This window comes from Coregonus clupeaformis, unplaced genomic scaffold, assembly GCF_020615455.1.
Source record: "Coregonus clupeaformis isolate EN_2021a unplaced genomic scaffold, ASM2061545v1 scaf0237, whole genome shotgun sequence".
In the NCBI taxonomy this organism is placed as follows: domain Eukaryota; kingdom Metazoa; phylum Chordata; class Actinopteri; order Salmoniformes; family Salmonidae; genus Coregonus; species Coregonus clupeaformis.
The window spans coordinates 153975-226063 of NW_025533692.1; the positions used below are offsets into that span (position 1 = coordinate 153975).

General features: G+C 45.1%; 2 protein-coding genes across 3 annotated transcripts; both read right to left on the reverse strand.

The window, feature by feature from the left end:
* Positions 1 to 8672: 8672 nt before the first annotated feature.
* On the reverse strand, positions 8673 to 47300 carry ndc1 (NDC1 transmembrane nucleoporin). Of its 2 annotated transcripts, none has more exons than XM_041842944.2 (18): positions 47048 to 47300; positions 46150 to 46270; positions 42543 to 42644; positions 42091 to 42265; positions 41498 to 41627; positions 36939 to 37047; positions 36738 to 36789; positions 34689 to 34821; positions 31393 to 31485; positions 29891 to 29972; positions 19845 to 20015; positions 17315 to 17620; positions 16995 to 17101; positions 16771 to 16821; positions 12699 to 12762; positions 12488 to 12588; positions 9920 to 10080; positions 8673 to 9169 (listed from the first exon to the last, which is right to left on the reverse strand). In XM_041842944.2, exons 1-18 carry the CDS (start codon positions 47084 to 47086, stop codon positions 9106 to 9108), a joined length of 2061 nt encoding a protein of 686 aa, XP_041698878.2. In that variant the 5' UTR covers positions 47087 to 47300; the 3' UTR covers positions 8673 to 9105. The 2 variants fall into 2 exon arrangements, with proteins under 2 accessions (XP_041698878.2, XP_041698877.2); XM_041842943.2 differs by having other exon boundaries at positions 41498 to 41630; positions 47048 to 47299.
* Positions 47301 to 65764: 18464 nt separating this feature from the next.
* zgc:113691 (uncharacterized protein LOC503529 homolog) lies at positions 65765 to 67380 on the reverse strand. Its single transcript, XM_041841318.1, has one exon. It carries the CDS (start codon positions 66843 to 66845, stop codon positions 66009 to 66011), a length of 837 nt encoding a protein of 278 aa, XP_041697252.1. The 5' UTR covers positions 66846 to 67380; the 3' UTR covers positions 65765 to 66008.
* Between the last annotated feature and the right edge of the window lie 4709 nt (positions 67381 to 72089).

Here is a 72089-nt window from a genome sequence, read left to right on the forward strand (position 1 = left end):
CCTGCTCTACCAAATGGTTGCAAGTAGTTCACAATAACTTAAGTTAGATGTTACTCAAAAAAAAATATGCCAATAAACCAAAACAAACAAATTACTTACAGATGCAGCAGGTACTGTTAAAAAAACATCAGGGCTTAATATAATTTTACAAACCATAATAACACATGAATTTACTATCACCATTTACTTTCTGTTATTCCCTATTTCTAATCAACACATAAAGTTATATGTATGTAAATGAGTGTATTATTTCTCTTACCTTTAACGACCATGGCTGCAACCTGTTGCCTTGTCTTTAATAAATGCCCAGGCATAGCCAACCACACATGGCTGTCAACCTGTCCTCCACAGCCCCGTATGGATCCAAGTGTAAAACGCTTACAACAGTAGACAGAAGCCAAGCCCTCCTTGTTACGTCAAGCTACCTGTTTAACTAACTAACTAACCAACTAACTAACTAATCCCTCCCTCATCACCTCCTCTCTTCCGGTATGGGTGTGTCCCTGCATTCCAGCACTGCACTGTACAACTCCAAACGGAATGTGGAAAATTCTGCTTCCCGTGTGTGTATGTGTGTGTGTGTGTGTGTGTGTGTGTTTGTGCGTACGTGCGAGCGAGTTTAGAAACATTGACAGAGGATTAAAAAAGCGCTAACTTCCCTTTATGCATCGCCGGTATAGTTCACGGTACGCCATTCCCGCGCCCCAGTAATATTGTAGCCTAGTACTAGTGCGCGCTCTGGTGGTCATCAATGGATCGGTCTTTTGCGCCCCGTTACAAGCGTTCAAACGGTCAAAGTGGTCAAATGACTTTACCGCCAATGAACACTAGATGGCAGTGATGGAGAGGCTTATACCTGGTGCTCAGCTGACATAAACAGCAATATAGCAAATATTGTATCTCATTATGGTATGTGGTGAAATAAGTATAGGGGGGGGGCGAAATATACTTCTACCATGGGCAAAGAAACTCAAAAGGGGTGATGATATTAATTAACAGTAATTTCGATCCGAATGTGCAAATTGTCCAAACAGATACGCAAGGTAGATGGATTATTTTAAATATATTATTGGACCATAAACAAATATGGCTCATTAACCTTTACAGACCAAATAATGATGATCTACACTTCTTTGAAAATATATATATAATAAATAATCGACTCTGCAAGCAATTCAAGACTATTATTATGGTGGGAGATTATAATACCGTTTTAAATAGCTCAATGGACCGTAAAGGTAATCACACCACAAACAATCACCCACATGCTCTTAAGGAAATCGTGAATGTCATGGATACATTAGAACTAGTAGATATATGGAGGCTTAAATGTCCTGACCTAGTGAGATATACATGGCGGAGACTCAATCAAGCTAGTCGTCTTGACTTCTTTCTTATGTCATTCTCGTTTGCACCAAAAGTTACAAAAGTGTTGATAGGGGACAGAATGCGATCAGACCATCATATAATTGGCATATACATTACTCTTCCTGAATTTCCATGTGGGCGAGGATATTGAAAATTTAATCAAAGCCTATTGGATGATAACTTGTTTTTAACTAGGACAGAGGAATTTATAACTGTTTTTTTTCCGACATAACATAGGTACAGCAAATCCCCTTATTGTATGGGACACCTTTAAATGTGCCTTTAGAGGCCATGCAATTCAGTACTCATCTCGAAAACAAAAGCAATTTAGGTCAAAAGAGTCCATCCTAACAAAGGAAATAGAAGGTCTAACAGAACAGAGAGATAGCAATAAAAACTGTAACATAGAGGCTCAGAATAAATTAGAGGAAAAACAAAAAGAAATGGAGAAACTTATTCAAGAAAGATCAAGTGTAATATATTATAAAAATAAAGCAAACTGGAATATGGGGAAAAATGCACTAATTTAAAAAAAAATCTTCAACATAGGAATGCTACCAAAAATAATTTATTGAAACTGGTTACAAATGACGGAGTCACCCATGATTCACCAAATTATATATTTGAAGGAAGAAACAAAGTACTTTAAGCATATGTTTTCGTTTCAGTCGCCTCCATCTCCTCTAACTGAAGCTAATTGTAGAGATATTTTTTTCTATTGATAATGTAAAATTAACAGCCATACAGAAAGACTCATGTGAAGGTGAAATTACAGAGGAGGAACTTCTGGATGCAATTAAAGACTTTAAGTCCGGGAAAACTCCAGGGTTGGATGGCATACCAGTCGAGGTATACTCAGAGGACCGCTATTAGCATGTTTTAACCACTCCTATGTAAATGGTAGAGTATCTGACACTCAAGAAGAAGATCTGATTTCATTATTACTGAAACAGGATACAAGTGGAAAATATAAAGATCCAGTCTATTAAAACAATTGGAGGCTCCTTACACTTCAGTGTTGTGATGCAAAACTTCTAGCAAAATGTATAGCGCATAGAATTAAAAAGGTATTGTCGGTTATTATTCATTCTAATCAGACAGGTTTTTTACATGGAAGATACAGTGGGGAAAAAAAGTATTTAGTCAGCCACCAATTGCGCAAGTTCTCCCACTTAAAAAGATGAGAGAGGCCTGTAATTTTCATCATAGGTACACGTCAACTATGACAGACAAAATGATTTTTAAAAATCCAGAAAATCACATTGTAGGATTTTTAATGAATTTATTTGCAAATTATGGTGGAAAATAAGTATTTGGTCACCTACAAACAAGCAAGATTTCTGGCTCTCACAGACCTGTAACTTCTTCTTTAAGAGGCTCCTCTGTCCTCCACTCGTTGCCTGTATTAATGGCACCTGTTTGAACATGTTATCAGTATAAAAGACACCTGTCCACAACCTCAAACAGTCACACTCCAAACTCCACTATGGCCAAGACCAAAGAGCTGTCAAAGGACACCAGAAACAAAATTGTAGACCTGCACGAGGCTGGGAAGACTGAATCTGCAATAGGTAAGCAGCTTGGTTTGAAGAAATCAACTATGGGAGCAATTATTAGGAAATGGAAGACATACAAGACCACTGATAATGTCCCTCGATCTGGGGCTCCACGCAAGATCTCACCCTGTGGGGTCAAAATGATCACAAGAATGGTGAGCAAAAATCCCAAAACCACACGGGGGGACCTAGTGAATGACCTGCAGAGAGCTGGGACCAAAGTAACAAAGCCTACCATCAGTAACACACTACGCCGCCAGGGACTCAAATCCTGCAGTGAGGAGATCTGCATGGAGGAATGGGCCAAAATACCAGCAACAGTGTGTGAAAACCTTGTGAAGACTTACAGAAAACGTTTGACCTGTGTCATTGCAAACAAAGGGTATATAACAAAGTATTGACAAACTTTTGTCATTGACCAAATACTTATTTTCCACCATAATTTGCAAATAAATTCATTAAAAATCCTACAATGTGATTTTCTGGAATTTTTTTTCTCATTTTGTCTGTCATAGTTGACGTGTACCTATGATGAAAATTACAGGCCTCTCTCATCTTTTTAAGTGGGAGAACTTGCACAATTGGTGGCTGACTAAATACTTTCTTTCCCCACTGTACATTGGAGATAATATAAGGCAAGTATTGGAAACAATAGAACACTATGGAAAATCTGGGAAACTAGGCCTGCTATTCATAGCAGACTTTGAAAAGGCATTTGATAAAGTTCGACTGGGGTTTATATATAAATGCCTGGAGCATTTCAATTTTGGAGAATCTCTTATAAAATGGGTCAAAATCATGTATAGTAACCCTAGGTGTAAAATAGTAAATAATGGCTATTTCTCAGAAAGTTTTAAACTGTCAAGAGGAGTGAAACAAGGTTGTCCACTATCGGCATATCTATTTATTGTGGCCATCGAGATGTTAGCTATTAAAATCAGATCCAATAATAATATCAGAGGATTAGAAATACAGGGCTTAAAAACAAAGGTGTCATTGTACGCAGATGATTCATGTTTTCTTTTAGATCCACAACTAGAATCCCTCCACAGCCTCATAGAGGATCTAGATACATTTTCTAACCTCTCTGGATTACAACCAAATTATGATAAATGTACTATATTACGTATTGGATCACTAAAAAATACAATTTTTACATGACATGTAGTTTACCAATAAAACTTAAAAATAAATAAATGTAAAATGGTCTGATGGTGATGTGGATATACTCGGAATACATATCCCAAAGGAAATAAATGATCTCACTTCAATAAATGTTAATAGAAAGTTAGCAAAAATAGATAAGATCTTACTACCAGGAAAGGAAAATACCTGTCAATTTGTGGAAAAATCACCCTGATTAACTCTTTAGTATTATCCCAGTTTACCTATTTGCTTATGGTCTTGCCTACGCCTAGCGAACAGTTTTTTAAATTATATTAGAAAAAAATATTCAATTTTATTTGGAACGGCAAGCCAGACAAAATTAAAAGGGCATATTTATATAATGAATATGAATTCAGAGGACAGAAATTATTAAATATTAAAGCATTAGACCTCTCACTAAAAGCTTCAGTCATACAAAAGTTATACTTAAATCCGAACTGGTTCTCAAGCAAATTAGTAAGATTGTCTCACCCAATGTTCAAGAAAGGCCTTTTTCCCTTTATTCAGATTACAACAACTCATTTGCAGTTATTTGAAAAGGAAATAATCTCCCAAATATCACTATTTCTAAAACAAGCCATAGAAAGTTGGTTGCAATTTCAATTTAATCCTCCAGAAACGACAGAACAAATAATGCAACAAATATTGTGGTTAAATTCAAATATACTAATTGACAAAAAACCTTTATTTTTTGACAGAATGTTTAAAAAAGGTCTAATCTTTGTAAATGATATCATCGGTAGGACTGGTGGAGTTATGTTGCACATGCAGCTAACAAAAACATATGGAAATGTCTACTCTACCCAAAATTACAACCAAATAATTGCAGCCTTACCGCAAAAGTGGAAGAGGAAAGTGGAAGGGGGAGAAAGTAAGGAACTTGTCTGTCGGCCTTGCATTAAAGAACATAATTGGTTAAGGAAAACTGTGATAAATAAAAAAGTATATCAGTTTCACTTAAGGACCAAAGGATTGACAGCCGTCTCATATAGATTGCAAAATAGTTGGGAAGAGATCTTTGATGTACCGATCCCATGGCATAGTGTTTATGAACTGACACGCAAAACGACACCGGATTCAAAAATTAGAATCTTTCAATTTAAATTATTATATAAAATTCTTGCTACCAATAGAATGTTATTTATATGGGGGATACAATCTTCCCAGCTCTGCAGATTTTGCTGTGAAGAGACAGAATCATTAGATCATTTGTTTTGGTTCTGTCCATTTGTAGCTTGTTTTTGGACACAGGTCCAGGAATGGCTAAAGGATTGCAATATTTACCTGGAGCTAACCTTGCAGATAGCATTACTGGGTGATCTGAAAAGTCATAGTCAATCGATCAATAATATAATAATACTTTTAGCAAAAATGTTTATTTTTAATTCACAAACTGTAGAAGCAATGAGAATAGAAAGGTTCAGAACTTTTTGTAAAACATCACAGTACGGTTGAAATATATATGGCAAATAGAAATCCTATATGGATGGTGTTAAGAGATAGATGGGAGGTATTGAATAGAGTTGAAGGATGGGACTAATAACAAATAACAACAAATAATAACAAAGATAGCTAATAATGTAAAGCATACTGTGTCCATAATAAGTATATAGGTTGTATGTTGGGAGCTTTTGGGAAAGAGCACAGTTAGAAAGATATGGCATATAGAAGCAAACCGGATGGACATCATGAAAATGATCGGAGAGGTTGAGAGTAGAAGTTCAGGAGCAAAAAATATATATATATATAATAGAATTATTGTAAAATTAACTGTGTCCATAAGGTGTAGATAGTAAGTATAGACCGGAAGTAGAGGCCTGGGCATTGTTGTTCACTAATTTACACCAAGTAGGGAAAGGATGGTGGGGTTGAAAAGTAATAAAGGGGAGTATATATATAAAAAACATGGGGGATTGGAAGTGATGCAGACAATTACATTGATAGAAGATACAATATATCTGCAATATTAAGCTGATCCATCCCCCAAAGAAAAAGAAAAAGTATATATATATATATATATATATCAAATATGGTTAAATTTACAGCTGGCAAAAGTCAGTTATCGCAATAATTTGACTCCGGCACATATAATTTTACCAGATCTAATGTGTTATATTCTCCTACATTAATTTCACATTTCCACAAACTTCAAAGTGTTTCCTTTCCAGTGGTATCAAGAATATGCATACAGTGAGGGAAAAAGTATTTGATCCCCTGCTGATTTTGTACGTTTGCCCACTGACAAAGACATGATCAGTCTATAATTTTAATGGTAGGTTTATTTGAACAGTGAGACAGAAAAACAACAAAAAATCCAGAAAAACGCATGTCAAAAATGTTATAAATTGATTTGCATTTTAATGAGGGAAATAAGTATTTGACCCCTCTGCAAAACATGACTTAGTACTTGGTGGCAAAACCCTTGTTGGCAATCACAGAGGTCAGACGTTTCTTGTAGTTGGCCACCAGGTTTGCACACATCTCAGGAGGGATTTTGTCCCACTCCTCTTTGCAGATCTTCTCCAAGTCATTAAGGTTTCGAGGCTGACGTTTGGCAACTCGAACCTTCAGCTCCCTCCACAGATTTTCTATGGGATTAAGGTCTGGGCGGTTTCATGGGCGGCGCACAATTGGCCCAGCGTCGTCCAGGGTAGGGGAGGGAATGGCCGGCAGTGATGTAGCTCAGTTGATAGAGCATGGTGTTTGCAACGCCAGGGTTGTGGGTTTGATTCCCACGGGGGGCCAGTACAAAAAAAATATGTATTCACTAACTGTAAGTCGCTCTGGATAAGAGCGTCTGCTAAATGACTAAAATGTAAATGTAAATGTCTGGAGACTGGCTAGGCCACTCCAGGACCTTAATGTGCTGCTTCTTGAGCCACTCCTTTGTTGCCTTGGCCGTGTGTTTTGGGTCATTGTCATGCTGGAATACCCATCCACGACCCATTTTCAATGCCCTGGCTGAGGGAAGGAGGTTCTCACCCAAGATTTGACGGTACATGACCCCGTCCATCGTCCCTTTGATGCGGTGAAGTTGTCCTGTCCCCTTAGGAGAAAAACACCCCCAAAGTATAATGTTTCCACCTCCATGTTTGACGGTGGGGATGGTGTTCTTGGGGTCATTGGCAGCATTCCTCCTCCTCCAAACACGGCGAGTTGAGTTGATGCCAAAGAGCTCGATTTTGGTCTCATCTGACCACAACACTTTCACCCAGTTCTCCTCTGAATCATTCAGATGTTCATTGGCAAACATCAGACGGCCCTGTATATGTGCTTTCTTGAGCAGGGGGACCTTGCGGGCGCTGCAGGATTTCAGTCCATCACGTCGTAGCGTGTTACCAATTGTTTTCTTGGTGACTATGGTCCCAGCTGCCTTGAGATCATTGACCAGGTCCTGCCGTGTATCACTGATGCCCCACGAGGTGAGATCTTGCATGGAGCCCCAGATCGAGGGTGATTGACCGTCATCTTGAACTTCTTCCATTTTCTAATAATTGTGCCAACAGTTGTTGCCTTCTCACCAAGCTGCTTGCCTATTGTCCTGTAGCCCATCCCAGCCTTGTGCAGGTCTACAATTGTATCCCTGATGTCCTTACACAGCTCTCTGGTCTTGGCCATTGTGGAGAGGTTGGAGTCTGTTTGATTGAGTGTGTGGCCAGGTGTCTTTTATACAGGTAACGAGTTCAAACAGGTGCAGTTAATACAGGTAATGAGTGGAGAACAGGAGGGCTTCTTAAAGAAAAACTAACAGGTCTGTGAGAGCCGGAATTCTTACTGGTTGGTAGGTGATCAAATACTTATGTCATGCAATAAAATGCAAATTAATTACTTAAAAATCATACAATGTCATTTTCTGGATTTTTGTTTTAGATTCCGTCTCTCACAGTTGAAGTGTACCTATGATAACAATTACAGACCTCTACATGCTTTGTAAGTAGGAAAACCTGTAAAATCGGCAGTGGATCAAATACTTGTTCTCCCTACTGTGTGTGTATATATATATATATATATATGTGAAAAATAAACATATGGGGGATTGGATGTGATGCAGACAATTACATTGATGGAAGTTACAATCTATCTGCAATATTAAAGCTGATCTACCCCCTAAAAATATATATATAGCAAATATGGTTCAATTTACAGCTGGAAAAAGTCAGTTATAGCAATAATTTGACTCCAGCACATATAAGCAAAACATAGCTGTTTATTTAAAAAAAAAATCTTCATAATTCGCTGTATTTTTCAGAAGTCATTCCAAGTATTGCTAAATGTTATGTTCAACGGAATGTGGAATAGGATAATCACTCACCGTATTAATTTAAAACAGTTGTAAGTTAAGACAAATATTATTCTCTTGTCGAGTTCAATATCCCTCCAAGAAATCGGACTTCCATTGCGCCGTGCTAATCACATCTTCTTTCCGCCAATTAGCTACTACAGTACCGGAAACGTCGCGGGGGTGTTGAGGACTACGCTGCCCTGGCGCGGTCTCTGTGGCGGTGTGCGATGCAGCGCCCTCTGCTGGGCAAAACACGTCTCTGCAGATGAATCTGCATGAACCAAAACGTGACCAAGGCATCTTTACAAAACATTTTATTCGTTCACCATGTGGTCATCGATCATATGTGAACTCAAAAGTTGCTGGAGGTGACTTTTCAAAGACTTCCTAGACTCATGTCACAATCACACTCACATTCATTTGAGTAAAAAAATAAAAAAGCAGAAACATTGACATGCATCTTTTGTAGCAATTTATCAGCCGGACGAAACATTATTGACGAGCTCATTACAAAATGGTCTGATAAGACAAAAAACTAACAAATAATGTACATTACAAAAAAAAAAAAAAACTAACAAAAACTTGGTAGCAATCTCGTTTCCCATGAACAGTACTATAGGCATCCAATTTGAAGCGGCACTTTCAAGATCTTTCAATAGGATGCAAACACACAATATTAATATAAACTCAGTCACACTACCATTATCAGACACACTCCTGTCTCTCATGCCTTCACTCTTTATACTCCAGGAAGTGCTGCAGTTTCTTCCGGTGCTCTGCTGACATCTGGACAGCGCTGGAAACCAGAGACACACAAATCAAACAATCAGATCAGTGTTCGCAGGACAAGGATAAACATCCAAACTTAGTTTCACATCCACAACTGCAAACACCTATTCTATAAAGTAGTAGATGACCAGACAAAATTCATTGTGGGACCAATACATTATGAAGCAATAAAGGTATGCGATGGAGCAATTGAGTGTTTGGCCTCTACTTGAGTGTTCTCAACTGCCAACCCTACTTTACTATTATCTTCTAGCTCCATCACCCCATATTACAGTATCTTCTAGCTCCATCACCCCATATTACAGTATCTTCTAGCTCCATCACCCCATATTACAGTATCTTCTAGCTCCATCACCCCATATTACAGTATATTCTAGCTCCATCACCCCATATTACAGTATCTTCTAGCTCCATCACCCCATATTACAGTATCTTCTAGCTCCATCACCCCATATTACAGTATCTTCTAGCTCCATCACCCCATATTACAGTATCTTCTAGCTCCATCACCCCATATTACAGTATCTTCTAGCTCCATCACCCCATATTACAGTATCTTCTAGCTCCATCACCCCATATTACAGTATCTTCTAGCTCCATCACCCCATATTACAGTATCTTCTAGCTCCATCACCCCATATTACAGTATATTCTAGCTCCATCACCCCATATTACAGTATATTCTAGCTCCATCACCCCATATTACAGTATCTTCTAGCTCCATCACCCCATATTTGACTACATCTGCTATCCTTACTGGAGGTGTTCTCCGAAGGTGGCTGTGATCCTGTAGACAGCGGTCTTGAGGGTGGATCGTAGGGCGAAGCGGAGCGTCTTATAGCTGCCGTCTCCCATACTGCAGGAGGAGTGACCTGGTTTAGAGGAGGTATGGGGTAGCTTGAAGTGACGGTCCACGGCCTGGAGGAGAGGAGGGAGGGAGGGGGTGAGGAGAGGGAGGGGGGGAGGGGGAGAGGGAGAGGGTGAGGAGAGGGGTGAGAGAGGGAGAGAGGGTGAGGAGAGGGAGGGGTGAGGAGAGGGAGTGAGAGAGGGAGAGGGTGAGGAGAGGGAGGGAGTGAGAGAGGGAGGGTGAGGAGAGGGAGGGTGGGTGAGGAGAGGGAGGGGTGAGGAGAGGGAGAGGTGAAGGGGTGGGTGAGGAGAGGGAGGTGAGGAGAGGGAGGGGCGAGGAGAGGAGGGGTGAGGAGAGGGAGAGGTGAAGGGGTGGGTGAGGAGAGGGAGGGTGAGGAGAGGGAGGGTGAGGAGAGGGAGGGGGTGGAGAGGGAGTGAGGAGAGGGGGTGAGGAGAGGGAGGGGGTGAGGAGAGGAGGTGAGGAGAGAGGGGTGAGGAGAGGGAGGTGAGGAGAGGGAGGGTGAGAGAGGGTGGGTGAGGAGAGGGGGGTGAGGAGAGGGAGAGTGAAGGGGTGGGTGAGGAGAGGAGGGTGAGGAGAAGGAGGGTGAGGAGAGGGAGGGGCGAGGAGAGGAGGGTGAGGAGGGGGGTGGGTGAGGAGAGGGAGGGTGAGGAGGGGTGGGTGAGGAGGAGGGAGGGTGAGGAGGGGTGGGTGAGGAGGGGGAGGGTGAGGAGAGGGTGGGGGTGAGGAGAGGGAGGGTGAGGAGAGGGTGGGTGAGGAGAGGGAGGGGGTGAGGAGAGGTGAAGGGTGGGTGAGGAGAGGGAGGGTGAGGAGAGGGAGGGGCGAGGAGAGGAGGGGTGAGGAGAGGGAGAGGTGAAGGGGTGGGTGAGGAGAGGGAAGGTGAGGAGAGGGAGGGGCGAGGAGAGGGAGGGGCGAGGAGAGGGAGGCGAGGAGAGGAGGGTGAGGAGAGGGAGGTGAGGAGAGGGAGGGGTGAGGAGAGGGAGGGTGAGGAGAGGGTGGGGGTGAGGAGAGGGTGGGTGAGGAGAGGGAGGGGTGAGGAGGGGGTGGGTAAGGAGAGGGAGGGGTGAGGAGGGGGGTGGGTGAGGAGGGAGGGTGAGGAGAGGGTGGGGGTGAGGAGGGGAGGTGAGGAGGGGAGGGTGAGGGTGAGGAGGGGGAGGGTGAGGAGAGGGAGGGTGAGGAGAGGGAGGGTGAGGAGAGGGAGGGTGAGGAGAGGGTGGGTGAGGAGAGGAGGGGTGAGGAGAGGGAGGGTGAGGAGAGGGAGGGGTGAGGAGAGGGAGGGGTGAGGAGGGGAGGGGTGAGGAGGAGGGGTGAGGAGGGGGAGGGGTGAGGAGAGGGAGGGTGAGGAGGGGAGGAGGAGGAGGGTGAGGAGAGGGAGAGGAGGGTGAGGAGGGAGGGGTGAGGAGGGGAGGGGTGAGGAGAGGAGGGTGAGGAGAGGGAGGGGTGAGGAGAGGGAGGGTGAGGAGAGGGAGGGTGAGGAGAGGGAGGGTGAGGAGAGGGAGGAGGGTGAGGAGGGGGGTGGGTGAGGAGAGGGAGGGGTGAGGAGGGGGTGGGTGAGGAGGGGGAGGGGTGAGGAGGGGGAGGGGGTGAGGAGGGAGGGGGTGAGGAGGGGGAGGGGTGAGGAGAGGGAGGGGTGAGGAGAGGGAGGGTGAGGAGAGGGAAGGGGTGAGGAGGGGGAGGGGGTGAGGAGAGGGAGGGGTGGGGAGGGGTGAGGAGAGGGAGGGGTGAGGAGGGGGAGGGGGAGGAGGGGAGGGGTGAGGAGAGGGAGGGTGAGGAGGGAGGGGGTGAGGAGAGGGAGGGGTGAGGAGAGGGAGGGTGAGGAGAGGAGGGTGAGGAGAGGGAGGGGTGAGGAGGGGAGGGGAGGAGAGGAGGGGGTGAGGAGAGGGAGGGGTGAGGAGAGGGAGGGGGTGAGGAGGGGGAGGGGGTGAGGAGAGGGAGGGTGAGGAGAGGGAGGGTGAGGAGGGGGAGGGGTGAGGAGAGGAGGGGTGAGGAGAGGGAGGGGTGAGGAGAGGGGGGGGTGAGGAGGGGAGGGTGAGGAGGGGGAGGGAGAGGGAGGGTGATGAGAGGGAGGGGTGAGGAGGGGGAGGGGTGAGGAGAGGGAGGGTGAGGAGGGGGAGGGTGAGGAGGGGGAGGGGTGAGGAGAGGGAGGGTGAGGAGGGGGGAGGGTGAGGAGGGGGAGGGAGAGGGAGGGTGAGGGGGGGAGGGGTGAGGAGAGGGAGGGGTAGGGAAGACAGTCAGGCACTAAGCAGCCTTGGTATGGCTGGGTTTGCGCTAACATATATTTCTGTCGATTTTTCCCCATAATCGAACAAATGATTTAGTGAAACATGACCAACTAAGGATAGGTAAATGGGAAGCAGCAGATACTGTACCATTGTTGAATTAAAAAACAACTTTGTTTAAGTGAGAAGTAGGCAGGTCTGAAGCTGCTTCACCCATGCTCTACCAAGGCTGACATCTCACCTCCTGTAACACCAGCATGGTGCTGAGGATGGTCGGCAGGGTGGTCTGAACGATACCATACTGGTCCTCAGAGTAGGACGCCGCCACCAGGTGAGACAGACCTACAGTAAGAAGGGAGGAGATTAGGCTAATATCAACATCTTTACAAGAATGTGAAATCTTGTTGTTTTCTGCGCAAAAGTCTGATGAGTTTTTATGAAGAATGAAAGACCTTCTAGAGCCCATATGTGAGCCTGGCTGTCAGCGAACAGGGCCTGACTGGAAGCTTCCGGCAGCTGCAGGGAGAGACAACAATGAGTTAGGAAACTCAGTTACACTACAGCAATAGTATGGTGTTAGCCATAGCTAACTACGACGACAGCAATAATATGGTGTTAGCCATAGCTAACTATGACGGCAGCAATAATATGGTGTTAGCCATAGCTAACTAGGACGGCAGCAATAGTATGGTGTTAGCCATAGCTAACTATGACGGCAGCAATAATATGGTGTTAGCGATAGCTAACTAGGACGGCAGCAATAGTATGGTGTTAGCCATAGCTAACTATGACGGCAGCAATAATATGGTGTTAGCGATAGCTAACTAGGACGGCAGCAATAGTATGGTGTTAGCCATAGCTAACTATGACGGCAGCAATAATATGGTGTTAGCCATAGCTAACTATGACGGCAGCAATAATATGGTGTTAGCGATAGCTAACTAGGACGGCAGCAATAGTATGGTGTTAGCCATAGCTAACTATGACGGCAGCAATAATATGGTGTTAGCCATAGCTAACTATGACGGCAGCAATAATATGGTGTTAGCGATAGCTAACTAGGACGGCAGCAATAGTATGGTGTTAGCCATAGCTAACTATGACGGCAGCAATAGTATGGTGTTAGCCATAGCTAACTACGACGACAGCAATAGTATGGTGTTAGCCATAGCTAACTATGACGGCAGCAATAATATGGTGTTAGCCATAGCTAACTATGACGGCAGCAATAATATGGTGTTAGCCATAGCTAACTACGACGACAGCAATAACATGGTGTTAGCCATAGCTAACTACGACGTCAGCAATAGTATGGTGTTAGCCATAGCTAACTACGACGGCAGCAATAATATGGTGTTAGCCATAGCTAACTATGACAGCAGCAATAGTATGGTGTTAGCCATAGCTAACTACGACGACAGCAATAATATGGTGTTAGCCATAGCTAACTATGACGGCAGCAATAATATGGTGTTAGCCATAGCTAACTACGACGTCAGCAATAGTATGGTGTTAGCCATAGCTAACTACGACGACAGCAATAATATGGTGTTAGCCATAGCTAACTATGACGACAGCAATAATATGGTGTTAGCCATAGCTAACTATGACGGCAGCAATAGTATGGTGTTAGCGATAGCTAACTACGACGACAGCAATAATATGGTGTTAGCGATAGCTAACTACGACGACAGCAATAATATGGTGTTAGCCATAGCTAACTAGGACGGCAGCAATAATATGGTGTTAGCCATAGCTAACTACGACGGCAGCAATAATATGGTGTTAGCGATAGCTAACTATGACGGCAGCAATAGTATGGTGTTAGGGGGATCCATACAGTTACATACCGCAATATATCATTTTTGGACGATATATCATATCGCTACTTTGACTCCAAGTATCGATTTTTGTAGAATGTATGGTTAGCTAGCGCAAGGCGGCTGTCTGCATCAACACTACAGTATTTTCCTATTGCTTGTTCTCAGTCTTCTTTTTAAATTAGTGAGCCAACATGTTTTTAGACAATATATTCGCAAACAAAATCTCAGTATCAAATCGTAACACATATAGAATCGCAATACATATGGTATCAGCACCTAAGTATAGTGATAATATGGTATGGAGAGGTCCCTGGCCATCACAGCATGCTAGGACAGAGGAAGGTGGAGGAGATAACCAGTATGCTTCAGTTGGAAGTGATTCAAATAACCAGCACCATGACCAGCATACTATTGACCTGATTAGCTCCGTTAACGCTGGCTACTGGGTAGCTTCTGGCTCCAGGCAGTAGCTAAGGCCTTTAGATGCCATTGGTAATTTCAGAAAGACGGAGTGTGTGAGCTTAATTAGTAGGGGAGGGTGGGGTAAGTTGAGCCATTTTTGTTTTACATTCAGCATCAATCCATCAAGGGAAATATAGTATTCTTTCTAACAAAGATATCTACATATATTTCAGGATGTTGTGTATCCCTGGAAATAAATCAGAATTAATGTAAACATTACAGTTTTGAAAACATAGCTTGTCCACAAAGTGGTCTCTTGGCACAACCCGGGTATGGGGTAAATTGAGCCGGTATGGGGTAAGTTGAGCCGGGTATGGGGTAAATTGAGCCGGGTATGGGGTAAGTTGAGCCGGGTATGGGGTAAGTTGAGCCGGGTATGGGGTAAGTTGAGCCGGGTATGGGGTAAGTTGAGCCGGGTATGGGGTAAGTTGAGCCGGGTATGGGGTAAATTGAGCCGGTATGGGGTAAGTTGAGCCGGGTATGGGGTACATTGAGCCGGGTATGGGGTAAGTTGAGCCGGGTATGGGGTAAGTTGAGCCGGGTATGGGGTAAGTTGAGCCGGGTATGGGGTAAGTTGAGCCGGGTATGGGGTAAGTTGAGCCGGGTATGGGGTAAGTTGAGCCGGGTATGGGGTAAGTTAAGCCGGGCATGGGGTAAGTTAAGCCGCGTATGGGGTAAGTTAAGCCAGGTATGGGGTAAGTTAAGCCGGGTATGGGGTAAGTTAAGCCGGGTATGGGGTAAGTTAAGCCGGGTATGGGGTAAGTTAAGCCGGGTATGGGGTAAGTTAAGCCGGGTATGGGGTAAGTTAAGCCGGGTATAGGGGTAAGTTAAGCCGGATATGGGGTAAGTTAAGCCGGGTATGGGGTAAGTTAAGCCGGGTATGGGGTAAGTTAAGCCGGGTATGGGGTAAGTTAAGCCGGGTATGGGGTAAGTTAAGCCGGGTATGGGGTAAGTTAAGCCGGGTATGGGGTAAGTTAAGACACCTACATTTCTGTACAGATTGAAATATTACCACAACCTTTTTAAAACCATGTCTATATTTATTTCCCAAACACAATTCAATACAATCACTTTTTATCTTTTAATAATGTTTAAGCATCTTCTAATACAGGTTTATGACCTAACAAACACTTTAGCTTAAAATGTAGAATGACTAATGCCTGAATGATAGAGCTATTCTTGTTGGGGCGGCAGGTAGCTTAGTGGTTAAGTAACCGAAAGGTCGCTGGTTCTAATCCCCGAGCCGACTAGGTGAAAAATCTGTCGATGTGCCCTTGAGCAAGGCACTTAACCCTAATTGCTCCTGTAAGTCGCTCTGGATAAGAGCGTCTGCTAAATGACTAAAAATGTAAAAATGTAAAATGTAATTATCTCAGTTTAATTAGTAATGAATGGTGAGAATGCTAGACCAGGTAACTTCCAGCGTTACGTAGATGATTTGTTAGGGATGATTTGGGGAAGAGCATGCAGTGAGCCCATGAGTCCCAGAGACAGTATCCTAGCAACCTAGACAGCATCCTAGTCCCACAACCTAGAGACAGCATCCTAGTCCCACAACCTAGAGACAGCATCCTAGTCCCACAACCCAGAGACAACATTCTAGTCCCACAACCTAGAGACAACATCCTAGTCCCACAACCCAGAGACAACATTCTAGTCCCACAACCCAGAGACAACATCCTAGTCCCACAACCTAGCGACAGTATCCTAGTCCCACAACCTAGAGACAACATCCTAGTCCCACAACCCAGAGACAACATCCTAGTCCCACAACCCAGAGACAACATCCTAGTCCCACAACCCAGAGACAACATTCTAGTCCCACAACCTAGAGACAACATCCTAGTCCCACAACCCAGAGACAACATTCTAGTCCCACAACCTAGAGACAGCATCCTAGTCCCACAACCCAGAGACAACATTCTAGTCCCACAACCTAGAGACAGCATCCTAGTCCCACAACCTAGAGACAGCATCCTAGTCCCACAACCTAGAGACAGCATCCTAGTCCCACAACCTAGAGACAGCATCCTAGTCCCACAACCTAGAGACAGCATTCTAGTCCCACAACCTAGAGACAGCATCCTAGTCCCACAACCTAGAGACAGCATCCTAGTCCCACAACCTAGAGACAGCATCCTAGTCCCACAACCTAGAGACAGCATCCTAGTCCCACAACCTAGAGACAGCATCCTAGTCCCACAACCTAGAAACAGCATGCAGGTACACACAACCTTACCTTGTTAAACAAATACATTATCAGCACCCGCTTTGCCAAGAAATGTTTAACCTGAATGGGACAATTACAATGTTAATACAAAGGAATGAAGTATAGTGTAAAATAATACACCATATCACTAAAATCAGCCATATAGGGACCTAATATCTACGGTGTAAAATAATACAGGATCCTATTCAGCAGGTACCAAACGGGAGAACATTTTTAGAAATGCAAGGCAGTACCTGGTCCTTCCTGTTCTGTAGGAAGGCAACAAGGAAGGAGGGTTTGAGATCCGCCTGGGTGGGGGCGGGACCAGGAGATGGCGTGGGACTGCTGTTCAGCTGGGAGTCTAGACAGACACACAAAGAATGGTCTGAATTCATAGGTCAATAAACATCATTGTTGTTGACTTGTCCATGGTTCTGAAAGGTGAATGATAATATGATACCAGTCATACTATGCGATCCCTTGGCTCATTGCAGTAATAGCAGTATTGCTAGTGAAATAATAGTCCAGTCCATTAGTAAAATCAGCCGTATGTGGCCCCTGGGCTGGCCCTCACCTGTAGAAGCAGACCAGAGTTTGGGGCCCCTCCTCATGACGTGAGGGCTCTGGATGGAGTTGAAGCCGGGGGACAGGGGCCCCAGGGGCTCCAGGGGGCCAGCGAGGCGCTCCAGGGGGCCAGCGAGGCGCCGCAGGGCAGGGGAGGAGAAGGGGCTGTCTAGGTCCGGGGTAAAAGGGGCGGTGAGGGGAGTTCGCAGCCCACCCAGCCCCGCCCCGACAGAGGAACGCAAGAACACCGAGCCAGGGGTTCTGATCAGCGCGCTGGGCCGAGGAGTCTTCATATCCTCCATATCTACAGAAGATACTGGGAGGAGGAGAGGGAGTCAGAAACGTGTTTTTAAAGGACTAACATGCTCTTAAAAAGGTGATCTGACCTCAACCCTGGTTCTGGGGAGATACAGGGTGAGCAGGCTTTTGTTCCAGCCCTGCACTAACAAGGCTGACTCTAATCAAGATCTTGATGAGCAGTTGATTAGAAGAACGTGTTAGTTCAAGGCTGTAAAACAAAGCTGCATCCCATGATTGGCTGACCACTTCTATTTTTTACATTGGTTCAGAATGTTCTCCAGAATGTATACATGATTATAAACTGGGTGGTTATAGCCCTGAGTGCTGATTGGCGTATAACACAGGTATGACAAAACATGTATTTTTCCTGCTCTAATTACCTTGGTAACCAGTTTATAATAGCAATAAGGCACGTCGGGAGTTTGTGGTATATGGCCAATATACCACGGCTAAGGGCTGTATCCAGGCTGTATAATCTGCGTTGCGTCGTGCGTAAGAACAGCCCTTAGCCGTGGTATATTGGCCATATACCCCCCCGTGAAACGCAGTTTACCGACCTGGGAAAAATTCAAATAAACAGCTACATGTACAGTGCCTTCGGAAAGTATTCAGACCCCTTGACCTTTTCCACATTGTTATGTTACAGCCTTATCCTAAAATTGGTTTGTTTTTTGTTTTTAAACTTCAATCATCTTCTATCAACACACAATACCCCATAATGACAAAGCAAAAACAGGTTCTTAGACATTTTTGCAAATGTATTAAAAATAAAAACAGAAATACCTTATTTACATAAGTATTCAGACCCTTTGCTATGAGACTTGAAATTAAGCTCAGGTGCATCCTGTTTCCATTGATCATCCTTGAGATGTTTCTACAACTTGGAGTCCACCTGTGGTAAATTCAATTGATTGGACATGATTTGGAAAGGCACACACCTGTCTATATAAGGTCCCACAGTTGACAGTGCATGTCAGAGCAAAAACCAAGCCATGAGGTCGAAGGAATTGTCCGTAGAGCTCCGAGACAGGATTGTGTCGAGGCACAGATCTGGGGAAGGGTACCAAAAAATGTCTGCAGCATTGAAGGTCCCCAAGAACACAGTGGCCTCCATCATTCTTAAATGGAAGAAGTTTGGATCCACCAAGACTCTTCCTAGAGCTGGCCGCCCAGCCAAACTGAGCAATCGGGGGAGAAGGGCCTTGGTCAGGGAGGTGACCAAGAACCCGATGGCCACTTTTACAGAACTCCGGAGTTCCTCTGTGGAGGTGGGAGAACCTTCCAGAAGGACAAACATCTCTGCAGCACTCCACCAAATCAGGCCTTTATGGTGGAGGGGCCAGACGGAAGCCACTCCTCAGTAAAATGCACATGACAACCCGCTTGGAGTTTGCCAAAAGACACCTGAAGGACTCTCAGACCATGAGAAACAAGATTCTCTGGTCTGATGAAACCACGATTGAACTCGTTGGCCTGAATGACAAGCATCACGTCTGGAGGAAACCTGGCACCATCCCTACGGTGAAGCATGGTGGTGGCAGCATCATGTTTTTCAGCGGCAGGGAGACTAGTCAGGATTGAAGGAAAGATGAACGGAGCAAAGTACAGAGAGATCCTTGATGAAAACCTGCTCCAGAGCGCTCAGGACCTTAGACTGGGGTGAAGGTTCACCCTCCAACAGGACAACGACCCTAAGCACACAGCCAAGACAACACAGGAGTGGCTTCGGGACAAGTCTCTGAATGTCCTTGAGTTGCCCAGCCAGAGCCCGGACTTGAACCCGATCGAACATCTCTGGAGAGACCAGAAAATAGCTGTGCAGCGACGCTCCCCATCCAACCTGACAGAGCTTGAGAGGATCTGCAGAGAAGAATGGGAGAAACTCCCCAAATACAGGTGTGCCAAGCTTGTAGCGTCATACCCAAGAAGACTCGAGGCTGTAATCGCTGCCAAAGGTGCTTCAACAAAGTACTGAGTAAAGGGTCTGAATACTTACGTAAATGTGATATTTCCATTTTTTATTTCTAATACATTTGCAAACATTTCTAAAAACCTGTTTTTGTTTGTCATTATGGGGTATTGTGTGTAGATTGCTGATTTTTATTTATTTAATCAATTTTAGAATGAGGCTGTAACGTAACAAAATGTGGAAAAAGTCAAGTGGTCTGAATACTTTCCGAATGCACTGTAAAAAATAATGTTCTTCAGAGACACCACTGACAGAGCAGTGTAGTAGCTACCGGAGCTTTCCGACGAGGTGGCGGCGGACCGCTTGTTGCTTCCTGTCGACTGGGACTTGGCCCGTCCGTTCGTGGCTACAGCGTCATGGTACACTACCAGCCTCTCAGTCAGGTCAGACAACAGAGACAGACACTCCTTACTCAGGGCCGTCCAGATGTGAGGGTGACCACCTGGGAAAAACAGACAGAACGACATTCCTCTGGGAATTACAGACAGAACGACAGAACGACATTCCTCTGGGAATTACAGACAGAACGACATTCCTCTGGGAATTACAGACAGAACGACATTCCTCTGGGAATTACAGACAGAACGACATTCCTCTGGGAATTACAGACAGAACGACATTCCTCTGGGAATTACAGACAGAACGACATTCCTCTGGGAATTACAGACAGAACGACATTCCTCTGGGAATTACAGACAGAACGACATTCCTCTGGGAATTACAGACAGAACGACATTCCTCTGGGAATTAGACAGAAAGACATTCCTCTGGGAATTAGACAGAACGACATTCCTCTGGGAATTACAGACATAACGACATTCCTCTGGGAATTAGACAGAAAGACATTACACTGGGAATTAGACAGAACGACATTCCTCTGGGAATTAGACAGAAAGACATTACTCTGGGATTTAGACAGAAAGACATTACTCTGGGAATTAGACAGAAAGAAAAGTTACCATCTAGGAATTACAGACAGAAAGGGGAACTTTTCTCTGGTTTCCACTAGATTCCACATCTGCAAAGTCAAAATTGGCTATATCGTAAAAATTCACCAACAAAAAAAGGGCCCGGGGCTGGGTTTCTACGAAGTTAACATAAGGAATTGTTTTAAGATGGTCATACCAAGGATCATTTAGCCATTTCATTTGGAATTTTAAGACCCCTGTAGGTATAACAAAAATATATAAAACAATTATTTGATGAATTTTGTCAGCATGTTATGATCATGCAAATGACTGCCGGTCTCACGGTAATTAACGGTTAATTAACATAAACATTTTTAGCACCTCCTGGCCTCCACGTATACAAGCTACTGATGCACGCCTTTGGAACATCTACATTTAAAAAAGTATAATAAATCCATTTAATACAAAGTCACTATAAATCCATTATGTTAGGAACATTATGACATTTAAGAAAATGTATTTCAGAAGAACAGAATATGAGTTGGCCTACTGTATGTTATCTGGCTATGCTCCATGCCATAGGCTGTAGGCTTGTTCATTTAGCAGAAAATACAATAAGATCATATAAAATAATGTAAGAACAATATAACTGAACTTAAATGAAATAGAAAGGATATTTTTTCCATTCCAGAGCGAGTGATGATATACAGTGGGGAGAACAAGTATTTGATACACTGCCGATTTTGTAGGTTTTCCTACTTACAAAGCATGTAGAGGTCTGTCATTTTTATCATAGGTACACTTCAACTGTGAGAGACGGAATCTAAAACAAAAATCCAGAAAATCACATTGTATGATTTTTAAGTAATTCATTTGCATTTTATTGCATGACATAGGTATTTGATCACCTACCAACCAGTAAGAATTCCGGCTCTCACAGACCTGTTCGTTATTCTTTAAGAAGCCCACCTGTTCTCCACTCATTACCTGTATTAACTGCACCTGTTTGAACTCGTTACCTGTATAAAAGACACCTGTCCACACACTCAATCAAAGAGACTCCAACCTCTCCACAATGGCCAAGACCAGAGAGCTGTGTAAGGACATCAGGGATAAAATTGTAGACCTGCACAAGGCTGGGATGGGCTACAGGACAATAGGCAAGCAGCTTGGTGAGAAGGCAACAACTGTTGGCGCAATTATTAGAAAATGGAAGAAGTTCAAGATGACGGTCAATCACCCTCGGTCTGGGGCTCCATGCAAGATCTCACCTGGTGGGGCATCAATGATCATGAGGAAGGTGAGGATCAGCCCAGAACTACACGGCAGGACCTGGTCAATGACCTGAAGAGAGCTGGGACCACAGTCTCAAAGAAAACCATTAGTAACACACTACGCCGTCATGGATTAAAATCCTGCAGCGCACGCAAGGTCCCCCTGCTCAAGCCAGCGCATGTCCAGGCCCGTCTGAAGTTTGCCAATGACCATCTGAATGATCCAGAGGAGGAATGGGAGAAGGTCATGTGGTCTGATGAGACAAAAATAGAGCTTTTTGGTCTAAACTCCACTCACCGTGTTTGGAGGAAGAAGAAGGATGAGTACAACCCCAAGAACACCATCCCAACCGTGAAGCATGGAGGTGGAAACATCATTCTTTGGGGATGCTTTTCTGCAAAGGGGACAGGACGACTGCACCGTATTGAGGGGAGGATGGATGGGGCCATGTATCGCGAGATCTTGGCCAACAACCTCCTTCCCTCAGTAAGAGCATTGAAGATGGGTCGTGGCTGGGTCTTCCAGCATGACAACGACCCGAAACACACAGCCAGGGCAACTAAGGAGTGGCTCCGTAAGAAGCATCTCAAGGTCCAGGAGTGGCCTAGCCAGTCTCCAGACCTGAACCCAATAGAAAATCTTTGGAGGGAGCTGAAAGTCCGTATTGCCCAGCGACAGCATCGAAACCTGAAGGATCTGGAGAAGGTCTGTATGGAGGAGTGGGCCAAAATCCCTGCTGCAGTGTGTGCAAACCTGGTCAAGACCTACAGGAAACGTATGATCTCTGTAATTGCAAACAAAGGTGTCTGTACCAAATATTAAGTTCTGCTTTTCTGATGTATCAAATACTTATGTCATGCAAAAAAATGCAAATTAATTACTTAAAAATCATACAATGTGATTTTCTGGATTTTTGTTTTAGATTCCGACTCTCACAGTTGAAATGTACCTATGATAAAAATTACAGACCTCTACATGCTTTGTAAGTAGGAAAACCTGCAAAATCGGCAGTGTATCAAATACTTGTTCTCCCCACTGTATATGATCATATGAAGTGGCCATGTTGAGCGTCAAAGTGATCCTTTGAAACAGGTCCTATATGCTAGATTTAGAGTTATTAGGAACATGTTGTTGTGAATTATAGAATGTCTTAGAAATCAAAACATATAATGGGCTGCATGATGCTTTCTGCTTTCACACGGGATTGCATATAGAAACGTCTGGGCTTATAAGAACACTTATTTCACTTCACATCACTGTTTGAGGAGCATGCAGCCTCGCGCTGCACGACAGGTGATCTTCCATTTTGGAGCGTAGCATAAGGTAACCAGTCCATCCAGTATGTATAAAAATACAGTCCACACTCAGAAGGCGATTACTAGAAATTGTTTAATTTTAGATTCTAGGATAGACTAATTATGTACCAAAAGACATCTTAAATATATATATTTTTTTAATGTTTTCTGCGGTTGGCTATGTATTGTGTATTGTATAACAGCACAATCATTATTTTAATTACGCTTGGGCTCATGTGTGTATATACATAAGCTCTAATATGGGTGTTCTATACTGCACAAATATATAAAACGCAACATGCAACATTTTCAATGATTTTGCTGAGTTACAGTTCATAAGGAAATTGGTCATTGAAATACATTAATTAGGCCCTAATCTATGGATTCCACATGACTGGGCAGGGGCACAGCCATGGGTGGGCCTGGGAGGGCATACGCTCACATACTGGGGAGCCAGAACCAGCCAATCAGAATAATTTTTTCCCTACAAAAGGGCTTTATTACAGACAGAAATACTCCTCAGTTTCATCAGCTGTCAGGGTGGCTGGTCTCAGATGATCACGCAGGTGAAGAAGCCCTGGGCTGGTGTGGTTACATGTGGTCTGCGGTTGAGGCCAGTTGTACGTACTGCCAAATTCTCTAAAATGACGGAGGCGGCTTATGGTAGAGAAATTAACATAACATTATCTGGAAACAACTCTGGTGGACATTTCTGTAGTCAGCATGCCAATTGCTCGCTCCCTCAAAACTTGAGATATATGTGGCATTGTGTTGTGTGACAAAACTGCACATTTTAGAGTGGCCTTTGTGTCCCCAGCACAAGGTGCACCTGTGTAATGATAATGCTGTTTAATCAGCTTCTTGATATGCCACACCTGTCAGGTGGATGGATTATCTTGGCAAATGAGAAATGCTCACTAACAGGGATGTAAACAAATTGGTGCGCAACATTTGAGAGAAATACGCTTTTTGTGCGTATTGAACATTTCTGGGATCTTTTATTTCAGCTCATGAAACATGGGACCTACACTTACCATCTTGCGTTTATATTTTTGTTCAGTACACATGCAAGTCTTAAACGCTTTGAATGAATCATCACCTTAGATTAGAAAGCGCTGTCCATTTCGTTGTGTTTGGCTTTGAAACAAAATCCCACAACAAGCATGTTTTACACTCAGTTTCAACCGGTTGTTGAGCGTCTTTCATCAAAATGATCATCACAGTGCAGCCTAACGGAGCTTTAAAAGCATGATACTGTTTTGATGATAAGTGTATGTGATTTTCGATTGCATTGATGTCAGAGTGGTTAAAGGGACAATAGAGCGCTGAGTACCAGGCCATTAGCGACCTGGTGATCATTAGCTAGTTGGGTACCAATGCATGTCCAGAGGAAACTACTGTGACTACGATGATTGCCGGTGTGGCGGAAATAAGGTCACCGCCCTAGTCTATTTGAGAGATTTAAGAATTATCTTATAAATTATAGATTTCTTATAATATCTTAAATATTCGTATATTCTATTTTTTACTTTTTCTCATAATGACAAAGTGAAAACATGTTTTTAGAAATATTGAAAATAAAATCCCAAAATCTAATTTACATAAGTATTCACACCCCTTTGCTATGACACTCCAAATTGAGCTCAGGTGCATCCTATTTCCTTTGATCCTCCTTGATGTCGCTACAACTTGATTGGAGTCCACCTGTGGCCAATTCAACTGTTTGGACATGATTTAGAAAGAAACACACCTGTCTACAGTCGTGGTCAAAAGTTTTGAGAATGACACAAGTATTGGTCTTCAAAGTTTTCCGCTTCAGTATTTTTAGATATTTTTGTCAGATGTTACTATGGTATACTGAAGTATAATTACAAGCATTCCATAAGTGTCAAAGGCTTTTTATTGACAATTACATTAAGTTTACGCAAAGAGTCAATATTTGCAGTGTTGACCCTTCTTTTTCAAGACCTCTGCAATCTGCCCTGGCATGCTGTCAATTAACTTCTGGGCCACATCCTGACTGATGGCAGCCCATTCTTGCATAATCAATGCTTGGAGTTTGTCAGAATTTTTGGGTTTTTGTTTGTCCACCCGCCTCTTGAGGATCGACCACAAGTTCTCAATGGGATTAAGGTCTGGGGAGTTTCCTGGCCTTGGACCCAAAATGTTGATGTTTTGTTCCCCGAGCCACTTAGTTATTACCTTATGGCAAGGTGCTCCATCATGCTGGAAAAGGCATTGGTCGTCACCAAACTGTTCTTGGATGGTTGGGAGAAGTTGCTCTCGGAGGATGTGTTGGTACCATTCTTTATTCAGGGCTGTGTTCTTAGGCAAAATTGTGAGTGAGCCCACTCCCTTGGCTGAGAAGCAACCCCACACATGAATGGTCTCAGGATGCTTTACTGTTGGCATGACACAGGACTGATGGTAGCGCTCACCTTGTCTTCTCCGGACAAGGTGTTTTCCGGATACCCCAAACAATCGGAAAGGGGATTCATCAGAGAATATGACTTTACCCCAGTCCTCAGCAGTCCAATCCCTGTTCCTTTTGCAGAATATCAGTCTGTCCCTGATGTTTTTCCTGGAGAGAAGTGGCTTCCTCGCTGCCCTTCTTGACACCAGGCCATCCTCCAAAAGTCTTTGCCTCACTGTGCGTGCAGATGCACTCACACCTGCCTGCTGCCATTCCTGAGCAAGCTCTGCACTGGTGGTGCCTCGATCCCGCAGCTGAATCAACATTAGGAGACGGTCCTGGCGTTTGCTGGACTTTCTTGGGCGCCCTGAAGCCTTCTTCACAATAATTGAACCTCTCTCCTTGAAGTTCTTGATGATCCGATAAATGGTTGATCTAGGTGCAATCTTACTAGCAACAATATCTATGCCTGTGAAGCCCTTTTTGTGCAAAGCAATGATGACGGAACGTGTTTCCTTGCAGGTAACCATGGTTAACAGAGGAAGAACAATGATTTCAAGCACCACCCTCCTTTTAAAGCTTCCAGTCTGTTATTCTAACTCAATCAGCATGACAGAGTGATCTCCAGCCTTGTCCTCGTCAACACTCTCACCTGTGTTAACGAGAGAATCACTGACATGATGGCAGATGGTCCTTTTGTGGCAGGGCTGAAATGGGATTAAGTTCATTTTCATGGCAAAGAGGGACTTTACAATTAATTGCAATTCATCTGATCACTCTTCATAACATTCTGGAATATATGCAAATTGTCATCATAAAAACTGAGGCAGCAGACTTTGTGAACATTTATATTTGTGTCATTCTCAAAACTTTTGACCACGACTGTATATAAGGTCCCACAGTTGACAGTGCAAGTTAGAGCAGAAACTATACCATGAAGTCCAAGGAACTGTCTGTAGATCTCTGAGATAGAATTGTGATGAGGCATATATCTGGGGAAGGGTATAAAACAATGTCTAGAGTGTTGAAAGTTTCCAAGAGCCCAGTGGTCTCCATCATTGGGAAATAATATGGGATTACCCAGACTGCCTAGAGCTGACCGTCCGACCAAACTGATCAACCGGGCAAGAAGGACCTTGATCAGGGAGGTGACTAAGAACCCAATGACCACTCTGACAGAACTACAGAGTTCCTTGGCTGAGATGGGAGAACATACAGTCTCTACAGCACTTCACTTCTCTGGGCTTTATGGGAGAGTGGCCAGATGGAAGCCACTCCTGAGAAAAAGGCACATGACAGCACGCCTGGAGTTTGCAAAAAGGCACATGACAACACCCTGGGGTTTGTGAAAAGGCACATGACAGACAGAGTATAAGGCAAAAGATTATGTGGTCTGATGAGACAAATGTAACTCTTTGGCCTGAATGCAAAGCGCCACGTCTGGAGAAAACCAGGCGGTGCTCATCACCCGTCTAACACCATCCCTACCGTGAAGCAAGTCCTTGAAGCAAGTCCTTGAGAGCCCCAGACAAAGTAATAGGCTACATTTGGTTATGTTATGTATTAAAAGCTATTTAATATAAAATGGGGAATTTTTTATTAAACTAATTAGATTTCCACGGGGGCACGGACATGGACTCTAGAGGATTAATTTAAGGTTAGGCATAAGGTCAGCAGTGTGGTTAAGGTTAGATTTAAAATTGTCAGAAGATACATTGTAGAAATGGGCGGGGTTTAGCTATAATTATGACTGTGGCTATGGAAGCTAGTGACGACCCTTTACTCAGGGAATAACAGACAGAATGGCAGACGGGACATTACTCTGGGAACAACAGACAGAACGGCAGACGGGACATTACTCTGGGAACAACAGACAGAACGGCAGACAGGGGACATTACTCTGGGAATAACAGACAGAACGGCAGACAGGGGACATTACTCTGGGAATAACAGACAGAACGGCAGACAGGGGACATTACTCTGGGAATAACAGACAGAACGGCAGACGGGACATTACTCGGGGAATAACAGACAGAACGGCAGACAGGGGACATTACTCTGGGAATAACAGACAGAACGGCAGACAGGGGACATTACTCTGGGAATAACAGACAGAACGGCAGACAGGGGACATTACTCTGGGAATAACAGACAGAACGGCAGACGGGACATTACTCTGGGAATAACAGACAGAACGGCAGACGGGACATTACTCTGGGAACAACAGACAGAACGGCAGACAGGGGACATTACTCGGGGAATAACAGACAGAACGGCAGACGGGACATTACTCTGGGAATAACAGACAGAACGGCAGACATTACTCGGGGAACAACAGACAGAACGGCAGACAGGGGACATTACTCTGGGAATAACAGACAGAACGGCAGACGGGACATTACTCTGGGAACAACAGACAGAACGGCAGACAGGGGACATTACTCTGGGAACAACAGACAGAACGGAAGACAGGGGACATTACTCTGGGAATAACAGACAGAACGGAAGACAGGGGACATTACTCTGGGAACAACAGACAGAACGGCAGACATTACTCTGGGAACAACAGACAGAACGGCAGACATTACTCGGGGAACAACAGACAGAACGGCAGACGGGACATTACTCTGGGAACAACAGACAGAACGGCAGACAGGGGACATTACTCGGGGAATAACAGACAGAACGGCAGACAGGGGACATTACTCTGGGAATAACAGACAGAACGGCAGACAGGGGACATTACTCTGGGAATAACAGACAGAACGGCAGACGGGACATTACTCTGGGAATAACAGACAGAACGGCAGACAGGGGACATTACTCTGGGAACAACAGACAGAACGGCAGACGGGACATTACTCTGGGAACAACAGACAGAACGGCAGACAGGGGACATTACTCGGGGAATAACAGACAGAACGGCAGACGGGACATTACTCTGGGAATAACAGACAGAACGGCAGACATTACTCGGGGAACAACAGACAGAACGGCAGACAGGGGACATTACTCTGGGAACAACAGACAGAACGGCAGACATTACTCGGGGAACAACAGACAGAACGGCAGACAGGGGACATTACTCTGGGAACAACAGACAGAACGGCAGACAGGGGACATTACTCTGGGAACAACAGACAGAACGGCAGACAGGGGACATTACTCGGGGAATAACAGACAGAACGGCAGACGGGACATTACTCTGGGAATAACAGACAGAACGGCAGACATTACTCGGGGAACAACAGACAGAACGGCAGACAGGGGACATTACTCTGGGAACAACAGACAGAACGGCAGACATTACTCGGGGAACAACAGACAGAACGGCAGACGGGACATTACTCTGGGAACAACAGACAGAACGGCAGACAGGGGACATTACTCTGGGAACAACAGACAGAACGGCAGACATTACTCTGGGAACAACAGACAGAACGGCAGACATTACTCGGGGAACAACAGACAGAACGGCAGACGGGACATTACTCTGGGAACAACAGACAGAACGGCAGACAGGGGACATTACTCTGGGAACAACAGACAGAACGGCAGACAGGGGACATTACTCTGGGAACAACAGACAGAACGGCAGACATTACTCTGGGAACAACAGACAGAACGGCAGACATTACTCGGGGAACAACAGACAGAACGGCAGACATTACTCGGGGAACAACAGACAGAACGGCAGACATTACTCTGGGAACAACAGACAGAACGGCAGACATTACTCGGGGAACAACAGACAGAACGGCAGACAGGGGACATTACTCTGGGAACAACAGACAGAACGGCAGACAGGACATTACTCTGGGAACAACAGACAGAACGGCAGACATTACTCTGGGAACAACAGACAGAACGGCAGACAGGGGACATTACTCTGGGAATAACAGACAGAACGGAAGACAGGGGACATTACTCGGGGAACAACAGACAGAACGGCAGACGGGGGACATTACTCTGGGAACAACAGACAGAACGGCAGACAGGGGACATTACTCTGGGAACAACAGACAGAACGGCAGACGGGGGACATTACTCTGGGAACAACAGACAGAACGGAAGACAGGGGACATTACTCTGGGAACAACAGACAGAACGGCAGACGGGGGACATTACTCTGGGAACAACAGACAGAACGGCAGACAGGGGACATTACTCTGGGAACAACAGACAGAACGGCAGACAGGGGACATTACTCTGGGAACAACAGACAGAAGAATATGCATACTGCAGAGCCAGTTGATGTTTCAGAGACATCTCCAATGTCAACAGAGGAATAATCTAAATATATTGATAATGCAGATAGCGTTTTTATTTTTTTACTGTAAGTAATGAGACACATGAAGTGCATTCTGTAATGTGAAAGTATAAATATGCATTAGTTGTATTTATGCAGGCTGAGCAGTGGGGTCACCTGGTTGGCTGAGACTGAACACCTCCAGACGTCTAGAAGGAGAGTGTTGAGACAGCAGAGCCAGGTCCTGGAGGGATAGAAACTGACAGGACACAGAACAGATGTACGGTTAACTGGAGGACTAGGAACTGACAGGACACAGAACAGATGTACGGTTAACTGGAGGACTAGGAACTGACAGGACACAGAACAGATGTACGGTTAACTGGAGGACTAGGAACTGACAGGACACAGAACAGATGTATGGTTAACTGGAGGACTAGGAACTGACAGGACACAGAACAGATGTATGGTTAACTGGAGGACTAGGAACTGAAAGGACACAGAACAGATGTATGGTTAACTGGAGGACTAGGAACTGACAGGACACAGAACAGATGTACGGTTAACTGGAGGACTAGGAACTGACAGGACACAGAACAGATGTACGGTTAACTGGAGGACTAGGAACTGACAGGACACAGAACAGATGTACGGTTAACTGGAGGACTAGGAACTGACAGGACACAGAACAGATGTACGGTTAACTGGAGGACTAGGAACTGACAGGACACAGAACAGATGTATGGTTAACTGGAGGACTAGGAACTGACAGGACACAGAACAGATGTACGGTTAACTGGAGGACTAGGAACTGACAGGACACAGAACAGATGTATGGTTAACTGGAGGACTAGGAACTGAAAGGACACAGAACAGATGTATGGTTAACTGGAGGACTAGGAACTGACAGGACACAGAACAGATGTACGGTTAACTGGAGGACTAGGAACTGACAGGACACAGAACAGATGTACGGTTAACTGGAGGACTAGGAACTGACAGGACACAGAACAGATGTACGGTTAACTGGAGGACTAGGAACTGACAGGACACAGAACAGATGTACGGTTAACTGGAGGACTAGGAACTGACAGGACACAGAACAGATGTACGGTTAACTGGAGGACTAGGAACTGACAGGACACAGAACAGATGTACGGTTAACTGGAGGACTAGGAACTGACAGGACACAGAACAGATGTACGGTTAACTGGAGGACTAGGAACTGACAGGACACAGAACAGATGTACGGTTAACTGGAGGACTAGGAACTGACAGGACACAGAACAGATGTACGGTTAACTGGAGGTTTAGGAACTGACAGGACACAGAACAGATGTATGGTTAACTGGAGGACTAGGAACTGACAGGACACAGAACAGATGTACGGTTAACTGGAGGACTAGGAACTGACAGGACACAGAACAGATGTACGGTTAACTGGAGGTTTAGGAACTGACAGGACACAGAACAGATGTATGGTTAACTGGAGGTTTAGGAACTGACAGGACACAGAACAGATGTACGGTTAACTGGAGGACTAGGAACTGACAGGACACAGAACAGATGTATGGTTAACAGAAGCTTTAACAGAGGAAAATCAAAGTCACTCATAACAGGGAATGCTGATGATCCTGAAATGGATTGTTTCCATTGTTAAATTGATGTAGAACGCTTACCTTCAGTATCATTGGTTGCATGCCAGTGATAACTTTGGGGAGGCACTGGTGAGCATCCTCTGTGAACGTGGACTGGACAGGAAAACTGTAAACCTGCAAGAAATTATCATTATCAATCATACTTATATTTTCTATGGTACTAAGCAGACAGGTTAGAAGTGCACACTTCTGGGAGAAGAATGGTTGTGAATCGAACAGCAGCCATAGAGAGTAAATGCTTAACAGTCAGTTAGAGACTGGTGGAGAAGCAGTGAGTCAGTCCAGGACTAGACTGGTAGAGAAGCAGTGAGTCAGTCCAATAGACTAGACTGGTAGAGAAGCAGTGAGTCAGTCCAACGGACTAGACTGGTAGAGAAGCAGTGAGTCAGTCCAACGGACTAGACTGGTAGAGAAGCAGTGAGTCAGTCCAGGACTAGACTGGTGGAGAAGCAGTGAGTCAGTCCAGGACTAGACTGGTGGAGAAGCAGTGAGTCAGTCCAATAGACTAGACTGGTGGAGAAGCAGTGAGTCAGTCCAGGACTAGACTGGTAGAGAAGCAGTGAGTCAGTCCAATAGACTAGACTGGTGGAGAAGCAGTGAGTCAGTCCAATAGACTAGACTGGTGGAGAAGCAGTGAGTCAGTCCAGGACTAGACTGGTGGAGAAGCAGTGAGTCAGTCCAATAGACTAGACTGGTGGAGAAGCAGTGAGTCAGTCCAATAGACTAGACTGGTGGAGAAGCAGTGAGTCAGTCCAATAGACTAGACTGGTAGAGAAGCAGTGAGTCAGTCTAGGACTAGACTGGTGGAGAAGCAGTGAGTCAGTCCAGGACTAGACTGGTGGAGAAGCAGTGAGTCAGTCCAATAGACTAGACTGGTGGAGAAGCAGTGAGTCAGTCCAGGACTAGACTGGTGGAGAAGCAGTGAGTCAGTCCAATAGACTAGACTGGTGGAGAAGCAGTGAGTCAGTCCAATAGACTAGACTGGTGGAGAAGCAGTGAGTCAGTCCAATAGACTAGACTGGTAGAGAAGCAGTGAGTCAGTCCAATAGACTAGACTGGTGGAGAAGCAGTGAGTCAGTCCAGGACTAGACTGGTGGAGAAGCAGTGAGTCAGTCCAATAGACTAGACTGGTGGAGAAGCAGTGAGTCAGTCCAATAGACTAGACTGGTAGAGAAGCAGTGAGTCAGTCCAACGGACTAGACTGGTGGAGAAGCAGTGAGTCAGTCCAACGGACTAGACTGGTGGAGAAGCAGTGAGTCAGTCCAATAGACTAGACTGGTGGAGAAGCAGTGAGTCAGTCCTATAGACTAGACTGGTGGAGAAGCAGTGAGTCAGTCCTATAGACTAGACTGGTGGAGGAGCAGTGAGTCAGTCCAATAGACTAGACTGGTGGAGAAGCAGTGAGTCAGTCCAATAGACTAGACTGGTAGAGAAGCAGTGAGTCAGTCCAGGACTAGACTGGTGAAGAAGTAGTGAGTCAGTCCAGGATTTGACTGGTGGAGAAGCAGTGAGTCAGTCCAACGGACTAGACTGGTGGAGAAGCAGTGAGTCAGTCTAGGACTAGACTGGTGGAGAAGCAGTGAGTCAGTCCAAGACTAGACTGGTGGAGAAGCAGTGAGTCAGTCCAGGACTAGACTGGTGGAGAAGCAGTGAGTCAGTCCTATAGACTAGACTGGTGGAGAAGCAGTGAGTCAGTCCAATAGACTAGACTGGTGGAGGAGCAGTGAGTCAGTCCAATAGACTAGACTGGTGGAGAAGCAGTGAGTCAGTCCAATAGACTAGACTGGTAGAGAAGCAGTGAGTCAGTCCAGGACTAGACTGGTGGAGAAGCAGTGAGTCAGTCCAGGATTTGACTGGTGGAGAAGCAGTGAGTCAGTCCAACGGACTAGACTGGTGGAGAAGCAGTGAGTCAGTCTAGGACTAGACTGGTGGAGAAGCAGTGAGTCAGTCCAAGACTAGACTGGTGGAGAAGCAGTGAGTCAGTCCAGGACTAGACTGGTGGAGAAGCAGTGAGTCAGTCCAGGACTAGACTGGTGGAGAAGCAGTGAGTCAGTCCAGGACTAGACTGGTGGAGAAGCAGTGAGTCAGTCCAGGACTAGACTGGTAGAGAAGCAGTGAGTCAGTCCAAGACTAGACTGGTGGAGAAGCAGTGAGTCAGTCCAGGACTAGACTGGTAGAGAAGCAGTGAGTCAGTCCAGGACTAGACTGGTGGAGAAGCAGTGAGTCAGTCCAATAGACAGAAAGAATGAGCATTCACTCCCTGAGGAGCAGGACAGTGATGTATCGTACCAGGTCAGCAAGAGGAAGGTTAGGGGTCAGAGGTTAGGTCCTGAGGAGCAGGACAGTGATGTATCGTACCAGGTCAGCAAGAGGAAGGTTAGGGGTCAGAGGTTAGATCCTGAGGAGCAGGACAGTGATGTATCGTACCAGGTCAGCAAGAGGAAGGTTAGGGGTCCGAGGTTAGGTCCTGAGGAGCAGGACAGTGATGTATCGTACCAGGTCAGCAAGAGGAAGGTTAGGGGTCAGAGGTTAGGGTTAGGTCCTGAGGAGCAGGACAGTGATGTATCGTACCAGGTCAGCAAGAGGAAGGTTAGGGGTCCGAGGTTAGGGTTAGGTCCTGAGGAGCAGGACAGTGATGTATCGTACCAGGTCAGCAAGAGGAAGGCTAGGGGTCAGAGGTTAGATCCTGAGGAGCAGGACAGTGATGTATCGTACCAGGTCAGCAAGAGGAAGCTTAGGGGTCAGAGGTTAGGTCCTGAGGAGCAGGACAGTGATGTATCGTACCAGGTCAGCAAGAGGAAGGTTAGGGGTCAGAGGTTAGATCCTGAGGAGCAGGACAGTGATGTATCGTACCAGGTCAGCAAGAGGAAGGTTAGGGGTCCGAGGTTAGATCCTGAGGAGCAGGACAGTGATGTATCGTACCAGGTCAGCAAGAGGAAGGTTAGGGGTCCGAGGTTAGGGTTAGGTCCTGAGGAGCAGTACGGTGACGTACCAGGTGAAGGTTACGCCTTGATCAGACCGACAGAGTCATTGCATCAACGCTGCGTAATCAATTCTGCAGTCATATTTTTCCCATGATGTAATCCAACATGTTCAGTGGATATGTGAGCAACAAAAGTTCAACATTCACCTTTTACTACTATTTCTGTCACGTCTACCCATACAATCTGATGCATCTGAACTCACAGCAACTGCCTCTGCAACGCCGCAAGGCAAACGCAGCGTTGCATTGGAAAATAATGTACTTCTGGTGTACCAAAACGCAATGACGCTGTCGGTCTGATCGAGGTGTAAGGGGTCAGAGGAGCTATATGTACCTCGGTAACAAAGATCCTGAAGAGCAGCACTGTGGTGTACCAGGTGAGGAGGAGGAAGGTCCCACTGATCCACAGGTGATAGAGGAGAGATAGGTCCAAAAGACTAGACACACTGTCCAGGGAATGGATTGAACTAGAGGGGGAGACAAGAACACGTCTGTCATCGGTTCAGTCTGTCTTGCTGCATGTACCATTCCATTCCAGTGGAATACTGACATCACAAGTCATCACAAGACGTATTCAATGCAGGACTTTTGTATTTATTATGGATCCCCATTAGCTGCTGCCAAGGCAGAAGCTACTCTTCCTGATGTCCAGCAAAATTAAGGCAGTTATACATTTTAAAAAAACATTACAATACATTCATAACAGATTTCACAGCACACTAAGACTTAAAATACATTAGAAAAGGAATATGAGGAGTCCTATCTAAATATAGCTATCTAGTAGTAGAGGGGTATCTGGGTGAGCTCCCTAGTAGTAGAGGGGTATCTGGGTGAGCTCCCTAGTAGTAGAGGGGTATCTGGGTGAGCTCCCTAGTAGTAGAGGGGTATCTGGGTGAGCTCCCTAGTAGTAGAGGGGTATCTGGGTGAGCTCCCTAGTAGTAGAGGGGTATCTGGGTGAGCTCCCTAGTAGTAGAGGGGTATCTGGGTGAGCTCCCTAGTAGTAGAGGGGGTATCTGGGTGAGCTCCCTAGTAGTAGAGGGGTATCTGGGTGAGCTCCCTAGTAGTAGAGGGGTATCTGGGTGAGCTCCCTAGTAGTAGAGGGGTATCTGGGTGAGCTCCCTAGTAGTAGAGGGGTATCTGGGTGAGCTCCTAGTAGTAGAGGGGTATCTGGGTGAGCTCCCTAGTAGTAGAGGGGTATCTGGGTGAGCTCCCTAGTAGTAGAGGGGTATCTGGGTGAGCTCCCTAGTAGTAGAGGGGTATCTGGGTGAGCTCCCTAGTAGTAGAGGGGTATCTGGGTGAGCTCCCTAGTAGTAGAGGGGGTATCTGGGTGAGCTCCCTAGTAGTAGAGGGGTATCTGGGTGAGCTCCCTAGTAGTAGAGGGGTATCTGGGTGAGCTCCCTAGTAGTAGAGGGGTATCTGGGTGAGCTCCCTAGTAGTAGAGGGGTATCTGGGTGAGCTCCCTAGTAGTAGAGGGGTATCTGGGTGAGCTCCCTAGTAGTAGAGGGGTATCTGGGTGAGCTCCCTAGTAGTAGAGGGGTATCTGGGTGAGCTCCCTAGTAGTAGAGGGGTATCTGGGTGAGCTCCCTAGTAGTAGAGGGGTATCTGGGTGAGCTCCCTAGTAGTAGAGGGGGTATCTGGGTGAGCTCCCTAGTAGTAGAGGGGTATCTGGGTGAGCTCCCTAGTAGTAGAGGGGTATCTGGGTGAGCTCCCTAGTAGTAGAGGGGGTATCTGGGTGAGCTCCCTAGTAGTAGAGGGGTATCTGGGTGAGCTCCCTAGTAGTAGAGGGGGTATCTGGGTGAGCTCCCTAGTAGTAGAGGGGTATCTGGGTGAGCTCCCTAGTAGTAGAGGGGTATCTGGGTGAGCTCCCTAGTAGTAGAGGGGTATCTGGGGGAGCTCCCTAGTAGTAGAGGGGTATCTGGGTGAGCTCCCTAGTAGTAGAGGGGTATCTGGGGGAGCTCCCTAGTAGTAGAGGGGTATCTGGGTGAGCTCCCTAGTAGTAGAGGGGTATCTGGGTGAGCTCCCTAGTAGTAGAGGGGTATCTGGGTGAGCTCCCTAGTAGTAGAGGGGTATCTGGGTGAGCTCCCTAGTAGTAGAGGGGTATCTGGGTGAGCTCCCTAGTAGTAGAGGGGTATCTGGGTGAGCTCCATAGTAGTAGAGGGTATCTGGGTGAGCTCCATAGTAGTAGAGGGGTATCTGGGTGAGCTCCCTAGTAGTAGAGGGGGTATCTGGGTGAGCTCCCTAGTAGTAGAGGGGTATCTGGGTGAGCTCCCTAGTAGTAGAGGGGTATCTGGGTGAGCTCCCTAGTAGTAGAGGGGTATCTGGGTGAGCTCCCTAGTAGTAGAGGGGTATCTGGGTCAGATTCAAATGATATCATGAGGTTAACCTGTTGATGTTGAGGTCAAGTGTTTTACAGATCCACGCTCGTGGTGCATATCCTGAAAGACAGGGAGATAGACATCATTAACAATACCTTCATCATTTGACTATAGAACAGTTGGGAGACACCCCACTGCATATATACCGGTGAATACCTCATACGCAAAACAGAGCTTTGACGGACTTCGTAATGTCTTCTTCATCTTACCCAGGAAGAAATAGAGGAGGAGGAAGTTCCTGAGAGAGTAGAGAGCCTGAACAGCACTGGCTTTCACCACTAGGGGCAGAGTTCCCTTGAAGCGGAGGTACTTGTATTGCTGAAACATGAAAAGCAGAGCAGTGGAGGCTGCTGAGGGGAGGAGGCTCATAATAATGTCTGGAATGGAGTAAATGGGATGGAGTAAATGGGATGGTATCACACACAGAGATGTGGTTTCCATGGTTTCCATGTGTTTGACTCCATTCCATTGACTCCATTCCAGACATTATTATGAGCCTCCTCCCCTAAGCAGCCTGAGGAGAACAGGGCACTTCCTGATGTCTCATAACATAGTTACATTTACATTTTAGTCATTTTAGCAGACGCTCTTATCCAGAGCGACTTACAGGAGCAATTAGGGTTAAGTGCCTTGCTAGTTCTGTCAAAAGGTAACAGAAACTATAATGCCCAACACTAGTAGACGTCGATGGGTTATGTTCAGTAGGGCGCACCGTAGGAAAATGAAAAATGAAAAATCACATTTAAATAAATATTCAGACCCTTTACTCAGTACTTTGTTGAAGCACCTTTGGCAGCGATTACAGCCTTGAGTCTTCTTGGGTATGACGCTACAAGCTTGTCACACCTGTATTTGGGGAGTTTCTCCCATTCTTCTCTGCAGATCCTCTCAAGCTCTGTCAGGTTGGATGGGGAGCATCGCTGCACAGCTATTTTCTGGCTGGGCCACTCAAGGACATTCAGAGACTTGTCCTGAAGCCACTCCTGCGTTGTCTTGGCTGTGTGCATAGGGTTGTTGTCCTCTTGGAAGGTGAACCGTCGCCCCAGTCTGAGGTCCTGAGCGCTCTGGAGCAGGTTTTCATCAAGGATCTCTCTGTACTTTGCTGCGTTCATCTTTCCCCTCGATCCTGACTAGTCTCCCAGTCCCTGCCGCTGAAAAACATCCCCACAGCATGATGCTGCCACCACCATGCTTCACCGTAGGGATGGTGCCAGGTTTCCTCCAGACGTGATGCTTGGCTTTCAGGCCAAAATAGTTCAATCTTGGTTTCATCAGACCAGAGAATCTTGTTTCTCATGGTCTGGGAGTCCTTTAGGTGCCTTTTGGCAAACTCCAAGCGGGCTGTCATGTGCCTTTTACTGACGAGTGGCCTCAGTCTGGCCACTCCACCATAAAGGACTGATTGGTGGAGTGCTGCAGAGATGGTTGTCCTTCTGGAAGGTTCTCTCATCTCCACAGAGGAAATCTGGAGCTCTGTCAGAGTGACCATCGGGTTCTTGGTCACCTCCCTGACCAAGACCCTTCTCCCCCGATTGCTCAGTTTGGCCGGGCGACCAGCTCTAGGAAGAGTCTTGGTGGTTCCAAACGTCTTCCATTTAAGAATGATGGAGGCCACTATGTTCTTGGGGACCTTCAATGCAGCAGACATTTTTTGGTACCCTTCCCCAGATCTGTGCCTCGACACAATCCTGTCTCGGAGCTCTATGGACAATTCCTTCGACCTCATGGCTTGGTTTTTGCTCTGACATGAACTGTCAACTGTGGGACCTTATATAGACAGGTGTGTGTCTTTCCAAATCATGTCCAATCAATATAATTTACCTCAGGTGGACTCCAATCAAGTTGTAGAAACATCTCAAGGATGATCAATGGAAACAGGATGCACCTGAGCTCAATTTCTAGTCTCATAGAAAAGGGTCTGAATACTTATGTAAATAAGGTTTTTTTTTTTTTTTTTTTATAAATGGGATAAAACTTCTTAAAAAACGGTTTTCGCTTTGTCATTATGGGTTATTGTGTGTAGATTGATGAGGGCAATTTATTAAATCAATTTTAGAATGAGGCTGTAACACAATAAAATGTGGAAAAAGTGGAGGGGTCTGAATACTTTCCGAATGCCAAAAAAAAGTATGTGAACCCTTCGGAATTACCTGGATTTCTGCATAAATTGGTCATAAAATTTGATCTGATTTTCATGTAAGTCACAACAATAGATGAGCAGTGGGTTTAACCTCTACGGGATCGGTGTCCCGTAAACGGGACGGTTCGCTAACGTGCGCTAATGTGATTAGCATGACTGTTGTAAGTAACAGCAAACTTTCCAGGACATAGACATGTCTTATATGGGCAGACAGCTTAAATTATTGTTAATCTAACTGCACTGTCCAATTTACAGTGAAAAAATACCATGCTATTGTTTGAGGAAAGTGCACAACATCAAAAAACGTATCACGGCAACTGGTTTGATACATTCACCTCTGAAGGTAAATAATGTACTAACATTAAGTAATCTTGCTCTGATTTGTCATCCTAAGGGTCCCAGAGATAAAATGTAGCATAGTTTTGTTTGATAAAATAAATTTGTATATTCAAATGTTGGATCTGGGTTCTACAGTTTGAACTCTGGCTCCACACCCACCCTGCCCGGCCGTCTAGATGTGTGAAAGTTAGTGTATAAGCTAATGATCCATCATGTATGACATTCCTGGGAGTGTGTAAACTTACATTTTGTATTACCATATCATTTTTGTATGTTCTCTATAGTTATGTACTTGAAAATGTATCAATTGACCAATTCGGCACATTTGGGCAGACTTGATACAAAATAGTCCAGTATTGCAATGCTTCACTGGATCAATCTGAAACATTGCACACACTGCTGCCATCTAATGGCCAAAATCTAAATTGCACCTAAACTGCAATATTATATTGTGGCCTTTCTCTTGCATTTCAAAGATGATGGAATAAAAAAAAACACGTTTTTTTGTTTGTTTGTATTATCTTTTACCAAATATAATGTGTTATATTCTCCTACAATCATTTCACATTTCCACAAACTTCAAAGTGTTTCCTTTCCAATGGTATCAAGAATATGCATATCCGTGCTTCAGGTCCTGAGCTACAAGCAGTTAGATTTGGACATGTCATTTTAGGCGAAAATTGGGGGGAAAACAAAGGGTACGATCCTTAAAGAGGTTAAACTAATAACAGATAAATTATTGTATTTTTCTTGTCTATATTGAAAACGTCATTTAAACATTCACAGTGTAGGTTGGGAAAAATGTGAGTTTCTGAAAGAGATCTCAGAAGACCTAAGATTAAGAATGGTTGACTTGCATAAAGCTGGAAAGGGTTACAAAAGTATCTCTAAAAGCCTTGATGTTTATCAGTCCACGGTAAGACAAATTGTCTGTTAATGGAGAAAGTTCAGCACTGTTGCTACTCTCCCTAGGAGCGGCCGTCCTGCCGAGACGACTGCAAGAGCACAGCGCAGAACGCTCAACGAGGTTAAGAAGAATCCTAGAGTCAGCTAAAGACTTACAGAAATCTCTGGAACATGCTAACATCTCTGCTGACGAGTCTACGATACGTAAAACACTAAACAAGAATGGTGTTCATGGGAGGACACCACGGAAGAAGACACTGATGTCCAAAAAAAACATTGCTGCACGTCTGAAGTTCGCAAAAGAGCACCTGGATGTTCCACAGCGCTACTGGCAAAATATTCTGTAGACAGATGAAACTAAAGTTGAGTTGTTTGGAAGGAAGGAACACACAACACTATGTGTGGAGAAAAAAAGGCACAGCACACCAACATCAAAACCTCATCCCAACTGTAAAGTATGGTGGAGGGAGCATCATGGTTTGGGGCTGCTTTGCTGCCTCAGGGCCTGGACAGCTTGCTATCGTCAACGGAAAAATGAATTCACAAGTTTATCAAGATGCTGTGGCATGACCTCAAGAGAGCGGTTCACACCAGACATCCCAAGAATATTGCTGAACTGAAACAGGTTTTGTGAAGAGGAATGTTCCATAATTCCTCCTGACCGTTGTTCAGGTCTGATCCGCAACTACAGAAAACGTTTGGTCGAGGTTATTGCTGCCAAAGGAGGGTCAACCAGTTATTAAATCCAAGGGCTCATATCCTTTTCCCACCATGCACTGTGAATGTTTACATGGTTTGTTCAATAAAGACATGAAAACGTATCATTGTTTGTATGTTATTAGTTTTAGCACACTGTGGTTGTCTATTGTTTTGACTTAGATCAAGATCAGACCAAATTTTTGACCAATTTATGCAGAAACCCAGGTAATTCCAAAGGGTTCACATACTTTTTCTTGCCACAGTATTTGTTTAGCGGAGATCTGAAGAAAAAAAAGCATCTAACAACACACTCGGCTGTTCTGAAGCAGTCGGTTAATAACAACTGCAACTTTATTAACCTAGCTAGCCAGCCCATAGAGACAGCATTGCAGGTTTTGTAGACTTGAGCTGCAACAGATTTCCACAATGATTTTCACAAATTGCTACAAACATTACTATAACGACAAAATGAAACAAGGCACACCTGTTAATTGAAATGGTCGAGAGAATGCCAAGAGTGTGCAAAGCTGTCATCAAGGCAAAGGGTGAATATTTGAAGAATTTGTTTAACACTTTTTGGGGTTACTACATGATTCCATATGTGTTATTTCATAGTTTTGATGTCTTCACTATTATTCTAGAATGTAAAAAACAGTGAGTAAATAAATGAAGAAGAGTATGTACCCGCATGGTGTGGAACGAGACGTAGTTGATGTTGTGGACCACGCCCAGCAGGCTGTGGCTGTATCCGATGAAGGCCCCCACCAGCAGCAGCACCAGGTGGTATTCATTCAGGCACATCTCAGGACCACTACTACTGTAACCAACACAACAACAGACAGAGATGGAGAGATATGGGGAAGTTACAACAACACCCTAAAAACTTATGAGGACTGTTTTCTTTCTTTTTTTTTACTCGTATAGGGGAAAACAAGTAAGAATGTTTCACTAAAGTAAACTTGAGGTCCCCAACCTCAACCGAAATGTTGACCAAATATTATGAATTATTATGAATAAGAGTATTCTTCCATAAATAAGGAATTACTACTCTACAGCCATGAGGTGTATGCAGGAACTAGCCAACCAGGCTAGTAGTTTTACCGGGTCCAACATGTACCACTTGGTATCGAAAAGTACAACACTTCCCTAGCAGGCAGGCTAGTTTGACGAGTTTTCTACTAGCCCAGTCTGAAAAGTACTAGCCTCGGGCCAGCGGGCTTTCTTAATTTACATCCGTGTGTGTATGGCAGGTAAAAACACGTTGTGTGGTGTCTCACCTCTCATCCTGGGTACAGGGGTGCCCCAAGGCCCGGTAGCGCCCTCCGATGGTGAAGGCACAACACCAAGCCACTACAACACCCATGATACAGTGCGCCAGTGAGTGGACGAACTGACGGGGGTGAAGCACCTGACCTAGGAGGTCGATCTTGGAGCAGGCGATGGATGGGACGACTGGTGGAAAGCAATCAATCAAACAATAAATAAAAGAGGGTGAATGCTGGGACTATGTATGTCCCAGGCCATTGGCACCTCCATATACAAAGCCACCTACAGTACAGGGAGAGCATAGTTTTTTTTTTTGTCAGTATTTGTATTTTCAAACGCACTATGTCCTCGCTCCACCCATGGCACCCTGATTCAATCTAAAGAAATGGAGTGCAGCAATCACCTCCGGCTCCTTTCACTCAGAACTGTCATCCCTGGGAGAACCCTTCATTGTCTGACTCACCTGTGTAATACTCCAGGTTGAAGAAGCCCACCAGCAGCACCACTCCACATAGCAGGATGAAGGAGAAGATGGTGCTGGCGCTGGTCAGTAGGGACAAGCATTCTGTAAGCAGACAACACTCTTTTATAGGCTGCTTATCAACAGTCTTAGACATACTGAATACCTACGTATAGCCATCTACTGGCACTGGTCAACAGGGGCCAAGCATTCTAGAACGAGACATTCGAAAAATGTGCTTACCAGCAGTCTCCGACATAACTTTCTTAGCTGGCTACATAGCCAGAGAACGACCACAGTAAGGGAAGTTAGTCTGACTGGCTCCTAGCTACAGTAAGGGAAGTTAGTCTGACTGGCTCCTAGCTACAGTAAGGGAAGTTAGTCTGACTGGCTCCTAGCTACAGTAAGGGAAGTTAGTCTGACTGGCTCCTAGCTACAGTAAGGGAAGTTAGTCTGACTGGCTCCTAGCTACAGTAAGGGAAGTTAGTCTGACTGGCTCCTAGCTACAGTAAGGGAAGTTAGTCTGACTGGCTCCTAGCTACAGTAAGGGAAGTTAGTCTGACTGGCTCCCTAGCTACAGTAAGGGAAGTTAGTCTGACTGGCTCCTAGCAACAGTAAGGGAAGTTAGTCTGACTGGCTCCTAGCAACAGTAAGGGAAGTTAGTCTGACTGGCTCCTAGCAACAGTAAGGGAAGTTAGTCTGACTGGCTCCTAGCAACAGTAAGGGAAGTTAGTCTGACTGGCTCCTAGCAACAGTAAGGGAAGTTAGTCTGACTGGCTCCTAGCAACAGTAAGGGAAGTTAGTCTGACTGGCTCCTAGCAACAGTAAGGGGAAGTTAGTCTGACTGGCTCCTAGCAACAGTAAGGGAAGTTAGTCTGACTGGCTCCTAGCAACAGTAAGGGAAGTTAGTCTGACTGGCTCCTAGCAACAGTAAGGGAAGTTAGTCTGACTGGCTCCTAGCAACAGTAAGGGAAGTTAGTCTGACTGGCTCCTAGCTACAGTAAGGGAAGTTAGTCTGACTGGCTCCTAGCAACAGTAAGGGAAGTTAGTCTGACTGGCTCCTAGCTACAGTAAGGGAAGTTAGTCTGACTGGCTCCTAGCAACAGTAAGGGAAGTTAGTCTGACTGGCTCCTAGCAACAGTAAGGGAAGTTAGTCTGACTGGCTCCTAGCTACAGTAAGGGAAGTTAGTCTGACTGGCTCCTAGCAACAGTAAGGGAAGTTAGTCTGACTGGCTCCTAGCTACAGTAAGGGGAAGTTAGTCTGACTGGCTCCTAGCTACAGTAAGGGAAGTTAGTCTGACTGGCTCCTAGCTACAGTAAGGGAAGTTAGTCTGACTGGCTCCTAGCTACAGTAAGGGAAGTTAGTCTGACTGGCTCCTAGCTACAGTAAGGGAAGTTAGTCTGACTGGCTCCTAGCTACAGTAAGGGGAAGTTAGTCTGACTGGCTCCTAGCTACAGTAAGGGAAGTTAGTCTGACTGGCTCCTAGCTACAGTAAGGGAAGTTAGTCTGACTGGCTCCTAGCAACAGTAAGGGAAGTTAGTCTGACTGGCTCCTAGCAACAGTAAGGGAAGTTAGTCTGACTGGCTCCTAGCTACAGTAAGGGAAGTTAGTCTGACTGGCTCCTAGCTACAGTAAGGGAAGTTAGTCTGACTGGCTCCTAGCAACAGTAAGGGAAGTTAGTCTGACTGGCTCCTAGCTACAGTAAGGGAAGTTAGTCTGACTGGCTCCTAGCAACAGTAAGGGAAGTTAGTCTGACTGGCTCCTAGCAACAGTAAGGGAAGTTAGTCTGACTGGCTCCTAGCTACAGTAAGGGAAGTTAGTCTGACTGGCTCCTAGCAACAGTAAGGGGAAGTTAGTCTGACTGGCTCCTAGCTACAGTAAGGGAAGTTAGTCTGACTGGCTCCTAGCAACAGTAAGGGAAGTTAGTCTGACTGGCTCCTAGCTACAGTAAGGGAAGTTAGTCTGACTGGCTCCTAGCTACAGTAAGGGAAGTTAGTCTGACTGGCTCCTAGCAACAGTAAGGGAAGTTAGTCTGACTGGCTCCTAGCAACAGTAAGGGAAGTTAGTCTGACTGGCTCCTAGCAACAGTAAGGGAAGTTAGTCTGACTGGCTCCTAGCAACAGTAAGGGAAGTTAGTCTGACTGGCTCCTAGCAACAGTAAGGGAAGTTAGTCTGACTGGCTCCTAGCAACAGTAAGGGAAGTTAGTCTGACTGGCTCCTAGCAACAGTAAGGGAAGTTAGTCTGACTGGCTCCTAGCTACAGTAAGGGAAGTTAGTCTGACTGGCTCCTAGCAACAGTAAGGGAAGTTAGTCTGACTGGCTCCTAGCAACAGTAAGGGAAGTTAGTCTGACTGGCTCCTAGCTACAGTAAGGGAAGTTAGTCTGACTGGCTCCTAGCTACAGTAAGGGAAGTTAGTCTGACTGGCTCCTAGCTACAGTAAGGGAAGTTAGTCTGACTGGCTCCTAGCTACAGTAAGGGAAGTTAGTCTGACTGGCTCCTAGCAACAGTAAGGGAAGTTAGTCTGACTGGCTCCTAGCTACAGTAAGGGAAGTTAGTCTGACTGGCTCCTAGCAACAGTAAGGGAAGTTAGTCTGACTGGCTCCTAGCTACAGTAAGGGAAGTTAGTCTGACTGGCTCCTAGCAACAGTAAGGGAAGTTAGTCTGACTGGCTCCTAGCAACAGTAAGGGAAGTTAGTCTGACTGGCTCCTAGCAACAGTAAGGGAAGTTAGTCTGACTGGCTCCTAGCAACAGTAAGGGAAGTTAGTCTGACTGGCTCCTAGCAACAGTAAGGGAAGTTAGTCTGACTGGCTCCTAGCTACAGTAAGGGAAGTTAGTCTGACTGGCTCCTAGCTACAGTAAGGGAAGTTAGTCTGACTGGCTCCTAGCTACAGTAAGGGAAGTTAGTCTGACTGGCTCCTAGCAACAGTAAGGGAAGTTAGTCTGACTGGCTCCTAGCTACAGTAAGGGAAGTTAGTCTGACTGGCTCCTAGCTACAGTAAGGGAAGTTAGTCTGACTGGCTCCTAGCAACAGTAAGGGAAGTTAGTCTGACTGGCTCCTAGCTACAGTAAGGGAAGTTAGTCTGACTGGCTCCTAGCAACAGTAAGGGAAGTTAGTCTGACTGGCTCCTAGCAACAGTAAGGGAAGTTAGTCTGACTGGCTCCTAGCTACAGTAAGGGAAGTTAGTCTGACTGGCTCCTAGCTACAGTAAGGGAAGTTAGTCTGACTGGCTCCTAGCAACAGTAAGCTAATTCAATTTGACATTGTGTACAAGGTGAGTGTATTACATTTACATTTTAGTCATTTAGCAGACGCTCTTATCCAGAGCGACTTACAGTTAGTGAGTGCATACATGTTTTTTTGTTTGTTTTTTGTCATACTGCCCCCCCCGTGGGAAACAAACCCACATCCCTGCCGGCCAAACCCTCCCCTACCTTGGACGACGCTGGACCAATTGCGCGCCGCCCATGGGTCTCCCGGTCGCGGCAGGCTGCGACAGAGCCTGGACTCAAACCAGGATCTCTAGTGGCACAGCTAGCACTGTGATAGAGTGCCATAGACCACTGCGCCACTCGGGAGTCGAGCTTTGGTTTGTGAGTGTTCTCTTACCTGATATCCAGTGTATAGGGTGAAACAGACTGAATCTGCTGAGAACTACAAACAGAGCTGTTGTGGGAAGCAGTAGCAGGACAGACCAGGCCATACTGGCTACTGCTCGCCAACAGATCACCTGGAAACAACATAATTCATTCAGATACATTACTGCTCGCCAACAGATCACCTGGAAACACCAACATTCATACCAACTTTGCAAATGCAACCACTGACTTTTTCCTCATTTGTGTTGCTCAAACTCAGCGAATGGCATTACGTTTTATTGTTCTAATGACGTTGGTAAGCAGTTTATAATAGCAATAAGACACCCCGGGGGTTTGTGGTATATGGCCAATATACCACGACTAACAGCTGTATCCAGGCACTCAGCTTTGCATCATGCTTAAGAACACGAATTATGCTTCTAATGTAGTTACAAGTTACTATGATATTCCTTCTTAATTGGATCGATAACATTATGGAAAAAGGGTTTATTGTATAAATACTCTCTTGTTGTGGAAAAAAAAATGGGGCTAGTTTGCAGGCCTTTTGTGCTGCTTTTGAGTCGTATGTATTGGAGTAGAAATTGTAGCTTGACCTGGCAACCCTGCTGCTGAAGCCAGACCCTCTGGTCAAAACTGAATGCTACGTTAACTACTACCTAGCTTACGTGAAACTTGAAAATCTAGCTAGCTTTTCTAACATTTCTACAATTACAGCCAGCCAGCCAACAACTAGTGTTATTGTTGTTATACTAGCAATAAAATATAGCTACTATATCTAGCTAATGTTACTAGCTAACTAGTTAGTTACTAGCAAGCTACCTACTGTAATTGGATAACATCCACGGGTAGCCAGATAACTAACTAGCTAGCTAACTGTGGTTTAGCCGTTTAAATAGGGCAGTGCTTACCTTACGAACGAACCAACAACTTTGATCCGCAGAAAACATTTTTGTTTCGATAAAGATTTTGATCTGACTGCAAAAAAAAGTGTTCAGAAAAAAATGTGCTAGCTAGTTGTCAAACTCCTAGAGAACATTCCATTCTTGTGCAGTTTCCCATATAGCGCGGCACATGCATTCAAAGGACATGTCAGGACCCCTTTCAAATGTTGTCCAGAGAGAGTACAGTATGAAGACAGGCCAAAACTGCTTCTCCAATTGAAATCCCGACGTTGGCTAATTAAGCGCATGCGTAGACAAACGTCATCCGGTCTAACGGTTGTCCGGCGCCAAACTGCGCATGTGCAAGCCGTCCAATGCAAGGCACTCCATCGATGTAAAGTTGTTTTTTGACGAAAATTAAAACGTGTCAGTTTGTCACTTTCACGAGGTTGGAGTAATAACATGTTCAACTACTGAAGACATTGTCTCAATTCTCGGTTCTGCCTTTAGATTTCGAGAAAATTAACAATTAATGAATAACTTTTCACTTCTCTCATTGGCTTCTCAAACCCCAAACCCCGGCCTAGTCAGTTTGGTCCGTTTCGGAAGCGTCACCGGAAGTGTCGTGATGTTGCGCTTCTGGGTTTAGAAACTCTGTGGTCTGTCCCATAAAAATTAGGTGGTGGGCAGAAGCTGAAAAACGTGAAGTTGATCAATCCCCGTCGAGGGAGGAGCTGACGTTTTGTATATGGCAGTACAACATTCTTATGATGACTATAAAATTAGCTGGCACCTTAATTTCTTGCACCTTTTCTCATAAAAAGTATATTTCAACACCTTGTCTGCTCAGGCAAATTCGCCGAACTGCTAAACTTGGAACCAATCAGAACTCCCTTTCATACCCCTCGTGATGAAGGCAGCCAATGGCTGTAGGATGTAAACACAGCCTCAAATTAACACTCGAGCTGCTTACTGGGAGGTTATACATTTGGAGTGTGCGACTCTCTTTGTATTTATAGCTTACAGTGAATCATGTTTTGGTATGATTATATGTCTCATTTTAAGTAACTAGCTGCAGGCATAAAGAAACATTAAATCATATACGTTGCATAGAAACCCAAATAAAAGCATGTAGATTTGAATGATGTATGCTAGAATGGAGGTTTAAAAACGACAGCAGCATATGCATATTAGCCAACAAAGCATAGCCTACACATACAGCATACCTTGCAATACAATCATCTCTAAAAACAGTTGTACAATGTGCTCTGCAAAAAAACCAATTTGAGTTCTCCAATAGCAGCTGCCCAATACAATGGTGGGCATAATGTTGGATGCATTTTAACATTTACATTTTACATTTACGTCATTTAGCAGACGCTCTTATCCAGAGCGACTTACAAATAGGTGCATTCACCTTATAGCCAGTGGGACAACCACTTTACAATTTATTTATTAAAAACAAAAATTTGGGGGGGGGGGGTTGGGGTAAGGGGGGGGGGGTAGAAGGATTACTTTGTCCTATCCCAGGCATTCCTTAAAGAGGTGGGGTTTCAAATGTCTCCGGAAGGTGGTGAGTGACTCCGCTGTCCTGGCGTCGTGAGGGAGCTTGTTCCACCATTGGGGTGCCAGAGCAGCGAACAGTTTTGACTGGGCTGAGCGGGAACTATGCTTCCGCAGAGGTAGGGGAGCCAGCAGGCCAGAGGTGGATGAACGCAATGCCCTTGTTTGGGTGTAGGGACTGATCAGAAACTGAAGGTACGGAGGTGCCGTTCCCCTCACAGCTCCGTAGGCAAGCACCATGGTCTTGTAGCAGATGCGAGCTTCAACTGGAAGCCAGTGGAGTGTGCGGAGGAGCGGGGTGACGTGAGAGAACTTGGGAAGTTTGAACACCAGACGGGCTGCGGCATTCTGGATGATTTGTAGGGGTTTAATGGTACAGGCAGGGAGCCCAGCCAACAGCGAGTTGCTGTAATCCAGACGGGAGATGACAAGTGCCTGGATTAGGACCTGTGCCGCTTCCTGTGTAAGGCAGGGTCGTACTCTCCGAATGTTGTAGAGCATGAACCTACAGGATCGGGTCACCGCCTTGATGTTAGAGGAGACCGACAGGGTGTTGTCCAGGGTCACGCCAAGGCTCTTCGCACTCTGGGAGGAGGACACAACGGAGTTGTCAACCATGATGGCGAGATCATGGAACGGGCAGTCCTTCCCCGGGAGGAAGAGCAGCTCCGTCTTGCCAAGGTTCAGCTTGAGGTGGTGATCCGTCATCCATACTGATATGTCTGCCAGACATGCAGAGATGCGATTCGCCACCTGGTTATCAGAAGGGGGGAAAGGAAGGTTAGTTGTGTGTCGTCAGCGTAGCAATGATAGGAGAGGCCATGTGAGGATATGACAGAGCCAAGTGACTTGGTGTATAGCGAGAATAGGAGAGGGCCTAGAACTGAGCCCTGGGGGACACCAGTGGTGAGAGCACGTGGTGCGGAGACAGCTTTCGCCACGCCACTTGGTAGGAGCGACCGGTCAGGTAGGACGCAATCCAAGAGTGAGCCGCGCCGGAGATGCCCAGCTCGGAGAGGGTGGAGAGGAGGATCTGATGGTTCACAGTATCAAAGGCAGCAGACAGGTCTAGAAGGACAAGAGCAGAGGAGAGAGAGTTAGCTTTAGCAGTGCGGAGAGCCTCCGTGACACAGAGAAGAGCAGTCTCAGTTGAATGACCAGTCTTGAAACCTGACTGGTTTGGATCAAGAAGGTCATTCTGAGAGAGATAGCAAGAGAGTTGGCTAAAGACGGCACGCTCAATAGTTTTGGAGAGAAAAGAGAGAAGGGATACTGGTCTGTAGTTGTTGACATCAGAGGGATCGAGTGTTGGTTTTTTGAGAAGGGGTGCAACTCTCGCTCTCTTGAAGACGGAAGGGACATAGCCAGCGGTCAAGGATGAGTTGATCAGCGAGGTGAGGTAAGGGAGAAGGTCACCGGAGATGGTCTGGAGAAGAGAGGAGGGGATAGGGTCAAGCGGGCAGGTTGTTGGGCGGCCTGCCGTCACAAGTCGCAAGATTTTATCTGGAGAGAGAGGGGAGAAAGAGGTCAAAGCATAGGGTAGGGCAGTGTGAGCAGGACCAGCAGTGTCATTTGACTTAACAAGGGAGGAGAATGTGGCAAAGAGCTTCCTAGGGTTAGAGGCGGATGCTTGGAATTTAGAGTGGTAGAAAGTGGCCTTAGCAGCAGAAACAGATGAAGAAAATGTAGAGAGGAGGGAGTGAAAAGATGCCAGGTCCGCAGGGAGTCTAGTTTTCTTCCATTTCCGCTCAGCTGCCCGGAGCTCTGTTCTGTGAGCTCGCAATGAGTCATCAAGCCACGGAGCTGGAGGGGTGGACCGAGCCGGCCGGGAGGATAGGGGACATAGAGAGTCAAAGGATGCAGAAAGGGAGGAGAGGAGGGTTGAGGAGGCAGAATCAGGAGATTGGAGGGAGAAGGATTGAGCAGAGGGAAGAGATGATAGGATGGAAGAGGAGAGAGTAGCGAGAGAGAGAGCGAAGGTTGCGACGGCGCATTACCATCTGTGTAGGGGCAGAGTGAGTAGTGTTGGAGGAGAGGGAGAGAGAAAAGGATACAAAGTAGTGGTCGGAGACTTGGAGGGGAGTTGCAGTGAGATTAGTAGAAGAACAGCATCTAGTAAAGATGAGGTCAAGCGTATTGCCTGCCTTGTGAGAAGGGGGGGACGGTGAGAGGGTGAGGTCAAAAGAGGAGAGGAGTGGAAAGAAGGAGGCAGAGAGAAATGAGTCAAATGTAGACGTAGGTTGAAATCCCCCAGAACTGTGAGGGGTGAGCCATCCTCAGGAAAGGAACTTATCAAGGCGTCAAGCTCATTGATGAACTCTCCAAGGGAACCTGGAGGGCGATAGATGACAAGGATATTAAGCTTAAATGGGCTAGTGACTGTGACAGCATGGAATTCAAATGAGGAGATAGACAGATGGGTTAGGGGAAAAATTGAGAATGTCCACTTGGGAGAGATGAGGATTCCTGTGCCACCACCCCGCTGACCAGATGCTCTCGGGTATGCGAGAACACATGGTCAGACGAGGAGAGAGCAGTAGGAGTAGCAGTGTTTTCAGTGGTAATCCATGTTTCCGTCAGCGCCAAGAAGTCGAGGGACTGGAGGGTAGCATAGGCTGAGATGAACTCTGCCTTGTTGGCAGCAGAACGGCAGTTCCAGAGGCTGCCTGAGACCTGGAACTCCAGGTGTGGGGTGCGTGCAGGGACCACCAGGTTAGAGAGGCAGCAGCCACGCGGTGTGAGGCGTTTGTGTAGCCTGTGCGGAGAGGAGAGAACAGGGATAGGCAGAGGCATAGTTGACAGGCTGCAGCAGATGGCTACAATAATGCAGAGGAGATCGGAATGAAAGCGACTTACAAATTGTTGCATTCAGTGGGATAACCACTTTACAATATTTTTTTATTTTTGGGGGTGGGGTAAGGGGGGTAGAAGGATTACTTTATCCTATCCCAGGTATTCCTTAAAGAGGCGGGGTTTCAAGTGTCTCCGGAAGGTGGCGAGTGACTCCGCTGTAAGCCAGTTGAGAACAAGTTCTCATTTACAACTGCGACCTGGCCAAGATAAAGCAAAGCAGTGCAATAAAAACAACAGAGTTACATATGGGGTAAAACAAAACATAAAGTCAAAAATACAACATAAAATATATATACAGTGTGTTCAAATGTAGCAAGTTATGGAGGTAAGGCAATAAATAGGCCATAGTGCAAAATAATTACAATTAGTATTAACACTGGAATGATAGATGTGCAAGAGATGATATGCAAATAGAGATACTGGGGTACAAATGAGCAAAATAAATAACAATAACAATATAGGGATGAGGTAGTTGGGTGGGCTAATTTCAGATGGGCTGTGTACAGGTGCAGTGATCGGTAAGGTGCTCTGACAACTGATGCTTAAAGTTAGTGAGGGAGATAAGAGTCTCCAGCTTCAGAGATTTTTGCAATTTGTTCCAGTCATTAGCAGCAGAGAACTGGAAGGAATGGTGGCCAAAGGAGGTGTTGGCTTTGGGGATGACCAGTGAGATATACCTGCTGGAGCACATACTACGGGTGGGTGTTGCTATGGTGACCAATGAGCTAAGATAAGGCGGGGATTTGCCTAGCAGTGATTTATAGATGGCCTGGAGCCAGTGGATTTGGCGACGAATATGTAGTGAGGACCAGCCAACAAGAGCGTACAGGTCACAGTGGTGGGTAGTATATGGGGCTTTGGTGACAAAACGGATGGCACTGTGATAGACTACATCCAATTTGCTGAGTAGAGTGTTGGAGGCTATTTTGTAAATGACATTGCCGAAGTCAAGGATCGGTAGGATAGTCAGTTTTACGAGGGCATGTTTGGCAGCATGAGTGAAGGAGGCTTTGTTGCGAAATAGGAAGCCGATTCTAGATTTAACTTTGGATTGGAGATGCTTAATGTGAGTCTGGAAGGAGAGTTTACAGTCTAACCAGACACCTAGGTATTTGTAGTTGTCCACATACTCTAGGACAGACCCGTCGAGAGTAGTGATTCTAGTCGGGTGGGCGGTGCCAGCAGCGTTCGATTGAAGAGCATGCATTTAGTTTTACTAGTGTTTAAGAGCAGTTGGAGGCTACTGAAGGAGTGTTGTATGGCATTGAAGCTCGTTTGGAGGTTTGTTAACACAGTGTCCAATGAAGGGCCAGATGTATACAAAATGGTGTCGTCTGCGTAGAGGTGGATCTGAGAGTCACCAGCAGCAAGAGCGACATCATTGATATACACGGAGAAAAGAGTCGCCCCAAGAATTGAACCCTGTGGCACCCCCATAGAGACTGTCATAGGTCCAGACAACAGGCTCTCCGATTTGACACATTGAACTCTATCTGAGAAGTAGTTGGTGAACCAGGCGAGGCAGTCATTTGAGAAACCAATTGGACTATAAGGTCTGGAGAATGATAATGAGCCTGTAGGATTATAGAAAAGAACTTGGGAAATGAATGTTGGAGTTTCAAATACTAAATGTTCAGTGAATGTGATATATATACACTGCTCAAAAAAATAAAGGGAACACTTAAACAACACAATGTAACTCCAAGTCAATCACACTTCTGTGAAATCAAACTGTCCACTTAGGAAGCAACACTGATTGACAATAAATGTCACATGCTGTTGTGCAAATGGAATAGACAACAGGTGGAAATTATAGGCAATTAGCAAGACACCCCCAATAAAGAAGTGGTTCTGCAGGTGGTGACCACAGACCACTTCTCAGTTCCTATGCTTCCTGGCTGATGTTTTGGTCACTTTTGAATGCTGGCGGTGCTTTCACTCTAGTGGTAGCATGAGACGGAGTCTACAACCCACACAAGTGGCTCAGGTAGTGCAGCTCATCCAGGATGGCACATCAATGCGAGCTGTGGCAAGAAGGTTTGCTGTGTCAGTCAGCGTAGTGTCCAGAGCATGGAGGCGCTACCAGGAGACAGGCTAGTACATCAGGAGACGTGGAGGAGGCCGTAGGAGGGCAACAACCCAGCAGCAGGACCACTACCTCCGCCTTTGTGCAAGGAGGAGCAGGAGGAGCACTGCCAGAGCCCTGCAAAATGACCTCCAGCAGGCCACAAATGTGCATGTGTCTGCTCAAACGGTCAGAAACAGACTCCATGAGGGTGGTATGAGGGCCCGGCGTCCACAGGTGGGGGTTGTGCTTACAGCCCAACACCGTGCAGGACGTTTGGCATTTGCCAGAGAACACCAAGATTGGCAAATTCGCCACTGGCGCCCTGTGCTCGTCACAGATGAAAGCAGGTTCACACTGAGCACATGTGACAGACGTGACAGAGTCTGGAGACGCCGTGGAGAACGTTCTGCTGCCTGCAACATCCTCCAGCATGACCGGTTTGGCGGTGGGTCAGTCATGGTGTGGGGTGGCATTTCTTTGGGGGGCCGCACAGCCTTCCATGTGCTCGCCAGAGGTAGCCTGACTGCCATTAGGTACCGAGATGAGATCCTCAGACCCCTTGTGATACCATATGCTGGTGTGGTTGGCCCTGGGTTCCTCCTAATGCTAGACCTCATGTGGCTGGATTGTGTCAGCAGTTCCTGCAAGAGGAAGGCATTGATGCTATGGACTGGCCCGCCCGTTCCCCAGACCTGAATCCAATTGAGCACATCTGGGACATCATGTCTCGCTCCATCCACCAACGCCACGTTGACCACAGACTGTCCAGGAGTTGGCGGATGCTTTAGTCCAGGTCTGGGAGGAGATCCCTCAGGAGACCATCCGCCACCTCATCAGGAGCATGCCCAGGCGTTGTAGGGAGGTCATACAGGCACGTGGAGGCCACACACACTACTGAGCCTCATTTTGACTTGTTTTAAGGACATTACATCAAAGTTGGATCAGCCTGTAGTGTGGTTTTCCACTTTTAATTTTGAGGGTGACTCCAAATCCAGACCTCCATGGGTTGATAAATTTGATTTCCATTGATAATTTTTTGTGTGATTTTGTTGTCAGCACATTCAACTATGTAAAGAAAGAAGTATTTAATAAGATTATTTCATTCATTCAGATCTAGGATGTGTTGTTTAAGTGTTCCCTTTATTTTATTGAGCAGTGCATTTAGGTGGTTTAAATGATGAACTTTCCTACTAACCTTCTAACAGTTGATGATGCCTAACCATTCATTATTCTACTAACTATGACTTGAGTGTGAGACGTTTTTCCATAATGTACGTTTCATGCATATACATACGAACAAAGAACACCATCACAAATAGTGTTTCACCATTTATTGTGCAGGGAGACAAAATAGCAAAGGTGTCTCGGGCAGTATGTGAAGTATCTAAATATAGTGTAACCTACCAATCAATGTATAGCAAGTGCTGTGGAGGGCACAATCTTTACAATGTTGCAGTCCAGATATGAGAGCTTTACCATCTATGCCAAAAGCCTGGGCCTCTGATGGAGACTGTAGAACTGTCATCAACCCATGCTTCAGTATTCCCCCCTTCTCTCTAGGAGCATTCATGTGCCCAGGCCCCATAGGTGTATCAAAAGGATCCCACCCTGGTGACCAATGTAGCAAACCGATGTAAGGAGAGACAAGTGCCTTAGCAGAATTCTACCCACTGCATGTTACAATAGTAAAAATAATCTGTGTGTCACCTCGTCAAACTTATTCTATATTGAATTTAGTCTTCGAGATGCTGTGACAAGCATGTGTATCTGTAGTTGGTGCTCTTCAACTCTGAAATACACCGTCTTCACAGTCTAGTGCAGGGTTCTTCAATTCCGGTCCTGGAGGGCCGAAACACCTCTGTTTTTCATCCTCTCCTTCTAATCAAGGGCTAATTCAGACCTGGGACACCAGGTGAGTGCAATTAACTACCAGGTAGAAATAAGAAACAGAAGTGTTTCGGCCCTCCAGGACCGGAATTGAAGAACCATGGTCTAGTGCAAGACAAAACCCACAAAGAAAAGACAGCAGGCCAATGCATGTGTAGTCTCAATGTCTAATAGTGACGGCAGGGCTAGTTCAAACTGCAGTAGGATGGTTCTCCTCACAGGTGAGGGAATCAGCTGAGCCCATGCTTGCTGAATAGCACCTGGTTGGTCTCTGGGAGCAGGACACAGGAGAGGAGAGCTGAATAGCACCTGGTTGGTCTCTGGGAGCAGGACACAGGAGAGGAGAGCTGAATAGCACCTGGTTGGTCTCTGGGAGCAGGACACAGGAGAGGAGAGCTGAATAGCACCTGGTTGGTCTCTGGGAGCAGGACACAGGAGAGGAGAGCTGAATAGCATCTGGTTGGTCTCTGGGAGCAGGACACAGGAGAGGAGAGCTGAATAGCACCTGGTTGGTCTCTGGGAGCAGGACACAGGAGAGGAGAGCTGAATAGCATTAATTGAAGCGTTGAAACAGTATGACTCATGGGCGGCGCACAATTGGCCCAGCGTCGTCCAGGGTAGGGGAGGGAATGGCCGGCAGGGATGTAGCTCCGTTGATAGAGCATGGCGTTTGTAACGCCAGGGTTGTGGGTTCGATTCCCACGGGGGGCCAGTATAAAAAAAATATATATATGTATTCACTAACTGTAAGTCGCTCTGGATAAGAGCGTCTGCTAAATGACTAAAATGTAAATGTAAATGTAATGACAACATTAGCTTAGAGCTATTCACTTCGGGACAGTATGAAAAATTTATGCACTCACTAACTTTAAGTCGCTCTGGATAAGAGCGTCTGCTAAATGACTCAAATGTAAATGAACTAGAGTGTGACTGTGGGCGGGAGCACTGACGTAGTGTTGGCTGGAGCACTGACGTAGTGTTGGCTGGAGCACTGACAGAGTGTTGGCTGGAGCACTGACGTAGTGTGGCTCCAACTCCAGAACAGTGGTTTAAAAAGAGACAAGACACAACCATCAGTTTGAAGAGTATCTCTCAAGAATATTCCCAAGTAGACTTTGAAAACCCTGCGCCTATGGACTGGTGTTATGCGGCCTTGGATGACAACGCAGAGACCGGCTATCCTGACTCAAGCCTTTACCAAAAACTCACAAATCTGGACTCTTTTCCGCCAACGGATTACCACTGGCTCGACCAGTTTTCGTCTGAAATAGGGCCTCTGAATCGAACATACCAGCCAAAACCTGTGGAAGTGATTGTGAATATTATCAAAGCAACATTGGCTCTTATCCTGGAGCATATCATTGCAATCAAGCTAAATAAATCATGCATAGGGTGTGAAGTGAGCCATCCTAGCCAGCGAAGACATTCTTGCTTATTCGTGCCAAATGCTTATTATTTTGAGAGCTACTTTGACAACATCGCAAAATAACTTTATGCACCTAGACTGAAATACGCCTTGGCTAGGGCTCTCAAAGCCTTTGGTTTTCACCCTCCACTGTCCAAGATTCAAGGAGCTGCTGAAGCAATTGTTAGAGAAACCCGGGAGAAACGAAACCCGGGAGAAACGAAACCCGGGAGAAACGAAACCCGGAGAAACGAAACCCGGGAGAAACGAAACCCGGGAGAAACGAAACCCGGGAGAAACGAAACCCGGAGAAACGAAACCCGGGAGAAACGAAACCCGGGAGAAACGAAACCCGGAGAAACGAAACCCGGAGAAACGAAACCCGGGAGAAACGAAACCCGGAGAAACGAAACCCGGAGAAACGAAACCCGGAGAAACGAAACCCGGAGAAACGAAACCCGGGAGAAACGAAACCCGGAGAAACGAAACCCGGAGAAACGAAACCCGGAGAAACGAAACCCGGAGAAACGAAACCCGGAGAAACGAAACCCGGGAGAAACTCTTTGACAAGCTGTGTTTGACGCTGTGGACTATTGGGTTGGCTGAGTCTGAGACAGGGATGGGGACCACCTATGCAGCTTTGCCAGCTATTTAAACACAGGTTATGTGGCTTTAGAGTTGAAGGCTATGTGGTTGGTTTAGGTTAACTAACAGACAGGGTTGGCTTGGATTAACTAATGGAGAGGGTTGGCTTAGATTAACTAACAGACGGGGTTGGTTTAGATTAACTAACATATGGGGTTGGTTTAGATTAACTAACAAATAGGGTTGTATTAGATTAACTAACAGACAGGGTTGGTTTAGATTACCTAACAGACGGGGTTGGTTTAGATTAACTATCAGACAGGGTTGGCTTAGATTAACCAACAGACGGGGTTGGTTTAGATTAACTAACAGACAGGGTTGGCTTAGATTAACCAACAGACGGGGATGGCTTGGATTAATTAAGGAATAGGGTTGGTTTAGATTAACAGATGGGGTTGGCATAGATTAACTAACAGACGGGGTTGGTTCAGATTAACTAACAGATGGGGTTGGTTTAGATTAACTAACAAACGGGGTTAGCTTAGATTAACTAAGGAATGGGGTTGGTTTAGATTAACTAACAGATGGGGTTGGCTTAGATTAACTAACAGACAGGGTTGTTTTAGATTAACTAACAGACGGGGTTGTTATAGATTAACTAACAGACGGGGTTGTTATAGATTAACTAACAGACGGGGTTGTTTTAGATTAACTAACAGACGGGGTTGTTTTAGATTAACTAACAGACAGGGTTGGTTTAGATTAACTAACAGACGGGGTTGGCTTAGATTAACTAACAAACGGGGTCTAAAAACAAATTAGGTTTCCCCTTTTATCTGTGGATTAATTGTTGGAGTAGAGAACACAAATTTGTATGACTAGCTAAAAAAAGGACCATATGCATTTCAGGTCAAATAACAATCCAATGTTTATCTCCCAGGACAAATTAGTTAGTAACAGCAAGCTAGCTAAATGTCCATGAATGTTTTATGTATTTCTACCGGTCCCCTAATTAATATAGTTAGTTTTGGTATTTTAACCTGCATGTCATGAGGATAGCCCAAATCAACATGCGCAGAGGGGAGGCGGTTTAGTCAGCATGTTACAGTAGGCATATGTTGACTGTCTACAGTAGTCCTTTGTTGACTGTTTACAGTTTACAGTAGGCATATGTTGACTGTCTACACTTTACAGTAGACCTATGTTGCCTGTCTACAGTTTACAGTAGGCCTATGTTGACTGTCTACACTTTACAGTAGGCAGATATTGACTGTCTACAGTTTACAGTAGGCCTATGTTGACTGTCTATAGTTTACAGTAGGCCTATGTTGACTGTCTACACTTTACAGTAGGCCTATGTTGACTGTCTACAGTTTACAGTAGGCCTATGTTGACTGTCTACAGTTTACAGTAGGCCTATGTTGACTGTCTACACTTTACAGTAGGCATATGTTGACTGTCTACACTTTACAGTAGGCATATGTTGACTGTCTACACTTTACAGTAGACCTATGTTGCCTGTCTACAGTTTACAGTAGGCCTATGTTGACTGTCTACACTTTACAGTAGGCAGATGTTGACTGTCTACAGTTTACAGTAGGCCTATGTTGACTGTCTATAGTTTACAGTAGGCCTATGTTGACTGTCTACACTTTACAGTAGGCCTATGTTGACTGTCTACAGTTTACAGTAGGCCTATGTTGACTGTCTACAGTTTACAGTAGGCCTATGTTGACTGTCTACACTTTACAGTAGGCATATGTTGACTGTCTACACTTTACAGTAGGCATATGTTGACTGTCTACAGTTTACAGTAGGCCTATGTTGACTGTCTACACTTTACAGTAGGCCTATGTTGATTGTCTACACTTTACAGTAGTCCTATGTTGACTATCTACAGTTTACAGTAGTCCTATGTTGACTATCTACAGTTTACAGTAGGCCTATGTTGACTATCTACAGTTTACAGTAGTCCTATGTTGACTATCTACAGTTTACAGTAGTCCTATGTTGACTATCTACAGTTTACAGTAGTCCTATGTTGACTATCTACAGTTTACAGTAGGCCTATGTTGACTGTCTACAGTTTACAGTAGGCCTATGTTGACTGTCTACAGTTTACAGTAGGCCTATGTTGACTGTCTACAGTTTACAGTAGGCCTATGTTGACTGTCTACAGTTTACAGTAGGCCTATGTTGACTGTCTACACTTTACAGTAGGCATATGTTGACTGTCTACACTTTACAGTAGGCATATGTTGACTGTCTACAGTTTACAGTAGACCTATGTTGACTGTCTACACTTTACAGTAGGCCTATGTTGATTGTCTACACTTTACAGTAGTCCTATGTTGACTATCTACAGTTTACAGTAGTCCTATGTTGACTATCTACAGTTTACAGTAGTCCTATGTTGACTATCTACAGTTTACAGTAGTCCTATGTTGACTATCTACAGTTTACAGTAGTCCTATGTTGACTATCTACAGTTTACAGTAGTCCTATGTTGACTGTCTACAGTTTACAGTAGTCCTATGTTGACTGTCTACAGTTTACAGTAGTCCTATGTTGACTGTATACAGTTTACAGTAGGCCGTATCATTGGCCTGCACAATAGCGACCAAATGTGTGTTCTCAAAACCTTTGTGTATTGACCCTATTGACCAAAAATGAATTGAAGTACAGTGGGGAGAACAAGTATTTGATACACTGCCGATTTTGCAGGTTTTCCTACTTACAAAGCAGGTAGAGGTCTGTAAACATAGGTACACTTCAACTGTGAGAGACGGAATCAATACAAATTCTCTCCAGAAAATGACATTGTATGATTTTCAAGTAATTAATTTGCATTTTATTGCATGACATAAGTATTTGATCACCTACCAACCAGTAAGAATTCCGACTCTCACAGACCTGTTAGTTTTTCTTTAAGCAGCCCTCCTGTTCTCCACTCATTACCTGTATTAACTGCACCTGTTTGACCTCGTTACCTGTATAAAAGACACCTGTCCACACACTCAATCAAAGAGACTCCAACCTCTCCACAATGGCCAAGACCAGAGAGCTGTGTAAGGACATCAGGGATAAAATTGTAGACCTGCACAAGGCTGGGATGGGCTACATGACAATAGGCAAGCAGCTTGGTGAGAAGGCAACAACTGTTGGCGCAATTATTAGAAAATGGAAGAAGTTCAAGATGAATTATTATTAGCCTACTATCAAGGAGTCATTATTATGTAATTAGGCCAGTGTGAAACACATCCTCAGGAATTACATAAGAAAGTCCCGTGATTATTCCATCTAAAGGGCCACAGAATCCACTAAGTCTCCCATCCATTATCTCCCCTCTCCGGAAGGGATGACAAGGTTTATATTTATTTTTGTATTTAAGCCCAATAATTTAAAGTAGGTTGGTCATATTATGATTATATATATATATATATATATTATATATATATATATATATAAAAATTATCTCCACCTGCATACACACACCATACAGCACCCCCACCAATACACCACAGCACCCCCACCAACACACTACAGCACCCCCACCAACACACTACAGCACCCCCACCAACACACCATACAGCACCCCCCACCAACACACCATACAGCACCCCCACCAACACACTACAGCACCCCCACCAATACACTACAGCACCCCCCACCAACACACCATACAGCATCCCCCACCAACACACCCCCACTAACACACTACAGCACCCCCCACCTCCACACTACAGCACCCCCCACCAACACACCATACAGCACCCCCCACCTCCACACTACAGCACCCCCCACCAACACACCATACAGCACCCCCCACCAACACGCCATACAGCACCCCCCACCTCCACACTACAGCACCCCCCACCAACACACCATACAGCACCCCCCACCTCCACACTACAGCACCCCCCACCAACACGCCATACAGCACCCCCACCTCCACACTACAGCACCCCCACCAACACGCCATACAGCACCCCCACCTCCACACTACAGCACCCCCACCAACACACCATACAGCACCCCCACCAACACACCATACAGCACCCCCACCTCCACACTACAGCACCCCCACCAACACGCCATACAGCACCCCCACCTCCACACTACAGCACCCCCACCAACACGCCATACAGCACCCCCCACCTCCACACTACAGCACCCCCCACCAACACACCATACAGCACCCCCACCAACACGCCATACAGCACCTCCACACTACAGCACCCCCACCTCCACACTACAGCACCCCCACCAACATACCATACAGCACCCCCACCAACACACCATACAACCTCCCGAGTGGCGCAGTGGTCTGTGCCACTAGAGATCCTGGTTCGATTCCAGGCTCTGTCGTAGCCGGCCGCGACCGGGAGACCCATGGGGCGGCGCACAATTGGCCCAGCGTCGTCCAGGGTAGGGGAGGGAATGGCCGGCAGGGATGTAGCTCAGTTGTGGGTTCGATTCCCACGGGGGGCCAGTATGAAAAATAAAAAAAAGAATGTATGCACTGTAAGTCGCTCTGGACTAAAATGTACATGTAATACTATACAGCACCCCCACCAACACAATATACAGCACCCCCACCATACAGCACCCCCACCAACACACCATACAGCACCCCCACCAACACACCATACAGCACCCCCACCAACACACCATACAGCACCCCCACCAACACACCATACAGCACCCCCACCAACACAATATACAGCACCCCCACCAACACACCATACAGCACCCCCACCAACACAATATACAGCACCCCCACCAACACACCATACAGCACCCCCACCAACACAATATACAGCACCCCCCACCAACACACCATACAGCACCCCCACCAACACAATATACAGCACCCCCACCAACACAATATACAGCACCCCCCACCAACACACCATACAGCACCCCCACCATACAGCACCCCCACCAACACACCATACAGCACCCCCACCATACAGCACCCCCACCAACACAATATACAGCACCCCCACCAACACAATATACAGCACCCCCCACCAACACACCATACAGCACCCCCACCAACACAATATACAGCACCCCCCACCAACACACCATACAGCACCCCCACCATACAGCACCCCCACCAACACACCATACAGCACCCCCACCAACACACCATACAGCACCCCCCACCAACACACCATACAGCACCCCCACCAACACACCATACAGCACCCCCACCAACACACCATACAGCACCCCCACCAACACAATATACAGCACCCCCACCAACACACCATACAGCACCCCCACCATACAGCACCCCCACCAACACACCATACAGCACCCCCACCAACACACCATACAGCACCCCCACCAACACACCATACAGCACCCCCACCAACACAATATACAGCACCCCCACCAACACACCATACAGCACCCCCACCATACAGCACCCCCACCAACACACACTACAGCACCCCCACCAATACACTGCCTAACACAGCCACACACTTCTCACTAAGTCTGAACAGTAACACAGAAGGCTACTAGTCTAATTGCAGCTTACCTCTAAGGTAGGCCTACACCTGAGTTGGGTTACATTGTAACGTTATGTTTGGTGTTGCTCTGTTTTACATTTACATTTACATTTTAGTCATTTAGCAGACGCTCTTATCCAGAGCAACTTACAGTTAGTGAATACATATATTTTTTTTTTATACTGGCCCCCCGTGGGAAACGAACCCACAACCCTGGCGTTGCAAACGCCATGCTCTACCAACTGAGCTACATCCCTGCCGGCCATTCCCTCCCCTACCCTGGACGACGCTGGGCCAATTGTGCGCCGCCCCATGGGTCTCCCGGTCGCGGCCGGCTGCGACAGAGCCTGTTGATGGGAGGATAAACTGCACCGTTTCAAGCAAATAATTAGCCTAGGCTCAGAAGAGACAGTGAGCTATCTGCTAGCAAGCTGCACAGAAAAATAGATGGGAAACATTTCCAATTCACTGGTATTTAGCTGTTTTTATCGATTGTAGGGCTGTAGCCACTGAATTCAGGTAGATTTTACTTGAAAGAATAAAACCATCAATCACAAAATTCGCAGCTAGCACAATACAGCCAATGCCTCCCGCACAGCTAGCAAGCTAACAGCTAACACTGGTCATGGAAATGGGGTTGGCGACACGTGAATTTGGACCAATCCCTGGACCCATACATCAAAACGCAGCTACTACGCTCTACTCTGTAACCTGCTGTGTTTTTTTCCGTGTCTCTGAAAACATCTGAATGACAGAAACGAAGACAAAACGTTTTACCTACAGTGCCAGTCAAAAGTTTGGACACACATTTTTACATTTTAGTCATTTAGCAGACACTCCTCTCCAGAGCGACTTACAGTTAGTGAGTGCATACATTTTTTTTCATACTGGTCCCCCGTGGGAAACGAACCCACAACCCTGGCTTTGCAAGTGCCATGCTCTACCAACTGAGCTACACACACCTACTCATTCAAAGGTTTTTCTTTATTTTTACTATTTTCTACATTGTAGAATATTAGTGAAGACATCAAAACTATGAAATAACAGATATGGAATCATGTAGTAACCAACAAAGTGTTAAACAAATCTAAATATATTTTATATTTGAGATTCTTCAAAGTAGCCACCCTTTGCCTTGATGACAGCTTTGCACACTCTTGGCATTCTCTCAACCAGCTTCACCTGGAATGCTTTTCCAACAGTCTTGAAGGAGTTCCCACATATGCTGAGCACTTGTTGGCTGCTTTTCCTTCACTCTGCAGTCCAACTCATCCCAAACCATCTCAATTGGGTTGAGGTCGGGTGATTGTGATTGCCGAGTGGCGCAGTGGTCTAAGGCACTGCATTGCAGTGCTAGCTGTGCCACTAGAGATCCTGGTTCAAATCCAGGCTCTGTCGTAGCCGGCCGTGACCGGGAGACCCATGGGGCGGCGCACAATTGGCCCAGCGTCGTCCAGGGTAGGGGAGGGAATGGCCGGCAGGGATGTAGCTCAGTTGGTAGAGCATGGCGTTTGCAATGCCAGGGTTGTGGGTTTGATTCCCACGGGGGGACAGTATAAAAAAATAAAATAATGTATGCACTCACTAACTGGATAAGAGCGTCTGCTAAATGACTAAAATGTTTTCAAAAAATTGTGGAGGCCAGGTCATCTGATGCAGCACTCCATCACTCTCCTTGGTCAAATAGCCCTTACACAGCCTGGAGGTGTGTTTTGATGTCAGAGGAAAAACCAAGCCATGAGGTCGAAGGAATTGTTCGTAGAGCTCCAAGACAGGATTGTGTCAAGGCACAGATCTGGGGAAAGGTACCAAAAAATGTCTGCAGCATTGAAGGTCCCCAAGAACACAGTGGCCTCCATCATTCTTAAATATAAGGAGTTTGGAACAACGAAGACTCTTCCTAGAGCTGACCACCCGGCCAAACTGAGCAATTGGGGGAAAAGGGCCTTGGTCAGTGAGGTGACCAAGAACCCGATGGTCACTCTGACAGAGCTCCAGAGTTCCTCTGTGGAGATGGGAGAACCTTCCAGAAGGACAGACGGAAGCCACTCCTCAGTAAAAGGCACATGACAGCCCGCTTGGAGTTTGCCAAAAGGCAGCTAAAGACTCAGACCATGAGAAACAAGATTCTCTGGTCTGATGAAACCAAGATTGAACTCTTTGGCCTGAATGCCAAGCGTCACATCTGGAGGAAACCTGGCACCATCCCTACGGTGAAGCATGGTGGTGGCAGCATCATGCTGTGGGGATGTTTTTCAGCGGCAGGGACTGGGAGACTAGTCAGGTTCGAGGGAAAGATGTACTGAGCAAAGTACAGAGAGATCCTTGATGAAAACCTGCTCCAGAGCGCTCAGGACCTCAGACTGGGGTGAAGGTTTACCTTCCAACAGGACGACGACCCTAAGCACACAGCCAAGACAACGCAGGAGTGGCTTCGGGACAAGTCTCTGAATGTCCTTGAGTGGCCCAGCCAGAGCCCGGACTTGAACCCGATCGAACATCTCTGGAGAGACCAGAAAATAGCTGTGCAGCGACGCTCCCCATTCAACTTGACAGAGCTTGAGGATCTGCAGAGAAGAATGGGAGAAACTCCCCAAATACAGGTGTGCCAAGCTTGTAGCGTCATACCCAAGAAGACTCGAGTCTGTAATCAACAAAGTACTGAGTAAAGGGTCTGAATACTTATGTAAATGTGATATTTCAGTTTTGTATTTTGAATACATTTGCAAAACCTGTTTTTGCTTTGTCATTATGGGGTATTGTGTGTAGATTGATGAGGGGAAAAAACGATTTAATCCATTTTAGAATAAGGCTGTAACGTAACAAAATGTGGAAAAAGTAAAAGGGGTCTGAATACTTTCAGAATGCACTGTATTTTAAATAAAAACACACTGAATCAATTGCAGGCTTTTTTTTGCACTAGATGGCAACAGAGAACAACCAAACAACCACACGAGTGTATTATCCAATCAAAAGCAGTATCAGGCTCCTCTCCTGTTTTTCTTTTAAACACCCCAAAATTATATTCACCCTAATTTTTCCACATGAGCCTTTTATATATTCAATTTATACTTTCTATATACTTATCAATATATTATTCCGTCTTTACAGTATGTGTCCATTGGTTACATCGTGAAATAAAGCCGCCTTTTCACGATGATGTTTGCCATTTCCCATTGAATTATGGTCGCCGTTCCCCAATTGGTGATTCCCATTCCCCAACTGATGACCATTTCCTAATGTTGTTAAACCCCCTTGTTTATCGATAGAAGACCTTCTCTCGTGGTGTCGTGATCGTGTTGAAGGAGAAGGTTTGGTCTCAAACGCGTTGGGTGGGAGTTTCTGGGCTGAGTTGATGGACATCTCTGTTTGTACTCCCTTGTGAGACACAGGTTTCTGTCCGGGTCTCTGGGGTATGCCTATCGCAGGGAGAGTGAGCTGCTCTCTTTGAGACTTCTTATCCTCCCAGAGTTTCAACAAACGGCGTTGATTATTCGTCATGTCCTTCAGGTTCTGCTGCAATGACTGCACCTGATATTCCAGAAGAGTTTTAGACGTGACGGCATTTGCCAGCTCTGATGTCAGATCATCAATGGTCAAACTGAGTCTACCTGTTTTCTCCACCAGCGAACTGCACTGACGCTCCTTCTCGTGCAGGTCAGAGATGATGTCCTTGGTGGTCTTGCCGTTGAACTTGGGGCTAGCCTCCAGGCCTATCTCTTGACGGAGAGTCTTGACATGCTTGCGCAGCTCCTTGTTCTCCAAAGTCACGGTCTTGAATTTCTGTTTCAGCACCTCCGTTGACCTCATCCTGGACTCGTACTGTCTGAGCTTCTCCTTCATAATACTCTCCCTGTGCGCCACATCGTCTCTCTCCTTCCTGCATTTCTCCAGGAGTTTCAACATCTGAAACTTGGAGGCGTTCTCTTTTTTCTCGGCCATCCTTTATAGCTTTTTACAAACTCAAATATCACACATAAAACTAAAAACACATGGTGTACGATATTAGCCTATAGATCCTCTGTTCTCTGCTCCAGGTTTCAGGTTTCTCTAATGCAGGTCTCTCTCCCCATGGGATAAAATAGATCAACAAACCATTACAGAAATCTTAACATTAGTATTCCTCAGGATCTATAATGTTCCATCCATTGTTCTATTCACCCTGGACCTAAGACAATCCCCTCGTGTTAGTCTCTCAGAGAGAGAAAGCAGAGAGGCAGGAGGGCAGCACCTGGGCAGCTGCAGCTGGTTCCTCTCCAGTGTAACACTAAGCTCAGGGCTAGAATGACCGTTAATTAGGCAACAACCATCTCTTTGACACAGTTAGTTTCAAGTGACACAATGTTTCTATTTTCTTAATTAAAGCCAAATACTTGAGCCCTCCTTGATCAGTAAATGCGTCAACACAAATCTTCTGTTGATTGTAGCTGTTTTGGTGAATAAGAATAGGAGTCGTATAGTATCGGTGGTTAGTGTATAGTATATGTGGTAGTGTATAGTATCTGTGGTAGTGTATAGTATCTGTGGTTAGTGTATAGTATCTGTGGTAGTGTATAGTATCTGTGGTATCTGTGGTAGTGTACAGTATCTGTGGTAGTGTATAGTATCTGTGGTTAGTGTATAGTATCTGTGGTAGTGTATAGTATCTGTGGTAGTGTATAGTATCTGTGGTAGTGTATAGTATATGTGGTAGTGTATAGTATATGTGGTAATGTATAGTATATGTGGTAGTGTATAGTATCTGTGGTAGTGTATAGTATCTGTGGTAGTGTATAGTATCTGTGGTAGTGTATAGTATATGTGGTAGTGTATAGTATATGTGGTAGTGTATAGTATCTGTGGTATCTGTGGTAGTGTATAGTATCTGTGGTAGTGTATAGTATCTGTGGTTAGTGTATAGTATCTGTGGTTAGTGTATAGTATCTGTGGTTAGTGTATACTATATGTGGTAGTGATAGTATCTGTGGTAGTGTATAGTATCTGTGGTAGTGTATAGTATCTGTGGTAGTGTATAGTATCTGTGGTTAGTGTATAGTATCTGTGGTTAGTGTATAGTATCTGTGGTAGTGTATAGTATCTGTGGTAGTGTATAGTATCTGTGGTAGTGTATAGTATCTGTGGTAGTGTATAGTATCTGTGGTAGTGTATAGTATCTGTGGTAGTGTATAGTATATGTGGTAGTGTATAGTATCTGTGGTTAGTGTATAGTATCTGTGGTAGTGTATAGTATCTGTGGTAGTGTATAGTATCTGTGGTAGTGTATAGTATCTGTGGTAGTGTATAGTATATGTGGTAGTGTATAGTATCTGTGGTATTGTATAGTATCTGTGGTAGTGTATAGTATCTGTGGTAGTGTATAGTATCTGTGGTAGTGTATAGTATCTGTGGTAGTGTATAGTATCTGTGGTAGTGTATAGTATCTGTGGTAGTGTATTGTATATGTGGTAGTGTATAGTATCTGTGGTATTGTATAGTATCTGTGGTAGTGTATAGTATCTGTGGTAGTGTATAGTATCTGTGGTAGTGTATAGTATCTGTGGTAGTGTATAGTATATGTGGTATCTGTGGTAGTGTATAGTATCTGTGGTAGTGTATAGTATCTGTGGTAGTGTATAGTATATGTGGTTAGTGTATAGTATCTGTGGTAGTGTATAGTATCTGTGGTTAGTGTATAGTATCTGTGGTAGTGTATAGTATCTGTGGTAGTGTATAGTATCTGTGGTAGTGTATAGTATCTGTGGTAGTGTATAGTATATGTGGTAGTGTATAGTATATGTGGTAGTGTATAGTATCTGTGGTAGTGTATAGTATATGTGGTAGTGTATAGAATCTGTGGTAGTGTATAGTATATCTGGTAGTGTATAGTATCTGTGGTAGTGCATAGTATCTGTGGTTAGTGTATAGTATCTGTGGTAGTGTATAATATATGTGGTAGTGTATAGTATCTGTGGTAGTGTATAGTATCTGTGGTAGTGTATAGTATCTGTGGTAGTGTATAGTATCTGTGGTAGTGTATAGTATCTGTGGTTAGTGTATAGTATCTGTGGTAGTGTATAGTATCTGTGGTTAGTGTATAGTATCTGTGGTAGTGTATAGTATCTGTGGTAGTGTATAGTATCTGTGGTTAGTGTATAGTATCTGTGGTAGTGTATAGTATCTGTGGTTAGTGTATAGTATCTGTGGTAGTGTATAGTATCTGTGGTAGTGTATAGTATCTGTGGTAGTGTATAGTATCTGTGGTAGTGTATAGTATATGTGGTAGTGTATAGTATCTGTGGTAGTGTATAGTATCTGTGGTAGTGTATAGTATATGTGGTAGTGTATAGTATCTGTGGTAGTGTATAGTATATCTGGTAGTGTATAGTATCTGTGGTAGTGTATAGTATCTGTGGTTAGTGTATAGTATCTGTGGTAGTGTATAATATATGTGGTAGTGTATAGTATCTGTGGTAGTGTATAGTATCTGTGGTAGTGTATAGTATATGTGGTAGTGTATAGTATCTGTGGTAGTGTATAGTATCTGTGGTAGTGTATAGTATTCTGTGGTTAGTGTATAGTATATGTGGTAGTGTATAGTATCTGTGGTAGTGTATAGTATCTGTGGTAGTGTATAGTATATGTGGTATCTGTGGTTGTGTATAGTATATGTGGTTAGTGTATAGTATCTGTGGTAGTGTATAGTATCTGTGGTAGTGTATAGTATATGTGGTAGTGTATAGTATATGTGGTATCTGTGGTAGTGTATAGTATCTGTGGTAGTGTATAGTATCTGTGGTAGTGTATAGTATCTGTGGTAGTGTATAGTATATGTGGTATCTGTGGTAGTGTATAGTATCTGTGGTAGTGTATAGTATATGTGGTAGTGTATAGTATCTGTGGTAGTGTATAGTATCTGTGGTAGTGTATAGTATCTGTGGTAGTGTATAGTATCTGTGGTAGTGTATAGTATATGTGGTAGTGTATAGTATATGTGGTAGTGTATAGTATCTGTGGTAGTGTATAGTATCTGTGGTAGTGTATAGTATCTGTGGTTAGTGTATAGTATATGTGGTAGTGTATAGTATCTGTGGTAGTGTATAGTATATGTGGTAGTGTATAGTATCTGTGGTAGTGTATAGTATCTGTGGTAGTGTATAGTATCTGTGGTTAGTGTATAGTATATGTGGTAGTGTATAGTATCTGTGGTAGTGTATAGTATCTGTGGTAGTGTATAGTATCTGTGGTAGTGTATAGTATCCGTGGTTAGTGTATAGTATCTGTGGTAGTGTATACTATCTGTGGTTAGTGTATAGTATCTGTGGTAGTGTATAGTATCTGTGGTAGTGTATAGTATCTGTGGTAGTGTATAGTATCTGTGGTAGTGTATAGTATATGTGGTTAGTGTATAGTATCTGTGGTTAGTGTATAGTATCTGTGGTAGTGTATAGGATCTGTGGTTAGTGTATAGTATATGTGGTAGTGTATAGTATCTGTGGTTAGTGTATAGTATCTGTGGTTAGTGTATAGTATCTGTGGTAGTGTATAGTATCTGTGGTTAGTGTATAGTATATGTGGTATCTGTGGTAGTGTATAGTATATGTGGTTAGTGTATAGTATTTGTGGTTAGTGTATAGTATATGTGGTATCTGTGGTAGTGTATAGTATCTGTGGTAGTGTATAGTATTCTGTGGTTAGTGTACAGTATATGTGGTAGTGTATAGTATCTGTGGTAGTGTATAATATCTGTGGTAGTGTATAGTATCTGTGGTAGTGTATAGTATATGTGGTAGTGTATAGTATCTGTGGTAGTGTATAGTATCTGTGGTAGTGTATAGTATCTGTGGTAGTGTATAGTATATGTGATAGTGTATAGTATATGTGGTAGTGTATAGTATCTGTGGTAGTGTATAGTATCTGTGGTAGTGTATAGTATATGTGGTAGTGTATAGTATCTGTGGTGGTGTATAGTATCTGTGGTAGTGTATAGTATATGTGGTTAGTGTATAGTATCTGTGGTAGTGTATAGTATCTGTGGTAGTGCATAGTATCTGTGGTAGTGTATAGTATATGTGGTAGTGTATAGTATCTGTGGTAGTGTATAGTATCTGTGGTAGTGTATAGTATATGTGGTATCTGTGGTAGTGTATAGTATATATGGTTAGTGTATAGTATCTGTGGTAGTGTATAATATTCTGTGGTTAGTGTATAGTATATGTGGTAGTGTATAGTATCTGTGGTAGTGTATAGTATCTGTGGTAGTGTATAGTATATGTGGTATCTGTGGTAGTGTATAGTATATGTGGTTAGTGTATAGTATCTGTGGTAGTGTATAGTATCTGTGGTAGTGTATAGTATATGTGGTAGTGTATAGTATATGTGGTATCTGTGGTAGTGTATAGTATCTGTGGTAGTGTATAGTATCTGTGGTAGTGTATAGTATCTGTGGTAGTGTATAGTATATGTGGTATCTGTGGTAGTGTATAGTATCTGTGGTAGTGTATAGTATATGTGGTAGTGTATAGTATCTGTGGTAGTGTATAGTATCTGTGGTAGTGTATAGTATCTGTGGTAGTGATAGTATCTGTGGTAGTGTATAGTATATGTGGTAGTGTATAGTATCTGTGGTAGTGTATAGTATCTGTGGTAGTGTATAGTATCTGTGGTTAGTGTATAGTATCTGTGGTTAGTGTATAGTATCTGTGGTAGTGTATAGTATCTGTGGTAGTGTATAGTATCTGTGGTAGTGTATAGTATCTGTGGTAGTGTATAGTATCTGTGGTAGTGTATAGTATCTGTGGTAGTGTATAGTATCTGTGGTAGTGTATAGTATCTGTGGTTAGTGTATAGTATCTGTGGTAGTGTATAGTATCTGTGGTTAGTGTATAGTATCTGTGGTAGTGTATAGTATCTGTGGTAGTGTATAGTATCTGTGGTAGTGTATAGTATCTGTGGTAGTGTATAGTATATGTGGTTAGTGTATAGTATCTGTGGTTAGTGTATAGTATCTGTGGTAGTGTATAGGATCTGTGGTTAGTGTATAGTATATGTGGTAGTGTATAGTATCTGTGGTAGTGTATAGTATATGTGGTAGTGTATAGTATCTGTGGTAGTGTATAGTATATGTGGTATCTGTGGTAGTGTATAGTATCTGTGGTAGTGTATAGTATATGTGGTAGTGTATAGTATCTGTGGTAGTGTATAGTATCT

Bases quoted from the DNA above. Each gene is read 5' to 3' on its own strand.
- ndc1 (XM_041842943.2), bottom strand. From the start codon at position 47,086: ATGTTTTCTGCGGATCAAAGTTGTTGGTTCGTTCGTAAG. The intron at 42,266-42,542 runs GTGAGTCAGACA...GCTTTCCACCAG, and splicing joins CAACCTGGAGTATTACACAG to TCGTCCCATCCATCGCCTGC. The intron at 37,048-41,497 runs GTACATACTCTT...TTCATGTTTCAG, and splicing joins TCTCGTTCCACACCATGCGG to CAATACAAGTACCTCCGCTT.
- zgc:113691 (XM_041841318.1), bottom strand. From the start codon at position 66,845: ATGGCCGAGAAAAAAGAGAACGCCTCCAAGTTTCAGATGTTGAAACTC.